The sequence below is a fragment of the Henckelia pumila genome, chromosome 4 (assembly GCF_033568475.1).
Source record: "Henckelia pumila isolate YLH828 chromosome 4, ASM3356847v2, whole genome shotgun sequence".
Lineage (NCBI taxonomy): Eukaryota > Viridiplantae > Streptophyta > Magnoliopsida > Lamiales > Gesneriaceae > Henckelia > Henckelia pumila.
Window position 1 is genome coordinate 17,666,984 of NC_133123.1, and position 72,089 is coordinate 17,739,072.

Consider the following 72,089-nt stretch of genomic DNA (forward strand, 5'->3'; position numbering starts at 1 on the left):
ATTTTGAAACCCATTCAAGCTATTATGTATTTTGATATGAATTGATGTATGTTGAGATATGTATGCATGATTTTCATGAATTTCAAGAGCATGAAGTTATGATTCTACGAGATCGTGAAGCCTAGGTTGTTCTTGTCAAGTTCTTGAGTTTGATTCAAGAGTTTCATGTTTCTTTTAAGTTTTGAAGAGTTATTGTAGTTTTGATGAAAGTTATTTCAAGTATTGTAGTGTGAAAAATATGATTTTTATGATTTATAAGTATTGGAGTTAACTTTTAAGTTAAAACTTTGAAATGAGACATGTGTTCGGTAGCACCGAATTGGCGGCACTTGTTACCATTTTGATGATTAAGACTAGTTTACAAATCCAAATGATATGAGGATAATTTTATTTGAAATATACCTCATTTATATACATCTTTTATGTTTTGAGTTTTGTCAAAATCATTATGGAAGATTGGTAAAAAATGCCCCGAAGTGTGTCAAATGTTTTGAATTTTCGGCAGTGACACATCTCGGGATAATGACAATAACTTTTTACTGAAAACTTAAATTGAAGTGAGGTTTTCGGAATTAAAAATCCAAGATCAAGGGCTACAACTTTCATGTTTTTCACGTTTCCAAATTCCGACTGAAAAATAGATTTACATCACCTGAAAAATGCCACTCCAAAATGGGTCTCGCTCGAGCGAGAATTAGTGCCGCTCGAGCGAGGATGTTTCTGCCCCCTTACACTTTGTTTGCATGATTTAAGTTCTAAATGCATTTTTATGATGTATTAAGGTGTTTTAAGTATGTTTAAGAGTTTCTATGCAAAAATTTTCAAGTTTTACGTCAAGAACAAAAAGAATGACTTACATGGATCGATTACGTTATGTGATGTACATACATGTTTAAGTTTCATTCATGAAACCTATGTTCAGTATGAAAGTATGATTTTTAATCATCTATGACACATATAAAGTTATTGAGTAAAGTTTTATGTTCATGAAGTTATAGTTATGACGGAAATTATGATGTTTTAATGTTGCTTCACAATGAATGACATGTTTTGATAACACAATGAAAAGATGATAGAATGATGTGATGAATGATGTATGATGAAGCATAAAGGAATTTGATGTTTTATGTGTCTTTGTGGTAGCAAATACGGGATTGGTACTTCGGGATGGGCGCCGGAGGGACCTTTCCAAATTTACGGGACTGGCACTTCGGGATAAGCTTCGGAGAGGCCTTTCCAATTATGAGTTAAGCTATGGAAAGACAGGAGACTGACACTTCGGGATAAGCTCCGGATGGGCCTTTCCAATTACTTGTTGATCAACATGAATTATGAGATCAGGCCTATCAGACAGTTGCCACAAATTTCATATAATTCGTCAATTAAGAATGAGTTTATGTTTATGTTCATGTTTATATTACGTCATATTATATTCAAAAGAAATTTTAAAACTCATGATTTGTATTGCATATTCTTGCTGAGTCTTTAGACTCACTATTCTTGAATGGTGCAGATAATGAGGATGAAAACTATGCATACGTCGATGAGTTTGATGTCGGACATGAGGAGGAGCCAAGAGTCGAGCCGACGAGAGATGCATGAGTGTGTTTGTGTTGAGTTTAAGGAAACTGAATATTATTATGTTTGAGTGAAAGCAACTGAATATTATTATGTTTGAGTGACGAAAACAAGTTTTATGTCTGAAATTGTCGTGGCTTGGTTTGTAAACTATTTGAAATGTTTTAAGTAAGGTTGGATGTATGCATACATTTTTCAAAAATGCTCTTTTTCGCGTTCATATTAAGGTCCTATTAGTTGAGTAATGTCCTCATCGGTTGAGGGTGTTACATTTTTAATATTCAAACACACGTTTAATGTCACGAATTCACAAATTCACATATTTTTAAACATATTAAAAATGTTAAGTTGTACACATTTTTAACTAAAAAATATAAATTTTACACACATGCAAAGATAGATTATTATATTATAGATATATAGCAATTCGTATAACTGTCTTCACATATGGTAAGTCTACAAAATTTGAATCGAAACAAATTTTCAGGCATTTATTGTTCCGTAAAAAATGTGTAGAGATTTATATTTATCTTTTTACCTTTTATAACATGATTATTTTTTAAATAAGTTATAATTTTATAAATTATGTCAACGACGCAAAAAAATTTTTAAAAAAATTCCTATATTATTATATTAACAATATTAATTATTATATATTTTTTATTATTAAATATTTGGCAAAAATGTAAATTTAGACCCATAAAAAATTGGTATGTTATCATGTATAACATTTATGAAAATTTTCATACACACGAATATATATATTAACAAATTAACCGAAATTTTAAAAATAATGATAAAACATAATCAAATTTCAAATTTTTTTAAAAAAATTAGTATAGTCTCATGTATAGCGTTATGAAAATATTGGCATATATACCAAAATTTGAATTTTTACCAAAAAAGGGTACAATATCATATATATCTATACTATATATAAAAGTTGAGCACTTTAGAGGGAGGACACCATCTTTTGTTCCAAAATTACCCTTTACATTATATATATATAAATAATTAAAATAGATTTTATTTATATATTTACATATTTTTCTCAACTAACAATTATAGATACGATAAAATGATAAATAACTTTAAAATTTATTTTTATATTATTTTAGAAATGAAAAAGCATAAGTTTAAAAATTATTGAAAATAATACTATATATAAAAGTTGAGCACCTTAGAGGGATGACACCATCTTTTGTTCCAAAATTACCCTTTACATTACATATATATATATATATATATATATATATATATATAAATAATTAAAATAGATTTTATTTATATATTTACATATTTTTCTCAAGTAACTATTATAAATACGATAAAATGATAAATAACTTTAAAATTTATTTTTATATTATTTTAGAAATGAAAAAACATAAGTTTAAAAATTATTGAAAATAATTTAATATTTATATATAACATATATACTAAGTATATTGTATTATTTCATACACACGCAACGCGTGTGCGGCTATGCTAGTTATTTATAAAAAAATTTACATATATATGGATACAAATCGGTACATTATCGTATATATACTTTATGAATAATTATGTGAATGGATTAAAAAATTGAGTTACATTAAAAATTTAGTGATAACATCGAATTAATTTTCAAATAAATTAACAATAACGCTCGATTAAATTTTAAATTTTGAACTGAAAATTAGTACTTTACTATGTGTAGCATTTATGAAAATTTCACACTCGAGAAATTAATTGAAATACTATAAAAAAAGTTAACTGAACTTAAAAATAGTTATAAAACAATATCAAATTTAAAAAGTAGAACATAATATTGATATGTTATTATATATAGCGTTTATGAAAATTTTCACACATCTATAGACAAAAAAATTAACTAAAATTAAAAAGTAGTGATAACATCCGGTTAAATTTCAAATTTTAAATAAAAAATTGATACATTATCTCATATATTGTATTTAAGAAAATTTTCACACATAAAAAAATTAACTGAAATTTGAGACATTATTATATATATAACATTTAATTTTCATATATAATTTAAGAAACAAAAATTAATTGACATTTTTTTAAAAAAAATATATAACATTTTATCGAATTTTGAACCGAAAATTTGGTATATGGTCATATATAGTATTTATGAATATTTTTACATACAAAATAACTAATTAAAATTCAAAATAATGATAATATCTTTATAAATTTCAAATTTGAATAAAAAAACATCATCATCATCATTATATATATAACATTAATTAACAAGATTTTCGTTTTAGTAATTATATTTTGACAGAAAATTACTATATTCAGTAAAATTTTAATTTTTATATATAATATAGATATAGATAGATATAAATATAGATTCTAAATTTGTTAATTAGTGAAATTTTCTTTTAAAAGGGGGAAATTTATTAAAGATGGAGTATTTTTTATGTTATTATTTTTAATTATATAAAATTAACTTAATTTTGAATACGTTAAGTAAGTTTATATTTTTAGGGTTTGTTGATCGAAAATCTGCGGCCCAGTAAACAAATATTTTCCGAGGAATTGAACTTGAAGCAGGATCGATCTTTTCGCTGACCCTCAAAATCTGCCTCCTCTTCAACAAAAGATATACACTAGTAAGATTATTGCTTTCTAATTTGTTGTGGAAATATTTTATCCGCTTTCGTCTCTGTGTTTTCTTGATATCGCAATAATTTAAGTTGAAAACCATGTCGGATTTAGGCGAGTTTGATCCATTTTGAACTTTAGACTTGTTCCCATGTTGATTCGGCTTGAAATGGATAGAGGAATATGTTGTTGGTCCCAACTGAAAATGTTTTAAAATTTTATGTATAATTTTCCAAGAATCCACCTTTAGCTAAATTTTATGATTACATTCTTTGTTGAGTGTGCTCTTTTCTGGGGATAGATTGTTACTTTTTTTTTTGTTTTGTTTTCTTTTTTATGTACAAACATTTTGATTCTTCTGTTTTTAGTTTGTGGGTACGCCGGGTTGCCACTTCTTACTGGAGTTGCAACCCTTGTATGCGCCGGATTTTGTGTTTTAAAGTCTCAAAAGGGACGACCTGGTCCCGTGAAGGTATGATTCAACATCTTAATTTGTTGATATATTCAGCTGATGTACTTGTTTTCTAATTATTTTTGTGTTTACTACTTTTGATAAACAGGTTCTTGATACTGATACTCAAGCAGAGCAGATGATGGAAGACAGAATTAGCCAATTGCCAGACAAGGTCATCTCTTCAATTATTTCAAGATTACTGACAAAAGATGCTGTTAGGACAAGCATCCTGTCGAGGAGATGGAGGCATGTTTACACCATTATCGACCAAGTCAGATTTACTTGCTATGATAAGCTGTCTAGTGCTGCTTGCTGTCCTATTCTTGGGGAGGAAAAGTCGAGACAACTACAACGCAAGTTTGTCCAAGGAGTAGATACCTTTTTACAAAATCATTCTGGTTCTAAAGTATCGTCCTTTGAATTGGTTTGTTGTTTCCGTGGACGCCACATGGATAGTTTTAGAAAATGGATGAATTTTGTTGGCACATCAGGAGTGGAAAAGCTTACCCTTGAATATTGTTGCCTCAACTATATGCTTAGCAACGGCCCTCATGTTTTTTCTACCGATTTTCTCACCGGAGCATCGTCGGTGAAACATCTATGGCTGCAGTGCGGTTCTTTTCAAACACCAAACAAAAATGCTCTCGAGGTTCTTGAATTCGATAATGTTTCCTTCACTTCTGATGCTGTAGGCTGCATGCTATCGAATTGCTCGAGCCTCCGATTGTTGAACTTAAGATATTGTTCTGTCCCTTCAAAATTACAGATTCATGGTCCTGATCTCCAGTTGAAGTGTTTAATAATATATTACTGTAAAGATGTTGAGGAGATAGACTTGTCTGCCAGCAATCTGATTGATTTTGAAATATTTAGCCCAAATATACCCAAACTGTCTTTTTCTCACGTACCATTGCTGCAAAGTGTAGTTATCGAGTACTCTCGTAAGCAAGCAACTTCTCCTCAAGTATTGGGAAAACTTGCCAAAGATTTGCCACAGCTTGAATCCATGGTTTTTACCACTAGCGCCAGCTTCTTTGAGGTGTAGGAAATCTCCTTTTAACCGTTTATCTTTTATTTATGTATTAATTTCCTTGAAAAAGTGAAGGATATCTTATATAGTTTGTGCATTTGTCTCAGGAATTGAAACTGGATCGAGTGATTAGCAAGCTTAGCAACCTGAGACGGTTAGTTTTGATGTTAGAAGACCAACACAAGCTCGATCTACTAGAACTTACTACATTCCTGGATGCATGTCCCCTTTTGCACAAGTTCCAGTTATCAATGGTATGCCTCACATTACGCCTAGCTCTACCATGATAATGTGATTTGCTTTATGGATTTGTGGCTTATATTTCTTTTGGTTCTTGTCCCTGTAGCCTTTTCAGGGAACATTTAATCGGAAAAAAGCGAAAGAGAGAATGGCGAGGCGTTTCACTCCATTGAAAGTACTGGAATTTAATGGATTTAGAGAGGCAGAGAGTGAGTATGATTTTATTTTGTACATCCTTAAAACTGTTGCTTCCCTCGAGCGATTGTTGATCTCCCGGAGTACTTTATGGTATGAACCACGTCTGAGACGGTGGACACCTTCACTTGCTAATCCATTGAATCCCAAGTTGAGACATGGAATTATTCAAAAACGGTTGCAGGGGCAAGCCGTTTCTAATGATGTTGAGATTATTATCTCGTAAATTATATGAACCGGCGGTATGTAAAAAGTCATTTTTCATTATAACTATGAACTTTTAGTAGATCGTGTTTTCATTGTAATTCCTTCTACCTTTTCTGAAGAAAAGTAAATGACTTTCAGATTATTGTTCCATGCACTTGTGGTTCCAAGCGGATGAGCAAGCATGCATATTGTGTGGGGAAGAAGGCCAAAGTTTGATATAGTATTTCTATAATTATATAATATGTTAATGACGTCTTTAAAGTTTCTTTCTTAGTTTTATTTAATTAAATTTCCAAAGTTAAAGAACCAGAGAACTTGATTGAAGATGTTTTATTATTATATAAGATGTATTATTAATATTAGCATCCAAGCGAACTTTTTGTGTGTATGATATAATATATAAATATATAATTACATTATATATATATATATATATATATATATATATATATATATATTATTTTATTTTATTTTAAATATTTGATTTGAAAAACTGAATGAAATATAGATCAACATGGTTTATTTTTCACTATTACAAAAAAGATGGTTTATGAAAGAATACGAGGAAAAATGTGAGAAAGTGTTAGTGATATGTTAGTTTTAGTGAATAATAATAAGGGTAATTTGGTACAACCATTAAAATGATCAAAAAACAACATTATCGTACATTATAATAATATTGTATTGTTGTATAGATGAATTTTTATATTATATGAGTAACATTATTATGAGACAGTCTCACATGAGACGGGCTGCGGGAGTCATAGTCGCCCTTACAAGGTCTTACTTTTCTTTCAAGAAAATTGAAATCATTTCCTTCTTCGAATTTGTGAGCTTACGATTTTTATTTATTTGTATTTCAAAATGTTGAAACATTCTTTGATATGCATTAGTCATGGTGAATGATGCGATTAAAAAAATGTTGATGATCACTAGCGACCTAAATATCTTTATGCACATAAGAAAATCACTTAGCTTAGAGGTATTTCATTAAGACGAGTTTTTAAAGTTTTGAAAACCAGAAGCAGTTTGGCAAAAACAACTTTTTCTACAAGATACGCCGAAAAAGAAGCTCCAAAACCAGAGTTTCTAACTCCTAGCTTGCTGTCTACGTCTTCTGCTCGAGGTATTAGTGGCAGGTTGAATCAAAACTAAGCGAAAATGTATCTCTACTGGTGTATTTCGCAATGCCTTATAGAGAGAAGATCAGCAATCGACATCGTTCAATTGCTTTTGCTTTCTAAAACAAGCCATTTATGTGTCTCTGTCTTCAAGTTCAAAACGGCCCAGAATTTAGGTCCACGATTTGGAAACTTTTGAGCCAAGGCAACAGGTCGGTACATTGTTTTGTTTATTTTTTTTGGTAATTCTGAATTGTTTGTTACTGTCAATGCAGGTGATTGTGGTACTAGATTTATTTTAATAGACGAGTTGTGTTCTTGAAAATATATTTTGAACTAAAATAACTAAGAAATGAGTTGTTTGTAAAACTTGAAAATACTATTACAAATGTTAATATGTTGTTGTTTAATCTATATTAGTGACTATTCATGTACTTTGTCTTAAGAAAGATGAAGAGGTTTGAATCTTTTTACTGCATCGGCGGACATAGCAAATGCATGGCTGATAATGAGAAGTTCACATGAACAACATTATTTTAGATTTCACCGCACTATTATTTGACATATGACTGCTTGAATGAGGAGCTGCAAACATATGACAACAAACTTCCCACTGTCGCACCTGCATTTCTTTCACAGTGGCATTTGAAGTGTTATTGATCTTTTGAAAACGTTCCATTCTTGATAACTAAAAAAAAAGTCTGCAATTAAGCAGTGGTGTATTATTACGAGTCCATGTTAATGACTGCACAATACTTTAGTTGCAAATAAATGGCATTATTGTCATATGGATTTTCATCTCTAATGCTACTGTCTTGCTACACTTTGTGTTGCTTTCTATTTTTGTTTGCCTCATTATGCTTGAAAAATCCCTCTTCTCGTGTCCAGTTTTGTGTTGAAAGGAAGAGAACATTGAGAAAATAGAGCTCATTTTAATCTACAAGATTTAATGAAGTAGAGCGGATGATTACAGCAGATTGTTAGGACAAGAAAATGGATAAAGTCGATCCTTTGGAGACACTATAGAATATGTGAAATAGCTGCGCAATAAAATCCAAGAGCTTGAGATGCATACACATGACATGGAGGCAGAAAAGAATATAGTAGGCTGAAACTTATCCTTGCATATCGAAGTAGTGGCGGTGGCAACTATGGTGGGGTGATGTTGAGGACAGAGGAGTCCAACATGATGCGAGAGGCAGCGATGGTGAAGAATGTCGTGCAATTAGAGATGTTAGAATTCATTAGATCTGAAAGGATAATTATTCCTTGATATATTTCTATGTTTTGAAAGATTATAATATTATGTTTTGCCTTTCTAGGATTGTTAGTTAAAATTGTGTTTCTTATCTATATGCTTGATATATTTTAAACTAAAAATAGTTTTGATTTGAATTGAGATAATATAATATTCCTAGATTTAAAATATTGTTTCTTGGACTTGAAGTTTAAATCTTTTAAATATCTTATTTAATTGGTTGAGATATTTTAAATAGGAATTATTTTATATTGAATCATAGAATAAGATATTCATATATCTTAAATAGCTTAAATATTTACTTGATTATTTTTTTTGAGATATTATGCACTTATCATAATATATCTTTATCTCCTAACTTAATATTATTTCCTTATCTTTGTAGATTGGTTCAAGTTTCAAAGGAAATATGATCAAGTCTTTTTGGAGATAAGCTGACACACTTAAATAGAAGAAGAGGGCGTAGAGATCAAGCGGCTTGAAGAAAACGAGAGAGAGCGCAGAAAAGAGAGATCAAGCCATAGATTAGGATTTGAGCGTACAAAATAAAAGACACGACCAAGTGAGATTTTCTAGAGAGCTTCTGAGCGTACATCATGAGAATTCAGAATATATATTTGAAGCTCGTTTCTACAACCATTGGTCGTGGTCTACTTGATTGCCGTTGAAGATTTGAGAGCATTGAAGATTCAAGAGTATTGCTCTCATGTGTTCGGCATCAAGGATTCATCTCCGTGTTTTTGTTTATTTATTCTATTTCATATAGAATTTTAGGAGATGCTTTTATTTGTTTATTTTCTCACTTACTCTTGAGAAAATTGAGTTTTGAAATAATTCACTAGTTTTAGAGTTTGTAAAACTCTTTGATTGTTTTCTAGTGAAAGTTTTGCCCTGAGGCGCTGCAAGAGTATTTTATACTCTTGCTTAAATATTTGAGTCTGATTTATTTGATTGCTTATCTATTTTATTCATTGCTTTCAAAAATTCTGATGCATGTTAATCAAGGTGTTATTGAAGATGTTGTCAACACCTAGTGACAACATCTGAATCTGTTTTATGTGCAACCTTTTATTACTTTAGTACTAGTACTTGTGCATATTTACTCTTGATTATTTTTATTGTTGGTTTACTGTTAGTTTGCTGTTACTATTCACGTTTTAATATTTCCGCTGCATGTTGAGTAGGATGTTGTCAACACCTAGTGACAACATCTGATTCTGATAATTTTTATGAACCATGATATCCCTTACAAGTGGTATCAGAGCCTACTCTTGATACACTAAGAGCTTATTCTGGATTATTTTTTCAGGAATATTATGGAGTCAACAACAGCAAACTCATTCTTCAAACCTCAAGAAGTATATGAATCAGATTTGGGAGATGACTCATTGTCACTCATCACAAAGAAGTTTGGTGATTATCTGAAGAAGATGAGGGAGACAAAGAAGATCGATCAGAAACTCAAATCTTCACTTTTTCCGGCTGCTAACAAAACTCCGAAAATAGGCGGGCCTGATCAATCATCAAGGAATTTTCCTGATCCTCAAAAGCCTCTACTTATGCTGGAAGGAAAGAAAAAGCCTACTACAAAGAAGATTGACATGGTGCAATGTCATGAATGTCAAGGCTATGATCATTTTTCCAATGAATGTGCAAACAGGCTTCGGAAAGGGATGAGCACATCTTTGAGTGGTGAAGATTCTAAAGAAGATAAAGAACAGAATGAAGAAGAAAGCCACACATCCCTGACAGCTTTGATGGAAAGAAAGAAACTTATGCAAGTCAATCCTTTAGGTGTTGCCACACCTGGCCGCAACATCTCCCAAAGGTCAGTATGTTTAAATTCTTTTACTACTGATAATGTGTGTAATACTGATGTAGGTGATGAAAGAATGTCTCTGGAAGATGTGCGAATGCAATATGAAGAGTTATATGCTGATTGGGTTGAACGAAATAAGAAGAACACTTTTCTTTCAAGAGAAAATTCTGATTTGAAGGCTGATATATCAAGACTTGAAGTTATGCTGAGTAAGAAGGATCTGGAATTAAGTCAGGTTAAGGATGAACTCATGAAAGCTAAGGCTACACTGGCTAAATTCAATTCAAGCACAACCAAGCTTGATTCTTTGCTCATGGTGGGAAGAGATGGTAAGGCTGGACTAGGTTTTGAGAACAGTAAATTTGAGGTTGGTGAATGTTCAAAAGCTCCTGTGTTTGTCAAAGAAAGTAGCTGTCCAGGAATCTTAACAGAAAAGGTCACAACAACCGATCCTCCAAAACCAAAGCAACAGCCTACTGCTCCTGTAAAGTCTGGAAGAAAACGTAAGTTTGTTTGTCACTACTGTCATAGACCTGGTCATATCAAACCATACTGTTTTAAGCTGCAGGAAGATTATTGGCAGAGGTCTGCATCTAAGGTGTTGCCTAAGGTGTTGCCAACACCTTCCCACAACATCCCTAAGAACAAATCCACTGGAAGAAAGGTTTGGGTACCAAAAGCTGATATTAACTGTTATATGATTTATACTGCTTTGGAAACTAATGTTTCAGGTGCTTGGTACTTTGATAGTGGAAGTTCACACCATATGACAGGTTCTAGAAAGTTTCTCACAGATTATGTTGAACAAAAGAGTGAGAAAGTGACTTATGAAGGAGGTTCAAAGGGAAATATTGCAGGAAAAGGCACACTGAAAGTTGCTGGACTTCCTAAGCTTCGCAACATGCTACATGTTGAAGGACTAACTGCAAATCTAATAAGCATTAGCCAACTTTGTGATGATAATTTGCTTGTACAGTTTGATAAGAAATCATGCAAAGTTTTTGATAATTCTAACATGTGTGTGATGACAGGTACGATGTCATCTGATAATCGCTACCAACTTGGAGAAGAGATGGCTTGTACACATACAAAGATGGATGAATTTAACCTTTGGCATCGGAAGTTGGGACATGAAAACTTCAAGAATTTTAAGAACTTAAATCTAAAGAAGAAAACAGCTGAGGATGAAGTTGATGATATGCTGGATAAATTTGGAAATTCAGATGTTGACCAAGGAGTGTTGCCAACACCTCCGACAACACCTCCTGCTGAGATTCCAGAAACAAAAGTTGAAAAGCCTACTGATGAGAATATTGATGAGGACAGTGAGGTAAACGAAGCGGAAAAGAATGTTTCAAGCAGAATTCAGAAGAATCGTTCAACCTCACAAGTAATTGGAGATGTGCATGGAGATATGCAAACCCGAAGGAAAGAAAATGTGGATTATCGAAATATGGCTGGACTAATTTGCATGAGCTCCACGTTTTCACAGGTAAGATTTTCATGATTTGTGTCAAACAATGAACCCAAAAAGGTTGGCAATGTATGGATTGTAGCAAGCACCACGTGCATGGTATGGAAGATTAATCAAATACTTGCTCAATCTTGGATTCAAAAGAGGTGAGGTGTGTAAGACATTGTTTGTGCAAAAGTCTCAAGGTAATATTCTTACTTGCCAAGTTTATATGGATAACGTAATCTTTTGTGCTTCTTGTGAAAAACTTGTTGATGAATTTGTGAAGTGCATGTCGTCTAATTTTGAGATGAGTATAGTTGGTGAATTGAATTATTTCTTGGGATTGCAAGTGAAACAAATGCATAGTGGAATCTTTGTGTGTCAAATACAGTATGCTATAAATCTTGTGATAAAGTATTTGAATGAAAATTGTAAACACATGCATACACCGATGAGGTCAAGTGAAAAACTTTCGAGGGAAGATGTTGCCGAAGGTGTTGACAACACCCTCTACAGAAGCATAATTGGAAGTATCTTGTTTTTTTTTGTGCTACTGGGCTAGATATCATGCTTAGGTGAATGTGTATTGTGATAATTCAAGAGTTATTGATATATGCAAAAATCCAGTACAACACTCTCGAACCAAACACATAGACATTTGACATCACTTCATTAGAGATTTGGTCGAGAAAGGCATGATCTGTATTGAGTTTGTTAGAACTGATAACCAATTAGCTGATATTTTCACCAAAGCATTGTGTTTCGAGAGATTTTTCAATCTAAGGAAGTCTCTCAATATGTGTGCATTATAGACAGAACTGAGATGTTGTCTGGAGTGCTGCCAACACCCTGCGACAACACCTTTTCATGCATGTGCATCTTTAGGTTCATTAGGCATGTTGCATTCATGCATTCATTCTGTTTTGTGATGTGTTGGATACTTTGTAACCATTGACCAGTTTTCACTCAGGATTCTTTACAAATTGTTTTACAGTTTAATGAGATTTAATTGAAGAAGAGTTCTGACTAAATCACGAAGTAGTGGAGGATGTTCGTGTATTCCATGATCCTGTCCCAAGTGAAAAGTGATTTCGCAAATTCAGAAACTCAAAATAACAAAATGGTTAAAAAAGATAATCTCAATCATCAAATTTGATTGAAAATCAGAAGCAAATGGAAGAACCTACCTAAAAAGGTCCGTTGAAGATCGTTCCTTTAGTGTGCAGGCTACCACTTCTGTAATAATGAATTTAATGGCTATCTGGAAATAAAAATTTTTGAGAATCCTGAAGTGTTGCTGGAAGATGTTGCCAACATCGTAGATAACACCTCACTTGTCAACATATTATTTTGCATGTGATTGCATTTCATTGCATTGTTACACTCTGTTTTTAGACATAATTAGGACATGCATATTTATTTTATGGTGAATATATCTTGCTGAGAAGTTTGAAGTTCGAAATAAGAAAAATTTAGTGATTTGCCCTATCCACTAATATTTTGAATTGTTTAGTGATTGAAAATGTTTTTAGTGGAGTTTATTTCGATGTGGAGTTTCTTTATGGAAATTTTGTGAAAATCATTTGGCTTGATTTATTGCCTTAATTCGGAAATTTGTGGCCATAATGATTTTAAAATCCATTTTACCGTTGGCAATTGTTACTGTTAGGGAACATTAATTGCGACCGAGTGATTAAGCGGTGAAGGGTTTTTTTTGTTTAGATTTGATCTTATCATCAGAATATTTAATAGTCTTGTTACTCTTTGATCACCCTCACCACATTATCACTTCTACAGAATTTTGTCGGTCCTTGCATTATTGTCAAATTCTTCTCTTCTTATTCTAACTGTTCAAAATTTTATGGCAGAGAAGAATTTTGATTCACTGATATTCAAACAGAGATGAGCTACAAAGAAGATGTTGAGTCAGATGTTGACAACACCTCTGACAACATCTTAGAGGATGATTTTTTTTTTTAAAATTGAGATATTTGATGGTCATTGTTACTGCTGCTGATCCATCTTTGATGGTAATTTTTACTGCTGCTAATCCATCCCTTGCATTCTCTGATGAAGACTCTAAGGAATTTGCCTCTGAAGCTGATGTTGCATCAGATGCTGCTGACATTCCTGCTGACATCTTAGATGAAGAGTATTTGAATATGGTAGAATTTTTCAAAATTCGGAATTTGCTGGCTACTGTCACTGTTATTACACCTTTCTATAGGAAGCCGGTGTTGTTGTTTCTGCGGAAGATGTTTTTGCAGGTGTTGCTGACACCCTGGACAACACCTTAGATGAAAAATACCGAGTAAGCCAATCCTATTCCTCTGTTTTTTTTCTAAGAATGCTGCAAACGATTGGCAACACTATGCCAATTGTGACTTCTTTGAGGACCACACCATTGATTTGAAAGCATATGGCGCACAAAGTCTGGTAAGAATTTTCCAACTCAGAAATATGTTCGCTACTGTGATATATGCTACTCTTTACTTTAGACTTATGGTCTTGAAATTATACTGAAATTTGACTAAAGCTGTGCCGAACCCTCTTTCGCAAAATTTGGGAAAATTCATGTGAGGGTTCATGTTTTTCGAGTTTAGTCCTACTGTGATTAATGGATTCTTTAACTCACCCGAGGTGGAAAAAGATGTGCAGCCTGCTCTTATAAGATAGCTTATGTTCTTTACAAGACTGCAATCAAGACTTGGACTCCGTCCACAAATTTCACGTTTGTCACCAAACAACAAACTGGTGTGATATTTGCTGTAGGAACTGGAGCAGCTTTGAACTTTGGAAAACTTGTGTTTTACTACAGTTATGCAATATGAAAACTGTGGGTTGGTATCTTACATGCTCATGTTTCCTTATTTGATATTTGCTGTGCTAGTATCTCAATATTTTGAAAAGCATGATGATGATCCTTTATCTGCTGTTGTTGAGTTACTGAATCTTGCACCAGCATTACTTAGAGGTAACATGAAATTGGACCTACCGTGGTCAGAAACAAGTGCTGCTGCAGATGTTGTGGCAGATGTTGCCAACACCTCCCCTGCCACTGTCATATTTGTTCCTCCTACTTCAACAACGGGATTCTATCTTTATTCAATCCCAGATGCTGCATGTTGAACAGAAGATTTTACAAGCCAAAGAAGACATTGCTTACTATGAATCTCTTATGTCTTAATATCGAATTTTTCTTGGTGTAGGTACCTCTTCTGGACAAAAAGGGGGAGAAGATAATCTGGTGGCTCTAGCTCTGATGGAGAAGATAGTGACTCTGGTATTGAAGGAGAAGAAGCTAGTTCTGGCGAAGCAAATGATAGATCATCACAGAGCATTAAGTTTAATTTTTTGGTTTGAGTTTATTTTGCTCTGATATGATTTGTCTTATGTTTTTTATTTGATCTGGTTCTAATCAATGTTAACATGTTTGATTATGACTCTCTGATTTGTTATAAGTTTTTTCTGCTCTGACTTAAGTGTTGTGAGGAGATGTTGGGAACATCCTCGACAACATCCAAGCTTTGACTAAGGGGGAGAATGTATTTTCGTATTTAGGGAGAGAATTGATATTCAAGAGAGTTGTGATGTGTGCTAAATTGATTAAATGTGTTTTGTGATTCACTTCTGAACATGTATTAAGTATTTTCTGATCTCGCCAAGTGTTGTGTGCAGGTGTTGCCAACATTCTTGACAACACTCATAATTGAAAGATGATTTGAAAAGTTTGAACTCAGGGGGAGTTCTGAGAATTAATATTTAGGGGGTTGCTGAATTGGTTTTAGGTGTTTTGTCCAGAAAGGCAAAAAGGGGAAGATTGAAAGGATAATTATTCCTTGATATATTTTCATGTTTTGAAAGATTATAATATTGTGTTTTGCCTTTCTAGGATTGTTAGTTAAAATTGTGTTTCTTATCTATATGCTTGATATATTTTAAACTAGGAATAGTTTTGATTTGAATTGAGATAATATAATATTCCTAGATTTAAAATATTGTTTCTTGGACTTGAAGTTTAAATCTTTTAAATATCTTATTTAATTGGTTGAGATATTTTAAATAGGAATTATTTTATATTGAATCATAGAATAAGATATTCATATATCTTAAATAGCTTAAATATTTACTTGATTATTTTTTAGGAGATATTATGCACTTATCATAATATATCTTTATCTCCTAACTTAATATTATTTCCTTATCTTTGTAGATTGGTTCAAGTTTATAAGGAAATATGATCAAGTCTTTTTGGAGATAAGCTGACACGCTTAAATAGAAGAAGAGGGCGTAGATATCAAGTGGCTTGAAGAAAACGAGAGAGAGCGCAGAAAAGAGAGATCAAGCCATAGATTAGGATTTGAGCGTACAAAATAAAAGACACGACCAAGTGAGATTTTCTAGAGAGCTTCTGAGCGTACATCACGAGAATTCAGAATATATATTTGAAGCTCGTTTCTACAACCATTGGTCGTGGTCTACTTGATTGCTGTTGAAGATTTGAGAGCATTGAATATTCAAGAGTGTTGCTCTCGTGTGTTCGACATCAAGGATTCATCTCCGTGTTTCTGTTTATTTATTCTATTTCGTATAGAATTTTAGGAGATGCTTTTATTTGTTTATTTTCTCACTTGCTCTTGAGAAAATTGAGTTTTGAAATAATTCACTAGTTTTAGTATCATTGTTTTATTTGAGCAACACATGCAGCATTATCTTTGTATAATGTCACTGTTTCTTGTCTACTGATAATCCACACGAGGTTTGGATATGTTGGGTCATTGATTTTAGCCACACACATTCACAATTTGCTTCATATAATGCAATTTCTTGGCGTTCACAGAAACAAACACTCGTAACAACTTTATCAAATCACGTGTTGTAAATAAACATTAAAATAAATATTCTTACTTGTTGAATATTTTTGTCTTTTCCTCGTGTTTTGGAGCTTTGAAATTTATAGAGAACCTTCGAGCGATCGTGTTGATAACGTGTTTTAAAATGTAAAAATTTATGGTAAAAAAGTAAAACCTCAAAACTCAAAATATATCAAACTCTACACTTTATAAAATTTTTCTCTCAATTCAATTATTTTTTTCATCACAAATGAAGAGACCTACTTATAGATCCTCATTTGGGATTAGTCCAAAAATAATTACATAATCACTTACACAACCACAAACTAATATTCAAATCTTACAACTCTTATTTTCAACATTCAACTCTAATATAATATATTTTTAACAATAATAAAGTGTTTTTAATATTTTATTTATTTCTTCAGTATTGCTATGATTTTTATATTTATTTGAAAAGTATCAGTTTCAAATAAAAAATAAGGATTTGTTCCATTCAGATTATATATATATATATGTATATATATATAAATATATATATATATGTATATATATATATATATATATATATATATATATAAAATATGGATTTGTTGGGAAAAGATATGGATTGATATATCAATAATCAAAATCCAATAATATTTGAAGTTTGAACCACCATTGGCGAGAGTTACAATATCATATTTTATTTCAACATCAAAATACAATAACTAGATCTACGATTAACGTAATATTCTTAAATTATATTGAACTCTACCGATTAACGTAATACTCTTAAATTATGTTGAACTTTACCAAATAACTTTAGCATGATGACATGAGATAATGTGTGGTTTTTAGGGATGACAATGGGGCGGATTTGGCTAAACCCGAGACCTGTCCCACCTCCCTTTGGACCAGCCCTGCCCCGCCCTGTCCCGCTAACCCGGCGGATCCAATCCGGGTTAGATCCGTTGGACCTTCCAGAAATTAAATAAATTTAAAATTATTAAATTTGAAATTTAAAAGTTTAAAAATTAATAAAAATTATTAAATTTAATTTCAAATATATATTGATAATATTTAAGACAAAAAAAATATTCTCACAAGATAAAATTTATCAATTTGTAATTCATTAATAATTATTAGCCAAAAAAACATTATAATGATACATTTTTATACTAAACCTATTATAATAAAATAAATTAATTTCAATCCAATAATATTATACACTTAAATTATGGATAATATATTAATTATTTAATATAAAAATATAATTATATAATGTTAATATTATATATATATATACATGTTTTAAATTTATATATATATATATATATATATATATATATATATATATATATACTTTGGCGGGGCAAGGCGGGTCCTGGGTGGATTTAGCCAAACCAGGGACCCGTCTCGGACTCGCTTGTGGACCCGTTTAGGCGAGTTTGATGCGGGATCGAGTTTAGATCCGACTCATTGTCATCCCTAGTGGTTTTTGACATTTGGGTTGGCCGCATCCAAACGAGCCATAAAAACCCTAAACCGTTTTGCCGCGGGTTAGACGGGCCAACCCACCAATTTTTTTTTAAATAAAAATAAAAAAAAATCCAAAAAAACAAGATTAGTATTGAAATTTAAAAATATATATCAACAATGTTACACAGTAACAACTAATAAATGTCACAATTACAAATCATATAAAATTTGGATGTTAACTTATATTTTGGATTAAAAAAAATCACATTTCTAATTAATTTGAATAAAATAAATAAATATTTAACCATAAAAATAATAATGTAAGTTATTAAGAATATATCAAACACGAATTTTAAATTTTAAAAAAATTATTAATAAGTGTTTTCATGCTCATAATTCCAAAAAAAAAAAAAAAAAATTTAAAAAAACTGTCGGCCCGCCACACCTCAACATGTAGTTCGTTTAGGTCCGCCTCCAAACGAGTCAGTAAAATCATAACCCAACCTGTCAATTTTTTATGGCGGGGTGGGCTGGCCCGACGGACCTGGCCAGCTATGACGCCTCAACCCGTGGCCATTTTTAGGTTGGCCCGTTTGCCTTCAAATAGGCCAGTAAACCATAACCCAATCAACCAATTTTTCATGACGGACGACCTTACCCGTTTTTTACGGCTGTAATGAATTATAATGTATGCTTGAGAGTTGTATTTGTAAATTTACATTGATGCAATAAAATAGACCAAAACTGTGGTGCCTAAAATCCAATCTACGAATTTTATGCATTAAATTTAATAAATATTATGATTATTATTTTTACATTTAATTGATTTAAATTCTTTATTTGAAATTATTTGCTAATAAAAATATTTTATTATTTGTTCAAATGATTTTATTTTACTAACTATTTAATTAATATTTTTAATTGTTTAAGTATATGTGTCTAAATGATTCTTATTGTGTAATTTAAATTGTTTTAAATATTTTAAAGGTTTAAGCATGCATATTTAAATGATTTTAATTGTTTAGTTTATTATTTTAAATGATTTTTAACTGTTTAGCTTAATTATTTAAATACTTTTGATTGTCTAACTTGTTTATTTTAAATATTCTTAGTTTAGCGGTTAGTTATTTTAAATTATTTTAAATATCTAGCTTATTTATTTAAATCCTTTTTAATTGTCCAAATCATTTTAAAGATTTTCATTTTCTCTTGTGTATTTATTTAAATTGCTTTTAAACGTTTGTCTAGTTTGTTTAAATTATTTTAAATCGCTCTGCTTGATAGTTAAATATTTTACTCGTTGTCGTGACATCGAAATATTTGAAGAGTTTAATTCTTGATTTTTCAAGCTTGTGTTTTATTTAGTGCGATTTTATTTTTAGCCCTAATCGCTTTTATGATTTAACACTTTTTAAAAATGTGTAGCATTTTTTTCCTAAAATGCATACACTCGCATTTTCTATAATTACACCTATATTTACGCACTTGGACTAAAATTTAACCCTAACCCCTAAAATCTCCCTCATTTCTCACGCAAGACGCACACACACACACAGACGCTCGTTTCTTTCCCTGCTCTTCCATAATCCATCGGCTTCTCGAGTCACGCCGCCTCCATCTTCATTTCGTCTCCGGCAAATCACTCCAAAGCAAGTTGGTCGAGATTCCCATTACCTTTGAGCTCGATTTCAGCTCATCTCCAGCTCGATTCCAACATTTGTTTCCCAAGCTTCGATCGGCCATAGCTCGCCCCATTTCTTTTGTTCTTCTAGCTTAAGGCAAGGATGTGGCTTCTTTTCTTCCCCATGTAGATTAGTATTTACTGTGTGTTGCATATCTTGAAGCTTTTGAAATGTAAATATGTCGTATGCCCTGTTTCGGTTTTCTTGCATTTGGCCGAGAGGTTTCTGTTTTTGTTTCGAAATTTGTTGTGCAGTTCGCATTTCATGCTTGAGGATTATTGATGCTATGATCTTGGTTTATTGAGGATTGAAATGAACATGCGTTGTTGGTTCGAGCATTTTCCAGTTTCTTCATAGCTTGTGTGTTCGAATTTCCAGAAATTTTCATAGCATATGGTTCGAGCATTTTCCAGTTTTCTTCATAGCTTATGTGTTCGGAATTTACAGGTTTATTCATGGCATGTGTTCGAAACTTTCCAGATTTTTTTATTCATGACTTGTGGTTCGAATTTTCCAGAGTATTTATCTATCATGTTGGTTCGAAAATCTTGCATTTTGTTGGTGTTGAATTGGTTGGTGATTTAGGAGCTACCATGGGTGAAATGTAGTCACATGGTAGCAACTAGGATGACTTGAAGTTAGTTTGTTAGATGGAGTGGGGGTCATTCGAACTAGAGAGGACTTGGTCTCGGTTTTGGGGTGTTGAAGGGGCTGCCATTTTTGTGTATAGTTGAGCTGGTTTGAGGTGCGTTTTATGGAGTTTTGGATGAGCCTAAATGCTGGTCTTGACCTTAGGATAATGGCTTGGAACTTGGGAGACAAATAGATAAGTTTTTGATTGAGTTTAAAAGGTAGACATGAGCAGAATTTTGGCTACATTGGGGCTGTCCAGAAACTGGTTTTAAAACATGGATTAAACTCGGGTTTTGGTCAAGGGTTCGGGTTTGGAATTGGTTTAGAAGGTTAGGAATATGTCGGCGAAAGCGGGGATTAATTCGGTTGAGTTTTGGTTGAGTTTTAGGCATTTGAATATAGAGGTGCACATTTTTGCTTTAAAACAGGGCTGTCCGGAAATGTATAACTAAGGCAGGGTTAAAAGTGGAATTTTGTTATGGGCTCGGGTCTGAAACTTGCCTTAGATGTCGGGATTATGTCTGTTCAAGCGGGATCAATTGGGATAAGTTTTGGTCGAGTTCTAGATTTTTGATTGACTAGGTGCAGAATTTTTGAAGCCAAAATGGCTTGCTGCCCGGATTGTGATTTTTAATGAAACGATCGCTTAGGAAATAAAATCCGAGGATGATTTCTTGGCTTAGTTCTAAGTGTCATGGAGTTGTGGTTTCAAGCAGAACCCTTTTTGATTAAGAAATGAGCGAGTTATAAGTTTTACGGGCAAACCGCTCCAATTTGTCTTAAGCGTTAAATTATGGTTTAGTTTTCCATATTTTGGTTTGTCTCCTAAATCACCATCCCGATTATCCATGTGTGAGTCATTTGCATGATTATCGTTCAAATATTTACATGTACGTCATATTTACATATGCATGCTAAGTCTCATATTCATGAAGGAAAGAAAGTATTTTACAAACGAAGTGAGATGATTGTGACTACATTTATTCATGTGTATGTTTGGGGCTGGGAGACGTTTTGGCCTCCCTTACCAAATCATTATGAGTTTTCTTACCTTAGCATGTGTTCGTGTGGGGCTGAGAGATATCTTGGCCTCCCTTACCAATTCAGGGCAAGATTGGGTTGGGTTTTATCTTGACCTCCTTGCGGCATAGTACACTGCAGCCATGATCATGATCGAAATCACAGAGTCACAATCAAGGATCTAAGTTCACAGTTTTTATGACTACGTTTCAGTACAGTTTATGCAGTTACATTAATTATAAATGACTTAGCCATGCATATGTTATATTCATGTTTATCTCATTTTAGAAGTATATTTTATTCAAATTAAGGGCACAAAATATTTTATTATCAAGCTATTTTTAATTTGCGTGTGCTTGTATTTACGTAGTACTCGTTATCCCCCCATATTCTTGCTGAGTCTTTTAGACTCACTACACTTATTGTTTTCAAGTGAGGAGTATTTCATTTATATCGATGGGCAAGACTATCGAGTGGACTGCGATGCGGGCACGACACATCCCTCCAACCTATGCTCGTCTTCCGCATAGTTACTAGAATTTATATGTTATGAAGCATTTATTTTGCTTATTTGTCAAGTATATATGAAATGTTTAGTTAGATTTGTTTTGGGCATGTAAACATTAGATTTTTTAAAACTTATTGGATATTTGTTATGTCGAATTTCTTCCTTGGGTTCTCGTTCTTTTCTCGGTTTAGTTTACTTGTGTCGTCGGTTGTGACTTCTTTTATTTTATTTTGGTTGCTGTCTGAGACGGGTTGGTTGTAATATAAACAGAGAAGTCATGCCAAAATTTTTAATAAAATTTTTAATATTTTGATTTTTTTGAAAATCCGTATTTTTATTTAGTTTTATTTAAAGTAGAAGTAGGATCGTTTCAAAAACAATTTTTTAAAGAGGTCTCATCCTTCATATAATAATAATATTGATTAGACCAAACCATGTTCCATCGTCAAACTGTAACGGTCTCACGAATTTAAAACCATAAAATGGATCGATCCGGTCTATATATACAGTGAAAATTAATATTTATGTCACAACAAATGATATTTTCACATGAATCAAGTTGAATAAAAGATTGTCTTGCAAAATTAACTCACGAGACCGTCTTGGCGTCTTATAGGAATTTTTGTGATATTAAAAATCAAAATACTTAAATAAAAAAATGCAGATTTATAGTTTGGTTTCGATTTCTAGAACATGCAATTTCGATTTATAGAGATACGAGACTAAATTCGAAACCACAAAGAATTGCAAGTGTCAAGAACCCAACATATACTTTAAAGTAGGCAAATTAGAATGAAGGTGCCTAAGGGTAACTGCAATGATAACTTCTTTCCCAACTTTTAAGTTGGGAAAGAAGCTGAACATGTGCGTTGCAACCTACAGGTTTAATTTACTAAGCTGAAGCTAGCGTCTCAAGCATTCATTTTTTATTATAAAAAAAATTTAAAATTTTTTTTTATCGTGGTTGAACGCATTACTTTAATCATAAAAGCATGGGGCCATGTTTATATATATATATATATATATATATATATATATATATATATAATTAATCAAAGATTAATTAATTAGATAAAAAATTAAATTAAATTTATTAATTTTTTTAATGTATTTAGCATTATTTAATTAAAATTAATTTTATTTTATTATAAAATTTAAATTTAAATATAGGTAATAATAATAATAATAATTATATAATATGTATAGAATTGATTAGTGGGACCCTCAAAAAAGTTGGTTGTTAGGTTTAGGATTGTAGAGAGAAGTTATAAAAATTTTGTTTTGAGATGTGAATGATGTGTTATAGTAGGTCCTACGATGATGTTGAGTTTTTGAGTTCAAGGTTGCGGTTACCCTAAGGGTGGCTGCAACGCTAGGTTTAAAAAGAAAAAAAAAAGTTGAACATGTGCGTTGCAGCCTGCATGTTCTACTTTTGAAGCTGAAAGGAATACATTTTTAATTATTAAAAAAAATTAATTTAATTTGTGTTGGGGTGCCGCTCCACGCACCCATTTAATCAGAAATGCGGATGGGTCGATGCTGGTTTCAGGTACTACCCTAAAGCCAAGATCAACGGTCCAAATCAGTTTTGCAGGTCAAATCATTTTATCTGCAACGAGATCCGGGCCGTTAATACCTTACCTGGGCACTACCCGAATGGTGTAGCATCGACCAACTCCAAAAATGCATGGGGCATGAGCCCCATGTAATTGATTTTTTAAAAATATATATATATATATATATGATTTTTTAATATATTTAAATAAAGAAAAATAATAAAATATAATTAATCTAATTACTTTACATTAATTTACGTAATCACTTAAAAATATTAAAAACATAATTACTCAAAGATAATGAAGTGCATAAAAAATTTAAATTTAATTTATTAAATAATTTTACATATTTAGTATTATTTAACATAAAATTATTTTTATTATTTTATAAAATTTAAATTAAAATTTAGGTAATAAATAATAATAATATAATATGTGTAAAAATGATTAGTGGAACCCGTAAAAAAGTTATTTTTTGGATTAAGATTGTGGAAAAAAGTTATAAAAATTTTGTTTTGAGATGAGAATGATAGATCCACAATGAAGTTGAGTTTTTTGATTCAGGACTACGAGTACCCTAAGAATTTGCAATTTTCATCAATGAATTTAAAGTCATCATGTCAGGAATAAAGATTCCATAAATTACAACCAAAACAGTTAGTCTGATCCTAAGTAATCTTTAAATATCCAACAACAAATGGAGCATCAGTGAGATTGGAGAAGACATTACGTACAAACGTCAAATAAATAGTATGGACTGGTAAAGCCTTACCATATGAACTAAGACCTTTTGTTTCCCTTTATGATTAGTTATTGAAACTCACACCACCACTACATGCCCTGCCCACTGTTGCCCTCTCTTCGCCTTCTCCTACGTCCTGACCGTCCCAAGAGAACTCTACCATGGCGGCGTAGACGACTCGCCAATGTCATATGGTTCCTTCCAGAAACTTCATTTTCATCAATATGGTTGCCATCTTGATCCAATTCGCGGAAAGAATCAACAGAGCTTTCATGACTCGATCTCGAAGTGTTCCTCAAGCCTCGATCATTCTGTCTCATTCCAGAACCAAACATCTGCATAAACATCATCACAGACATCAACCTCCGACCAAATCCATTTTCAATTTCCTCGTTTGGCTCCAATGCATCTGCATCACCGTCAGAACCCAAACCAAAATGGCTTCGCTCGATCACGTAATCACCAAAAAACATTGCCCCTGGATTTGACGACCTTATGGTGCTCATCACATCTTCCCTCTCTCGCTCCTGCTCTAGGTTTCTCCACTTCTGTTCGAGAGTAGGATCCAATTCGTGCGGTTTAGCAGAAGGGTGCTCAGTCCTCACATGTTTCTGCAGCTCTTTGTATGTTCCAATGAATGAGCAGTTATCCTGGTTGCAAGTTCGTTTCTTTGTGTTTAGATGGTCTCGTGCTGGCTCCACAACCGTCCAACCCTTCACTTGAGCCCTACAAAGGGGACATGTGAGCTCTGTAGCTTTTTCATTAACAACCAACCCACCAGACAATGGATCCATCACTTCAGTAGGCGCATCATAAATTGGTGCATTGTTAGATGACATTACTTTTGTGTACGCCTTCTTGTACTGGTCCAGACAGTTGGAATGACGGAAGCTGGTTCCACACATGTAGGGACGACAGCCTTTATCATGGGAGGAACAGAGGAGAAGAACAGCATTATGAGGACACTCCATACATATCGAACAAGTAGCACCTTCCCAGTCATGGATGAATGTTTTTGAGCAATTATTTTTGACCTCGCAATTGGGAATACTGTTAGACTGTGAGGGGTATGGTGTTGGTCTGTCCCGCCGTGAAGAGATCCTGAGTCTTCCCCTGCCGCCTTTCGCCATGCCTTAAATAAACTCGCAAGATGGATTTGAGAATCTTTAAAGGATGACTAGCTTCACTGAGCAAAAAGACTTCTCAATATAGCAAACCACTAGCTTTGTCTAGTCAAAGTCATGAGTTCAGTGTCTTCAAAAAATCGTAAAACGGAAAAAGGGCAGAATTCAACCAAAGATAGAACTTGCCACAGCAGGCAACAATTATTGAACAATAAATATGTAGCACTTTGAAAATCTTGTGCTGACCGCGGTAATTTAAAACATGTAGATTCCTTCTGTCAAGAGATTTGTAAAATACGTGCAAGATGGATTGGAGATTTCAATAGTTCACCTTTCAAAAATCGTTTGATAACTAATAAGAAACGATCGCATCTAGCATAACATGAAACACAAAATATAGAAGACACTGCCAAATGTTGCTCAACTCTGATACCTTTGCCACTTGTTCAAAATTAATTTCACTAAAAACCAGCATTTATAGTGAATCCCCAGATATTAAAACTGCAAATGAGAGGCTTAACGCAAATATTAATAATTTACATGCATACACCAAATATTCCGTCAATCATATTATTAAGCTCCCAGAAAATCAGAAAATTTTGTAAACACGAGTGACCAAAATCACAAAGATTGACCAGTGTGAAGTACAAAAAAATCAAATAATCACAAAAACCCACCACGACAAAAGCTCATGGAAGATCCCAAAATCTATCCCCCTCCGTGTAGACCACAAAATTGATAATTCTAGGCGATTAATGTGAAATAATTTAACGTAAAGAATCGATAAACATACCAGGCGGAAATGTGAGAACTTGCAGTTGAATTTTTTCGGATACGAGACAGAAATGGAGTTTGAAAAGAGGAGAATGTAACGCGTAAAAAGATCGAGGGCGAAGCGCGGGCAATTCTAAAATTTTCAGCGGTACCCTCGCCTCGATTTCTTCCTCTCTTTCTTTTTATTTATTATTATTTATCTATTTTTCTTCTCAGGAAGAAAAGCCCTTCCCCCAGCTGGCGAATGGCGATTGGGGTGAGGTCATCGAACCAATCCCTGCCCTCGTAAGAGATAGGTGGGTTGAGTTATGTTTTTAGTGACCCGCGTCAACCGCGAGTTGGGTCGAGCGAGTCAGGTCGGTTTTTCGTATTTTTAAAAATTAGAAATTTTTATTTTTTGTTTAATTTTGTGTGTTTTGTTGCATAATATTAACTTATAAAAATCAGTTTTTCATGGGATGATCTGACATATTTGTTTTTCGTAAGACACGTTGATTCGATTTATATTTATGATAAAAACTAATATATTTGACATTAAAAAATAATGTTTTTTCATGAGTAGTGAGACGATTTTACATGAATTTTTGTGTATTTTTAGAGTATGTGTTTTGGAAATTTTAAAACTAGTATTTAACGTGTTTTTAATGGTTTTTATGTATTTATATTTATTATATGCTAATATATTAATATATTATGTATGTGATAATTATTTTCAAGTAAACTGTGATCATATTTGAGCCATTTTTGTCTACATGGATTTTTTTTTTTGAGAAAGTCTACATGCTTTTATATGTATTGTTTTGTTAAAATCTATTATATGATTTTTCGCTCATGAGAACACACTATATAAACGATATTTAAATAAAATTAACAAGATAGTATTAGATTATGCAAGATTTAAATTTCAAATATAATATGGAGAATTGCTTAACGGTCATGATATATGATAGATAAATCTTAAAGTTACAAATTTTATCTTCTATATATATATAATGACAAAAACTCCTATGAGACGGTCTCAAGGGTCATTTTTTTTAAACGAGTCTCTTACCTGAGTTATTCATTAAAAAGTATTATATTTTATGTCAAAAATATTAATTATTATTATAAATATGGGTAGGATTGACCCGTCTCACGGATGAGACAGTCTCACATGAGTGTTACTCATATATAATTATGTGCAAATTTTATGACCATGTGTTACTATTTATTTAAGTCGAAAAATATTTTTAAAATATCGATGATTTATAGTATATCTGAGAGTTAAGTTAGACAAACTTTCGATGATTCGTGAAATAATCATAACAAATACATCTCTAATGCGAGGAATGTATATGTATTTTTTTTATTTTATATAAAAAAATGTGTAAGAGTAGGTTTAAAAAATAGGTGGGGATTAGGATTAATATAGTTCAGAGGAAGTTAATCGGACGATTAGGATTAAGATAATCGGATAGTTAAAGGGGAAGTAGGGCTATAAAACCAAACTCTTTTTATATGAACACAAAACACACGATATATTTTCTCTCTTAAATACATACAAAATCTCTGTGTAATCTTGTGCTTCCTCGCTAATATACGCAGATTAAATCTCTTCCCCATCTCTTTTGCTGCGTACCAGGCCAAGGATTTCTGGAGGAAATAGATGACATTTGGCTTTTTTTTTTCTCTAGAATATTCGACGCACTTGTTTTAGACCCTGAAACGATAGCATAACTCAAGGCGGCGTGTGCAAGGGATTAGGGTTTTTCCTTCACACGGAAGACTGTTTTGGGTATAGTTCCCCTATATAATATTTCATTCAACGCCTTGGTTTCAGTCTCTTTTTTTTTTAAAGTTTTCCGGGGTATTATACGACTGTTTCCGAGTTTTTGTAGACTTTCGTGCTGGTGGACTGTTCAAATTATTGCCTTCTTTTGGGATTTTTCGTTGTTGTTTGGTGGATTCTAGGGTCTAGGGTTTTGATTCTCATGCGTTTTCTCACGTGGGTTTAGGTTTATTCTGAAGAATTTTATCTGTTTCGGCATTTCTTGTGCATGGAGTGGGGTAATATTTAATGGGGTTTGTTGAATTCGCTTGTTATTGAGGTATGGGTGTCTTCCTGGCTTGTTTTCCTTGAGCATGGAGGACATTCGAAGCTGCTATTGTTATGTTGTTTCTGGGCAGTTGAAACGTGACTGAGTTTTGGTGGTTTTGTTTTGTGTAGTTGAATGTTCTGTTTGGCTCGATAGAATATTACAAATTGTACAGAGTGAGAAGGAACCCTAGATACCCTGTATAGGACAGTTCAGATTCTTTGATTCTAATACCAGTTTGTTGGAGCATTATATTTGGTGTTTTTAACTCGCATTTTGGGGATCCTGGCTATTAAATTTTGGACCTGGGCCTTAGGCTGTTGACAGAAGAAACAGAGGATTTAAGGAATTAGCACTATAGGATAAAGGCTAGACCGACTATGTCCAATTTTGTTCTGGTGTGGAGACACGGTGCTGACTTGGTATAGGAACGTGGCTGCAGAAGTGTGGTTGTTATTCTAAGCAGACAAGTTAATTTTCCACCCATTTATTTTTGTATATGATAATGTTTAGCACTAATTATGGAAAAAAGTGAACCCACTTTAGTACCGGAATGGTTGAAAAATTCTGGAAGCCAGAGCGGCAGTGGATCTACTTCGCATTTAGGTATTATCATCTTAAATAAGAATTTATTATCCAACTTTTTCAATCTTTCGAATCTACCTATTTTTAATGTTTTTGTGTTTTGTTTTAGATGAGAAATCTGCTCCCAAACTTTCAAGGAACAATTCATTTTTTAGTAGCAATGGTCATGATTTTGGACGATCATCGAGTTCCGAAAGAACGACCTCGTCATATTTCCACCGGAGTTCCAGTAGTAATGGCTCTGGAAATCTGAGGTCCTATAATAGTTTTGGCCGAAATCGACGTGACAGGGATTGGGAGAAAGATAGATACGATTCTCAAGATAAAGACAAGTCATTATCGGGGGATCGCTGGCACAGGGGCATTTCAGATTCACCTGGGAACACCTTTTCTGGTAAATTTGAGTGGGATGGGTTAAGACGATCTCATTCTGCAACTTCTGGGCCGCACGGGGACACGTGGACTAAGAAAGGTGTAACTGACTCAAGCGGTGCAGGTGGAAACAACACTAATGCTTTGCTTACCAAGGGTACTCTTGGTGGCAGCGTGAACAAAACAAGATTTGAGAGAAATTTTCCATCACTAGGAACTGAAGATAAAACTGTCATTCCGGAGGTTGGAAGAGTCCCATCCCCGGGCTTAAGTTCTGCCATTCAGAGCCTACCTGTTGGTCCTGCAGCTGCAGTTGGTGGCGAAAAGTGGACATCTGCATTGGCAGAGGTTCCTGTGTTAGTTGGAAGCAATGGAATTGGAATCTCATCTGTGCAACAATCTGCTTCCTCTCAGCCTGCCTTGGGCACAACCACCTCTCTCAATATGGCAGAAGCTGTAGCTCAGGGTCCAAGCCGAGCTCCGGTTATGCCTCAGGTAGGTTCCTTTCTCCATTATTATTGAAGAAATTCGAGTGACTGTGCTAATACACAACGCTCATTCTGTTACAGGTATCTGTTGGAACTCAAAGACTCGAAGAACTGGCAATTAAGCAATCTAGGCAGTTAATTCCAGTCACACCATCCATGCCAAAGACTTTGGTAAGAGTGGAACTTTACTTGTTTTGAAATTTAGAAAGATGTCATTTTTCATTTAGTAAAGTTGATTAACTTTGTTGATTGCGGTCTTTGTTCTAGGTGTATGGTTCTTACTAATTTAATTTTCTTCCTTTTAGGTTAAAAAAAAAGCATGCGATAAGGTTTGTTTAATGATTGCATAATCGGAAAATTTCTCATCTCAATAGTTATACGCGATTATTCACAAGATATGCTTTGATGTCTTATGATTGGAGCAATTTAGTGTTGTGGTCCTATGAAGTCTTCTGTACAAGTTAGATCCAGATTGCATGAAAAAACACTACTGGATAGAAAAAAAGACACTTTTTATGCTGAAAAATAAGCCTAAGCCATAGGTGGAGAGTTATCTGTAACATATGGTGTCTGCTGATGGATATGGAGATTTTGGAAGAAATAGTCCTAGAATAACTCTTTAATCAGGCAAACAAACCATATAATCGAAAAAGATCGGCATGATTAATCACTTGTGGCTGCATCTTGTGTGTTTGTGTGACTGTTGGTAAAACTAGTTTTATGTTAACTAAAAATTTTTTTAGCACATAGTAGTGAAATAAGCGGAACACTATCTTGTAGCTGCCTATTATGCACCTTGGCTAGAATTAGAAATTTGTTAATTGGGAGAAAGGATGAGAAAAGTGGAGACTACAGTTGTAAGGCATTTAGCACCCTCACGGCCTCACCTGAATCAGAAGCAAGCAGATTATATCAAGTGGAATATCATTGAAGAAACAAAGGACCCTATACCATTGGAATGTATTTAGCACAAAAGTTTGAGAGAATGGATTATTTCCCCGAGCTGATGAAATGCTTGGTTTCTATATTTTCACTGCAGAACAAAATCAGGAATTTTATTGGTCATACATAGATAACTATTGTTACATGTCGTATAAGTCTGAGGATTTTGATAGTTGAGGTGAAGTTCCCTACTTTTGATTGTACATGAGGAAAACAGAAACCAATTGGGATATGTCTTGGACTTGAAGAAGCTTAAAATCTAATACGATCTTATTTTCCTACCCTATTGGTAAACAACTTGCTTGAACTCCTTACTGTTTCTTTCTCTTTCTGTTGGCGAGCTGTTTTGATGTCATTGGACGGGTTGCATTTATTCATTCAATTATTTCCTTGAATTCACAAACTTGAGCACCTGTATTTATCAGGTACACGTGCACATTCTATTTTCCAAGTTCCAATGATGTTGCTAGTTTCTAGCAATGAATACGAGTGAATACGAACTATATTTTTCGACATTAGGTCATATTGGTAAAGTCAGTGGTCCGATGGCAGGTTACCTTCTGTGTAGAACGAACCACAACTTTAAACTGATAAGAATTTTCAACATTTACTGTTTCATTAACTCTTCTGTCTGCTTTGGCAAGTTTGAAAAGAAACTCTTCTGTCTATCTTGTCAAGTTAAATATTTTGCAGTCATTCAACCTTGAAAAGCATTCCATTCTGATGTGTTTTGTGACTTTGCCACCCACACCCCCCCACCCCCCACCCCCCACCCCCACATAAGTGTGATAGAATTTTTTCCGGACACTCGTTTCTAAGTCCTGTTGGACGGAAATTATATGTGGATATATTCCTTTCATGGTTAACATTAAGTTCTCTATAACCACATGCTTTATATGTATTATATTATCCGCAATTGGAATTGTGGTCATTGTGTGCCTCAAAAGAGTAGCTCATCTGATAGAGGAAATTATTTATCGAACTCTAATAGTAAATTTTTATTAAACATAACTATGTTCCATCACAAGTCACAACCTCTATGAATATTAGATATTTCGATACTTCAAAACTGCTAATGAGATTTTCCCGCCTGAGTTTCTGGCTATGAGCCCAGGCTTTAATTTATTTGGTCAGTACCTAAGTTCTGACATAATTTGGCTCAAAATGATGATTAATTTGATTCAAATGTGAGTAGCAGTTATCATATAATGGCCACTTACATTACTTATGCTCACCATTCTTCGTTTGTTGCAGTAGGGCCCCTAAATTTGCATGTCCTGTCAAATGTTTAGGTTGATTTTTTGTCCTGTTAACGTTACGATTTGTTTGGGTTCATCCTTCTGTCCGTTGATAGTCTATAAATTAAACTTCACATTATTTTTCCGTGATCTAGTGTAAACTGTTTTTCATCTACTGTTGGCCAAAAGTTCGAAATATATGTATTGGGGATTGTTTTTGTTTATGTCTTTGAATGGATATGTCGACAGATTACAAGAAGGCTTAGTTTTGATTATCTTGTTTTTTAAGATATTGATTTGAGAAGGTATCAAGAAAAAGGCGATTGGAATATGTGTTGGGAATATTGTAATGGCAGTGTTCCAGAAACAGGAAATGAATCTGATGTAGATTTTGCCCATTTTCTTAAAATCATCTCCTCTGGTCACCAGGTAGAATGTTAAATACGGAGAACAATTAATATGATGAGTCACTGATGTAGTTATATGTCCTTGCATATAATAGGGAGTAAAATTATCTGATAAGCTTGAAGATGGTCATCAACAACTTTTCTGCTTTCTTTGCCTGTGATGTTAGTTTGTTAACCGGTATATTTGTCAAAGTATTCCCTAAATGAGTTATACATAAATTGTGCCTATCATATATACTCTGTTTTTTTTCGGCTTAAAAGAGTTGGATAGCTCATAAATTCATAATCATTTGGAACTTGATAAATTTGGCCAATGTTTTTCCATTGGTTTGGCACCATCTGGTCACAGCATTTCTTGGAATTTTTGTTGAGTATGCTCAACTTTGCTACAGGTTTCAAATTCTTCAGATAAACAGAAAACTAAATTGGGCCAGCAGCAACATCCCATAACTTCACTTTCCATTAATCACTCCAAGGGTGATATGTCTAAGTCATCAAATGTGGGAAAACTACATGTTCTCAAGCCATCACGAGAGAAAAATGGGGTTGCCCCGGTTGTGAAGGACAATTCGAGTCCAACAAGTGGTATCAATGCAGTAAATTCTACGCTTCCTACTGCTCCATCTGTTACTGGTACTGTAGCAGCCAAGGGCTCACCAAACATCCAAGCCCTGAACCGTAAGCCTGTATTGTCTGTGCTGGAGAAGCGAAGCATCTCTCAAGCTCAAAGTCGAAAAGAGTTTTTCAACCTTGTGCGAAAGAAATCCATGGCAATCTCCACTTCTGTTACTGATGCTGAGAATTTTTCCTTAGTTATGGACACAGGGACTGCTGTATCCCCGCCACCTTCAGAAACTTCTGAAAAGGAGGATCTACCTGCTCCTAATACTTTTCAGATTGATGATGCTCAATCAAATGCATGCCTGAGTGATGACTTTTTGTCTGAGAAAAGAGATGATGTGACTTGCATTGATGATACTTGTGTTGTGCCGAAATACTCGGGGAACGGAAAGAATGCTAGCATGGATCCTCTATTTTCAGAGGAGGAGGAGGCTGCCTTTCTACGCTCTTTGGGCTGGGAGGAAAATTCTGATGAGGGTGGACTTACCGAAGAAGAAATAAGTGCTTTCTTCAAAGATGCAACTAAGGTATATAATACAAGTTACAACCTCCATTCGGATATAATACTTTGGTTTATTTAAAAATTTGTCATATTTGTTCTGCCACTGAAAATTATTCTTCGTTTCATCTGTTGTGCAGTACAACTCAAAACCAGCTCTGAGAATACTTGAAGTAGTGCAGCCCAAATTTATTGCATCATTGGGCTCGCAGATGACTGGCATTTCTTCTGGATTGAGTTCTTCTGATGCTAAGCTGGAATCTTGATCTGCTAAACATGGTTTGTTATGCTGAGAATCTTATTTTGATAGAGAAGATGAATTCTTACCCTCGTTCTTTTTTCTGAAATTCGGTGCTGGTTCGTGAGATGCTGCAAGAAAAAGGTGGCTTGATATTTTTGGTCTTTCACAGAAGTGGAATATGAATAAATTATCGATGATCGAGTCCTACAAATCAATCTTGATGACCGTCTTTTCACGGTGTGGGTTCTAGACTATTCATGGTCAGTAGTACAGAGGTAGAATAGGTTTTAATCCATCAAGCTACTCAACGACGTTGCTTGTTTGCAAAGTCTGGGTCTTTACAGTTTTGGGGTTAAATGATGAACAGGGGATTTTTTGAACAGATATTTTGCCCTTTCTTTTGGTTAATTAAAGATGAAAAGAATCAAGATTTAACGATATTCTTTCTTCATTTTCTCGACCCTTATCAGCTCATGTGAATGCTTCTCGGGTAAACCTTGGGATTTCTTGATTGATTAATCGGTTATGTATTTCAAGTATCACTTTAACTTCCTTATCAGCTCATGTGAATGCTTCTCGGGTAAACCTTGGGATTTCTTGATTGATTAATCGGTTATGTATTTCAAGTATCACTTTAACTTCCATGAGATTGTCTCGTTAAACAGTTTCGTGAGTCTAAATCCCTATATGATCATATAAAAAATTATTATTTTTCTCTTCAAATATGATATATGAGATATGAGACCGTCTTACTCTTCAAGCTCTTGTCGTAATTATTAGTTCCGGAAAAATCAAAATGGAAGAAAAACGGTTGATCATGCAATTTTTTTCGTTTATAAAAGTGAATTTGGATGTTATATATTTTAGTTGAAGGAAAAATGGAGGACGATAAAAAAAATTACATGTGGTGAAATTAAAAGAACGTTAACATTTTATGTATATTAGTGAAAAATGCAAACGTTTCACGTGTGTTAAAAAGATGAGTTTTTTCATGTGAAAGGTGGAGTGGGTGAGAGGTTTTTAGCGGGGTTATGGGTAGAAAATGTAATTATGGATAACAAAAAAAGTGAAGAGGAGCAAAAGTGAAAACAAAAAATGGTGTTCATGCTTAAGCAGTTATTTTAGGCGTCTCAGCTATTAGAATATAGTATAGGTATTTTAATTTAGAGTAACGCTACAGATCCGATTTATTTAATTGCAAGTTGTTGCAATTATTGTGACGAAATTGTTCTTCAAATATGTTTTTTTATTTAAAATATTTGTATCCCATGTTTTAATTTTTGATAGATTGCCAAATTTTTATTACTAAATTGCAGTGTTCTAAAAGGCGGTGCTTAGGACCGCCCAGGCGCTAGACGGTTATCCATCTCCCCGATTTTTAGACAATTGAAGCTTCTGAAATTTATTACATTAATTATCCGTCTAGGCCGCCTAATTGCCGCTTAGATGCCTCAAAATCCACCTAAACGACCGCCTAGATTAACATATAATGTTTTATATTTTTTAATTTTAATTTTTTTAAAAAAAGATTATTTGACATATTTGTCCATCAATTTGTATTGGATGAAAACGAGAAATATGTCATGTATTTTGATCGAGTTGAATTCGATTACGAGAAATTATTGGAAAAATATTAAAATGAACAAGAATAATTATATATTTAGACTTGAAAAAACACCACTTAGACAGATGAATTAGATAAAGAGGAATTATGTGAGAAATATTAAGATGAATCATATTAAAATACTTAGATATTTAGGCTTAAAAAAACCGTTTAGCGAGGCCTAGGCGACTGCCTAAGAGGTTAGATGCTACGCGGTGGGTGACCGCCCGCCTACCATGTAGTAGCCCGTATCCAAAACTAATGATTAATGAGTACTTAATCGTATGATCATGTTTAGATTAATTAAAACATGATTAAGAAAATTTCCAAGGGATTAACGGAGTTCGGAAATGAATCCAGGACACTCAAAAATGGTGGGATAGGTTCGGGAGGATCGGACGATCCGAACTGAGTTCGGAGGATCCGAACGTAAACGGAGCCAAGGATCGGAGGCCCCGGGAAGTTCGGACGATCCGTTCGTGTACGTCCGGCTGTCCCAATATAATATGTCATCGGTGACGTCACAGAGGTGACTTCGGACGGTCCGAAGTGCTGGCAGGGACACTTGTGACGCATGCAAGGATAGGACGGTCCGAAGTGAGGTTCGGACGGTCCGAACCCTTGCCTATATAAAGGGGCCGAGAGACTCATTTGTTAGCCGCACCAATTTACTCTCCTTCGCCCGCGTGACTCTATTTTAGGGCTTTTGGTACTCTTATTTTAGAGTTGGAGTAGAAAATATATTTTAGCATAGTCAGACAGTGTTTGACATAGTAGAGGAGCGGCATCCGAGTAGCGGAGCGGTGCTCGAGGCTGTGGAGCGGCAGCAGGGGTGTGCCCCTAGTTGCGGGATAGTCGCCATCAGCGGACTGACGACAGACGCAGGTATAGCTATGGTCTCTTTAAATTATTTAGGAGTATGCAACAGTTTAGTTAAGAGTTTTAGAGCTTATTGAATGATGCATGGGTATTTGCATTGTAGAGTTGATGATAGGCTTGGAACCTAGAGTGGGACTACTAGGACTGCCTGTAGAAAGGTACGTAAGTACTGACTGAGATTGCTAGCGGATATGCATGCTTATATGTTGCATTTATGTGTTTGCATGTTATTATTGTTATATGGCATGTACATATCATCTTGTGTCTGTACATCTGTACATCTTTTGAGATGAGCCAGTTAGGGTTGCTCAGCCCTGTTTGGACGTTTGATATCGAGTACCCTTAGGTACTGGTACCTAGAGGACTCCGTGGCCCGCGTCCGAGATTTGGAAGAGAGTGGTCGCTAACAGTGGTTAGCTACCCCCATGTGACGAGCTTATATCCCAGGCAACAGTCTGAGCAGTTTGCATACAGTTATCCCTGATATGGATACCCTGTTATTTGCACGCATCATATTTGTATGTTTATCCATATTTGCGTATTGAGCTTAGAGCTCACATCCAGTCTTTTCTGTGTATCTGGACACCCCATTCGACGGGGCATGTATAGGTGCAGGATTGAGCACCAGGAGCTTGGAGAGGCCAGTGACCCTTGAAGACATCAAGATTAGCTGTAGGTTTTATTTAAGTTATTCGATTGGGTTGTATAATCGAATTTGTTTAACCGGTTGTATTACGCCAGTCTGTTTTGTTTAAGTCTTCCGCAACAATTTATTTAATGCATGCTTAATTATGCTCTTAACTCTGATTAGGTAGTGGATCCGGGTCGGGTCGCTACATACCATCTACTACTTTTAAAAATATTGCTAAATTGAATGTTATATAAATAACACATGTTGACACTAATAATTTGCACAAATCATTGCAATTATTATAAGTGAGATGGTAACAATTGAAAAAATGGATACGACAATTGAATGGAATATTCAAACCTTCATTCTCCTCTTCTGCTTTTTCTTTCTTCTTGTTGTTTGAGAAGAGTACATAATTTTATTAAAAATTTGAAGGATTACAATCTTCATTCAAAATGTGGTAGACGAAATCAGGAGAGTGCAGATTGTGGAACGAGCGTGAAAACAAGATATCCTAACAAGATTGTGGACAACCTTGTTTGTTTGTCTGCGTGTGAAACAGACCCTGAATGATGGTAAATTACGAAGAGCTTCGCGGCACTCAGAGATAATGATACCAAATTCTGAATCGTTTTCTCGTTGCGAGCACACTACATCAATTACCACTTCGGAATCTAATTCAAAGATTACATCTTGGAGACTCATGCCTTCAATCCAACTCAGCGCTTCCTTGAAAGCCATTGCTTCTGCTGCTCTAATTTCCATTAGACCAGGGAAAAAATTAGCTTGAGCAAATATAAAGGAGCATGTTGAATCTCGAAGTACCATTCCCACCACAACATTCCTCAAATTATTCTGTAACGACGCATCAATATTGCATTTTAAGGCAGGTGCTTGTGGTTTTTTTCCAGATGCTGATCTCCCTGTCCGTCAAATTTCTTCTTACACATATTCCCCCGATGCTCTGCCCTCCATTCCGACAGAAACTTCATCGTTGTATCAACAACTTTGTTTGCTGTAACGGTAGTCTTATTCCATATTTTCTCATTTCGTGTGGGATCGAGCGCTTGCCGCTTTACCAAAATTATAGCAGGTGGTAATAGTGCAACTCAAATCTTTTAAACCGCACAGCAGCCCAAGCGTCATGGTTCGATCATTCTACCCATCAAAAACAATGATTTCACCCCAACAATACCTCTCCCAATAATTGCACTCCTTGCAATCAATGAGAATCGAACTCGTGACATTGGCTCTGATATCAATTGTAGGACCAAGCGCTTGCCGCTTTATCAAAAACTATAATGTCATGGTTCGATCGCTCTACCCAACAAGGATAATTATTTCATCTCAACATAGCTCGAGCTCTCCAAATACCCCATAACACCATTGCCACATTTTCAATTGAGGTGTTTGAACCCTTGCTGAACATTTGAAAGAACAATTGGACAAATCCATCTGCCTCGTTTGTCAAAGAGAGTACGAGGTTCTAAATCCCAAGATTTTTCCAACAAGCTTTTGCCAACAGACATAAAATGAAGAGGTGCCAGGAGTTTTCCCATTCACTTTCACAAGTGACACATTAAATGAGAACCACCATATGTTTTTTTGGAGATTATCTCTATTTGGTAGAACTTCCTTAGCTGCACGCCACGGAAAATTCTTTACCTTCGGTGGGATATTCAAGTTCCACATTTTGCCAATCCCCTAGGGTCCTATGGTCATCCCATTCATCATCACTCTCTTGAATGATTTTTTAACCCGAGCAAACAGAGTATTTCCCATAACTCCCATGATGCCAAATACATTTATCTCCTCCAATTCCCACATGCACGTGAATATTCATGATTCATGTGCATCTCGATGATCAAAAAGCTCATACAACAACTCAATATCCCACTGATGAGTGAATGTGATTAAAAGATCACTTATATACAGCGAGTTGGTGTCCTTGGCTGGAGGCAAATCAACATAAAAGTTTGTTGGATCACGAAGACATGAGTCTTTTCATATTCTGATGTTGTTATCGTTTCTCAGATGCCATCCAATTCCCCTATTCATTATAGGCTTTAAATTCCACAAACTTCGCCAAATAAAACTATGATTGTGGCCGAGAGTGGCTTCCAAGAAGGTTGAATTGGGATAGTATTTGGCTTTAATGACCCTGGCCATGAGAGAGTTTGGTTTCGAAATAAGATTACATGCTTGTTTTTCAAGTATTCCCAAGTTAAAAGATCTCAAGTTTTAGAATCTCATTCCACCCTGTATCTTTCTAGTGCAGAGCCGTTCTCAACTTATCCATTTGATGCCTCGATTTCCATCGGGTGTAGAACCCCACCAGAAAGAGTTCATAATTCGTTGGAGTTCATCAACGGTGGACTTTAGTAATAGGAAACATTCATGAAATATGAAGGTAAAGCTTAGGCCACTACCTTGAGCTAAACTTCTCTTCTTTATTTGGAAAGGATTTACCTTGCCATCCCTGATTCCGCTTCCAAATTATATCTTTTAGATAGTTGAAAATTTCTTTCTTCTTCTTTCCAATAAGCATATGGAGCCCAAGATATTTTCCAGTCCAAAAATCATTTGTAATTCCAAGGGTATCAGATAATAGTTCCTTCTGCTCCCGAACCAAGTTTCCACTAAACATAATCCTAGATTTTGCAAAGTTAATCGACTGATCTGAAGCCTCTTCATAATCTCGCAAAAACTGCTTTACAATCCCAATTCAATCTCGTTTGCCTTAAAAAAGAGAAATGTAGTGACCCAGCTTGGACCACCTTCTAATTACTAGCAGTCTTAAGCATGAAATTATCTCAATAACCAAAGTACTTACATAACAGAGTTTATTGCGAAAACTTAAAAATTGAGTACATGAAAAACCGGTGGAATACAAGCGATACTAAAACCAATGTATTTATACGACCATATGTAAAAAACTAACTGTAGGAAGATAATCTTCTCAGTAGCCCCTGGACCTTCAACTAACCCTGCCTTGATCCTCTCGCTCCGTCCAACATGAGACCCCCCCCCCCCCCCTCCCGTGGAATGGGGTTTCCAAGGTACTACCAAGGACATGAACGAAAATCGCCAAGTACGAAAGTATGAATATACAAAACTAATATGATGCATGCACATGAGGTGACTGGATGACTGGTCAACTACCAAATCCTGGTCAGACTAGACGTCAATGCGTATGTAGCACCATCTGAGAATCTGACCGTATGGTGGCTCACACACTCGTCTATATCATCGTAGTATCAGTTTTTGCGCATTGCGGTAACTCTCAATGCCAGACACATAAACAGATGTAGGGCTCAACGACCCTACGAGAAAGTATATCTCGAAGGAGATATGACCAATTCTTGAATTAATATTTTGAATAATAAATTAGGAAGGGATAAATTAATACAAAATGATGGTATTTACTATATTTTCGCAAATCACTTCTTTAATAATTTAAAAGTTGAGTTTTTTTTCACTTGCCCAACTCTAGCACATTTATTTTTTGTGGATGATAGACTCATATTCTTTAAGGCTACTGCAGCCAATTGTAAGAGGGTGAATTAATGAATGCCTACGGCTCCTATGAAACTACCTTTGGCCAGGTGATTAATTTTGAAAAATCAAATTTATGTGTCACTCATAATACAGATAGTGCCATAGCTCAGGAAATAAATAATTCACCGAATATCCCGATGGTCCAAGGGCATGACGTGTATCTTGGCTTTCCTACTTTTTCCCTCCGTAGTAAAAGAGTCAGTTTGGATATCTTGTATAGAAGGTGGCCGAAACGGTTAAAGGTTGGGGCAGCAGGTTTTTCTCGGCTGGTGGGAAGTAAATTCTTATCAAATTTTTACTACAAGCTATGCCTAATTATGAGATGTCATGCTTCCGAATTCCTTAGGCAACTTGAAGTGCTATTGAAAAGGAGAGTACGAATTTTTGGTGGGGTTTAGAATGACAGAATGAAAATGCATTGGATGACTTGGGGTTCTTTATGCAAACCTAAGTGCCTTGGAGGGTTAGGATTTAGGAAACTTGATACATTCAATAAAGCACTGCTAGCTAAGTAGGTTGGAGAATAATCCGGAATTCAACCTCTCTGGTAGCGCAGTTGCTCAAAGCTCACTACTTTAAACACTCAGACATAATGAATGAAACCTCGACAGTAATCCTTCGTACAATTGGCGTTCGTTGGTTTGGAGTCATGAGTTATTGGAGGAAGGATTATACTAGCGATTGGGTGATGGTAGTTCGATGGACATATTTCGAGACAAGTGGATTTCCTCATTAAGATCAAAGCTCAATCCAAGTGATTTTCAGGAAGGTGATAGGGTGAGTAGTCTGATTGTCGATTACCATTGGAATGAGCCACTCATTAGGAATATTTGTGTACCCCCACACATCATAAGAAATTCTCAATATTCACTTATCGTCTGTGGCAGAGAATAACACTAGATTTTGGAAATATGATACGAAAGGGCAATTCTAGGTAAAAAGCGGATATAAAATTGGAATGGATTTTCATCTTCCCCCGAAAACAAATAGAATACAGACATGATTCTGAGGTGGTGGAAGTTCTGTTGGTCGCTAATACTCCCGCACAAGCTCTGGCTGTTTTGGTGGCGAGTATACCATAAAATTATTCCAACTGCGTTTAACTTGACCAGAAACCATGTTCCTATAGCTAAATGATGCCCTTTTGTAGAAATTCGAAAGGTTTGACTTGTCATTCATTGCTTTATTGCTCGACTTGAGGGTGGGCTGGTATAACAATGAAATATGGCGATGATTGAAGCAATATTTGTGTATGGATATCAACCATCAAGGAAATATGTCCGTGGCTACTAGAACATACTAGCAAAGAAGATACATAGGCTTTTATATGCCAGGCTTGGCCGGTTTGGAAGTGGAGGTGCCAGATTATGCATACGAATGAATCACGAGAAGTACATCACCCTACCACGAGTGTCTCTTCATTCATGAATGAATAGCGGTAGGCATTACTGGTGGGACCTAATAAACGACAAGCACCTCATAATCAGTCGCCCTCTTGCTGGTGTAATCCGCCAATCGGCCAGCTAAAATTGGATTTGGATGGAGCATTCAATGCGTCGGCAAACCGCTGTGGAGTAGGGGGGTAATTAGAAATCATGAAGGCCAAGTTCTTGCGGCTTTTGGTAGAGTTATGAATTCTGCAGAGTCTGCAGTACTTGGAGAGTTGTTTGCAATTCAAGAAGGCCTCGGGATGGTTCATAAAAATTAGGGGTGATCAAACTTTTTAAATAACAGCCTGAACCGACCACACCGCACCGTTTTTTTTCTTTTTTTATAAATAACCGTAATTTTTTTTTAAAAAAAAAATCATGAAACCACACCGCCTCGACGATGCGGTTATTTTTTTGACCGAAAACCGCCCGCACCGCACCGCCTTGTCTTATATAGTTTCTTTAAATAATTTTATTAACAACACATTAATATATAATTTCTTATATCTAATTGCACACTGTCAATTTCTCTCACAACATTCTTTTGTTATTTTCTCTTATTTATTTCTTAGCACAACACATTATTCAAAATTATTTTATAATCACGACTAGAAATGAAACTTAAAGCATCCTATTTATCTATTTTAACTTTATTTTGATGCTTTATTTTTATCTTATATATATTATAAAATTATATTTTGTAATATTTGTGGTTATATTATCTTTAAATATGTTATTTATTATTTTTTTATATTATTTTTTTAAATAATTTGAGATTTTTTTTACGGTAATTTGAGAATTTTTTTTTCATTCTACTTATCATTAAAAAAATCGCAAACCAACCGGAACCGCTCAAAACCGCAAAACTAATTTTATATGTAAAATCGTAATTAAAAAAATAAAGTATAACCGAACCGCAAAAAGCAACTCGGTTTAATTTTTTTTTTAAATAACCGCAAAACCGCACCGTGATCACCCCTAATAAAAAGGATTTCCACCAAATTATTGTCTCGTCTGACTCACTTTTATCAGTGCAAATAGTCCTGAAGCCAATGAGTGATTTGAGCTACATTGGGCATTGTGCTTCAGAGATTAAATCCAAGATGGCTGAGCTAGTCGTTATTTATTTATATCATGTTAGAACATCGGCTAATGAAGTGGCCAATGCCTTAGAAAAATTTGATTGTTCTTCTCTGCATCTTTTTATTAGGTGCTTGAAATTTTTTTTATTATGGTTGGTTTATATTGTAACAAGTGACATTGAATTTATTTAATAAATGTTACAATTTGCATGTAAAAAAAAGTTGAGTTTTTTTCACCAAATTTCTATGTTACATATTGAAAATTCACACTTTTCTTTTATGAAAATTTAACACAAAAATTCTGATGAGACGGTTTCAAAAGTCAATGTCGTGAAAGAGTTTTCTTATTTAGGTCACTCATGAATAATTATTATTTTTTTTAATCTCAAAAGTGTTATTTTTTTAATTATAAATATGGGTAAGATTGACTTATATCACTGATAAATATCTGTGAGATCGTCTCATATGAGACCTACTCAAAATTTAATAGACACTCAAGCTCTTAATCTTGTATGAAATTTACACATTTTACCCTTTGCCATTGACGAGTTTTTGGGCTTTATTATTAATATTTTAAAAAATAATTTTTTTAAAAAAATTACTTTGATTGGTGGAATTTTGCTGAAGTATTGCAAAACTCCACCCACAACAGCGGACAATGCAATTAAAATTTCAGCGTCCGCTGCAGCCTCTTTTGTTTATTTTTATTGTTTTATTTTGTTTGTTTTATTTACCATCTTGATCATTTATTTAATAAAATGAGATTCGAAATTACATGAGCTTCTCTATTTGAAAGACAAATAATTTTCAAATAATAGATATCTTGTAAAAAGATTTCGCATATGTTTATGTGTGAGACAGGTCAAATCGATCCATATCTACAGTAAAACTAATATTTTTAACATAAAGAATAATATTTTTCATGAGTTTGGGCGGATCAAATAACCGTCTCACAAAATTGCTCACTTGAACCGTTTCATTGAAAATTTTTTACTTTTGAAAATGGTGGTGAACTGGACAGATATTTTTTTAAAAAAATATTAATTTTTAAAATATTAGATAATTTATTTTTCGAAAAAAATTGTAATCCTTTTATTTTTCTAAAAAATAAATTTTTTAAATTATTTAAATATGTGTTGGTTTGGTTTTCAAAAAATAAAGAAAGATATATGATGTCTATCCAAATCACACACAAATTTATTTTTTCAGAAAAATAAAAAGATTACAAATTTTTTTTGAAAAATAATTTACCCAATATTTTTAAATTAAGATTTTTTTAAAAAATAGCTCTCCAGTTCACCACCATGAAAACTATTATTTTTTATGTTAAAATATTATTTTTTACTATAGATATAGATCATGAACCCATATCACGTATAAACATCCGTAAGATCTTTTCACAAGATATTGATTATTTAAATATTATTTATCTTTCAAATTAGAGAAGCTCGTGTAATTTTGAATATCATTTTATTAAATAAATGATCAAGATGGTAAATAAAACAAAAAATAATAAAAATAATAAAAAATAAGACTAAAATCGCAGCGTCCGCTGTTGTGGGTGGAGTTTTGCAGTACTCCACCAATCAAAGTAATTTTAAAAAAATTATTTTTTTAATTATTAATAAAAAAAACCCCGAGTTTTTGAACATGCACTGCTGCTGCGTGCCTGCGCCTAGGTAGCTTTTTTTTTTACTCAAATACATCACCTCTCGAATTTGTTTTATAATATAGCCAGATATTTTGCATTCATGTTTTTCTTAGCCACACATTACTCATTTAATATTATTTTAATTATAATATATAGTCCGTGATTATTAAATTATTGAGTTATTTGCACCAAACACCCCTGTGAAATATTGAAAATGCATACTTCTTCCATGTGAAATTTTAATAGACGTCTTCAACCCTGACCTTTTCAAAAATCATTACAGTCGCACCTTCAAATGAGTGATTATTACGCACGCGACCCTCATGCGACTTGACAAAGATTTTGATATTTTTTTTACACCAAATACCCCCGTGAAATGTTAAAAATGCATATTTGACCCATGTGAAAATAATTTTTAAATCTATTCAACCCATAATACACGATTTTCATAAACAAGTATTTAAATAATTACAATTACCAAATATTAGACTGAACTGATAAGTCAAACATATTGCCTTTTCAATTTAGGACTCTATATTATTGAATCAAAATTTAAATTTTTCGAGAATATGCATTGCACATTTATAATAAACAATAATAAAATAACATGCTTATATAATTCTAAATCGAAAAAGTAACATTCATGAACTTATCATTTGGTTGAATATTTTGGTATTTTTAAATATTTAAATCCTTATTTATGAATCATATTTAATGAAAAAGTTGAAAACACAAAGTGATTTGATAAAATAATGATAAATAGTTAAAATAATAATTTTTTTATAAATAAATAAATTAAAAATTATGAATTAAAAATTAAAATTAAAAATAAATAAAATTTAAAATCTTTGGTACTTATCATGTACTTATCATTTTGATTTAATATTTTGGTATTTTTAGGTATTTAAATCTCGTTTATGAATGCATTTTTAATGGAGAAGTTGGAAACAAGAAGAAAGTTTAAAAAAATAATTATAACAAGATAAAATAATAATATTTTTTAGAAAACAACTATATAATCATAATAAATTTAAAAATAAAAATAAAAATAATAAAACAAAAAATGTTTGCTAAATGTTTTATAATTAAATTTTTATAAAAATCGTGTATTATGAGTTGAATAGATTTAAAAATTATTTTCACAAGGGTCAAATATGCATTTTTAACATTTTACAGGGGTATTTGGTGCAAAAAAATATCAATATCTTTGTCCAGTCGCATGAGGAGCGCGTGCGCAACAATCACTCATTTGAAGGGGCAAGTGTGCTAATTTTTTAAAATGTATGGGTTGAAGACGCCTGTTAAAATTTCACATGAGTGAAGTGTGCACGGGGGTGTTTGGTGCAAATAACTCAATAATTTAATACTCACGTTAACGTATTATATATTATAATTAAAATAATATTAAATGAGTATTGTGTGGCCACGTATGCTGCCTACTAGGCAGCACCCGCTCTTCGTGGCGGAGGACGCTGCCTACTGGACAGCAGTATTCATGATATTTTTTAAATTTTACGGTATTTTTGAAATTTATTTTTTTATTTACAGTAAAAATAAAAAAAACCCCAAAACATGTGACATGTAAAATGATTTGAGAGATTGGTCGACTCAGTCTATATTTACAATAAAAAATAATATTTTTGAAATAAAAAATAATATTTTTTTAATGAGTCGTATCGAATATGATATTCATCTAATAAAATTGATCCGTGTGACCATTTCGTAAAAACATTTGTGATATATAAGTGGTTCTAAATAATACCATGGATAAATTATTTTGAGGAGGTTTTAATATTATCATAATGTTTGTTTCGATTCAATGTCCTGTCCAAAGTCCAAACAAAAACAAAGAAAAGGCTCGCAGCGTTTTAGCTGAAAATTGAAGGAAAATGCTATATGTATAAATGATATTACAAGTTGGGTTACAAAATACAATTGAATTGACAAAATTATTTCTACATTTTATTTGGAAAAAATCATTCAAAAATATATAGAGGATAATTTTGTAATTACAAATATAATTTGTAAACCAACTTGTAATCCAATTTATACTAGCATGGTCCAAAATTGAAACATGAAAAAAGCCCCCCGCCCCCACTTTCCCTCCCAGTTTTCACCTTCCTATTTCAATTTTCTTCACCCTTTTTAAATTTCTCCCGACTCAATTTCAATAATATAATGTTAATGCCCATTCCCCATTTTTATTGAGGCCAACAAGTGTGCTGTAATTCGAACAGACTCGGGAGCACGTACAAGGATGGTCTAATTTTTGGACTTGATTATTACTTTGATATGTTGCATCTTCTTCCCTTATGTGAATCTTATACATGGTGACGAAATGAGTATTTAATTTAAAGAGTACTGGAACAGGACTGAATCATGAACCGGGCGTGGATGGACTGTGCCCCTGGCACCGTCGAGTATCGAGTGGGAGTGCTACACTTTTTACGTGTTGCATTTGTTGGGACGACTCATAATGACACGAGACCATGTCCATGTCGCAAATGCATCAACTAGGCGCGCCACGATTGGGCGACCATGTATGATCATTTGATGGTGAATGGTATATTGCGAGATTATCGCATTTGGAAATTTCACGGAGAAGTCGTCGGAGTAAGGCCTCCCGATGGCGTGACTACTGGTGGGCTCGAGGCCACAGTGGCCAGTCGTCTTTGGAGGTGATGCACACACTACAAAAGATGCAAGCTAAAGTTATCGAGATGGAGGCGCGGCAAAAACAAAGGGAAGCACATTGGCATGCCAAGATAGGGGAGATGATTGTGCAGAATCAACAGCTCAAGAACTTCCTCCACACCGCACAAAGCAGGGCACCCAAGCCTTCCGAGATGTATCAAGATTTCATTTCCGACGCAGGTAGCAATAACTTGGAGAAATGACCTCATTGATTACCATAAACATAAATCTTTTCATTTCTCTATTTCATTGCTTACAGGATAAGCCGACCACCGGATCAAGATTTCATCCAGAGGAGGTGGATCAGAGCTATTGATCTTCGATGCATTCGACTTCAAAATCTGTACTTGGTGCCTCCCATGATGTCTAAGATTAAATCCCGTTCCCAAGTAGCTTTGTAAATGTAGTTCGAAATCCCAACCAGTTGGTCTGAAGACTTGTTTCCAATCGCAATCTATATGTCTTGTGTCAATTTGGTTCTTGGCCGTAAACTCTAATTAGTCAGATCATGTCATGCTTGTGTTTTAGTGTACTTTCTGTCTGAATATGTAAAATCTCTATGGTTATTTAGTGTTATGTATGTTATTGAAAACTTGAGAGAAGAGCATGGAAAATGACTGGAAAAAAGCACACGAATTCCCTCTAAACGAAGCAAAGAATATTCAACAAGTAACTCGGAAAGATTGAATTTTTTCTTTCATTTCATTCCAAACCCAATGGAAAGAAGCTGCATTATCTTCACGATCATAGGAATGGCAGCATCTTTCCTTCTTCAAATCCAGAAAAGAAATGATAAAAGAAGAATAATAAGAGAGAAATTAACTATGGTGGATGAAGCACTAGCAGAAGCAGAGGGAAGAGTGAGGATCTACGAAGAAAGACACGATCGGATTCTTAATCAAATATGCTCTTATTACATGATGAATCACAATCTGGAAGAATCGTTGATGGGTGCTAAAGATGCCATGAATGAAGCTCTGGAGTTTGCTGTTGCTCTCAGGAGATTGAAATTGGAGATTACATCTTCATTCTTTTGATTCTTGATTTTTTTTATGTTTTTTTTTTTAAAAAAAATAATGAACTAAGCATATAAAATTTATGATATCTTCATTTTATTACTCGCAGTTATTTATGATGGTAGCTAATCTAATGATTTACTACCACATGCAATTATTTATGAAGTTTCAAGAGTGAGCAATGAATTGAATTGTTAAAATAAATGCTACATATAACGTATTTTACGATTAAAATAATTTACTCAATCGAACTAATTGAGCCATGTAATATACTCTCTTTAAGATCAACAAGTATCATTTACTTTATATATTTAGTATCATATTTTCTTATTTTTTTTTACTAACATATTCTTATTAATTAAATTTTGAAAGAATGAATTAAATAACAATAAAATGAAGTGTTTGTAAACTTTATTTTCATATGATTTTTTTTTCATTTAGGTTAGTAATCAAGCATATTTACATGTTTGAGATAGAAAGAGAGCAACATTAAATCGATCACTAAAATAATCTCCATAATCTAACTAATCACGTAGAAGCATAAGTTAGTTAAGATGAACTAATCTATGCTACAGTACTAAGAGTAGAACTCCATGTGAATTTAATTTTATATATATAAGATGTTCGCGTTGACATTTTAATACAAAAAGAAAGTATGGATTTTATTTTTAATTTTTTTGCAGTGATTTGTTATAGCAAAACGGGTGAGTTTTTCTCCGCGTCTAATATAGGATCTCTCAAGAAATTTTGTTGATTCATTTGATCGATGAAAAATTCTATGTTGGCATATTGGTACTACCCAATCTGCCAGATCCAATGGCCCCGGGCCATTGTGCACATCACATCATGGTAATGTGCACAATGTCAGGGCCGTTGGCAATGGATTGCCGTCCGGGCACTATCCCGGAGAGCAGCCAAGAATTTCCCTTAATCGACTATTTCAGCAGAACAAAACATTTAATTCCCTTTAAAACGTAGAGTATTTCGACAATGCTAAGTAACATTTTCAATAAATATATTGATGTGTATATTATTCATTGTTAAAATGATATTCAAGAATAAATATATAAAACACTCGTAAGCTTAAATTTCAATAGAGATTGTATTATTATTATTATTATTATTATTATTATTATTATATTAACATGAATTTAATTTCGTACCGTAATTAGAAGTTTGTGGCATTTTGGGAAATAACAAGAATGGAAAATAAGATCTTTGTTGCTCTCTCAATTATATGCATACATGCAGGTGTATTATGTATATAATAATAATAAAATATAAAAGTGAAAAAGAGTTCAATAAATAAATAATTAGACATAAAAACAAGGGAGCATGGCTCACTCCAAATTTTTTTCCTTTCCCCTTTTGTGATTTACAAGCAAACCAAAAGCTCTCTCTGTAAAGCACGACGGTGCCGCCGCCGTGTACTCTGGCCGGTGGGGCCGACCCAGCTGAAGATGACTTCCAGACCCACCGCCCCAGCAGCTCCCACCACCTCCAACGGTAACCACCACCGCCACTACTACCCACCCACCATCAGGTCCTCTAGTTCTTCTTCATCCGCCTCCTTCCGCGGCTGCTGCTGCTGCCTATTCCTCCTCTTCTCCTTCCTGGCCCTCCTCATTCTCGCCGTCATCCTCGTAATCGTCCTCGCCGTCAAGCCCAAAAAGCCCGAATTCGACCTCCAGCAAGTAGGCGTTCAGTACATGGGGATCAACCCCACCACGGCCTCCTCCGCCGTGGTCTCCCTCAACATCCGCATGCTCTTCTCGGCGGCGAACGACAACAAGGTCGGGATCAAGTACGGCGAGTCCAGATTCACCGTGATGTACCGCGGCATACCCCTGGGACGGGGGACGATCCCCGCGTTCTTCCAGCCCGCCCACAGCGTGAGACGGGTGGAGACCACCATTTCCGTGGACCGGGTGAATTTACTGCAAGCAGATGCTGCGGATTTGGTTAGGGATGCTTCGTTGAACGACCGGGTCGAGCTTCGGGTCGTCGGTGATGTCGGAGCCAAGATCCGGATCCTTGGTCTCAATTCTCCCGAGGTCCAGGTGACTGACTGATATTACCTACCTACCTATTTTTTTTTTCCCCCATTACCTCTGGGATGTGCTAACATGCGCTCCGTCACACTGTTTGCTATAATGCGCGGTTGCTTAGCATCGCACTCCAACAATGGATTTTTTTTTTTTTTTTTTTTTTTTTTTTTTTTTTTTTGTCATTTTCTTGATTGGTATGAACATGATTGGGGTTTGGTAACTGGTCGAGCCACGCGCGACACACTAACACTGTCCACTTTTCCATATTCATAAATAAATAATTAGTTTATTTTTGCTAATTTCGAAATATTTTTTAATTTCCCCCCTACGACATTATTATACAAGAGTGCTTCTGCTTCACTTATTATTTGATTTGATTGATGTATTATTTAATTTATTTTGTTGGACTTTTAAGTTTTGTGATAAAAGAAAACAAAGATAGGGGATATATAGTGGAATGTTTTTTTTTTTATTTGGCGTGATTTCCACGAAGAAAGAATATGAGGGAGCTAGTAATCATGTGGTCCCGTGCCATCGATGCGTATACTAGTTCGAATTGTAACAAACCCGAGTGAATCTTTAGTTTTTGCCGATTAAGATATGTTTTGATAGTTATATGGATGTTAGCAAGTGATAGTGAAATGACTGGGCATATATGCAGGTATCTGTGGATTGCAGCTTAGCCATCAGTCCAAGAAAGCAGACCCTAATATCGAAGCAGTGTGGATTTGATGGTCTTAGTGTATGATTAGAGATCACATTTTGCTACTATCCCTTAAATTAAACACACTTACTCCACTCAACTTTTTTCTTTTCCACTTTTTTCTCTCTCAAATAACATATATAAGGTTATATTAATTGAGAGTGGAGATTTTACAAAGTGAATTTTCACATGGGTTTTCAGCTGTCAGAAATTAAAATAATTTATAAAGAACCCAATTCTGACCAAGAATATGGAAAAAAGAATGGGTTGTTACCACAAAAGAAGAGCCATGGATGGATGTGTGCATGTACAAGGAAGAATGCTAGCTAGGAAGGGGGACTTTACAAGTTTAGTTCCTCAACTATCAAGTTTTGGACTCTTTGCTGATTCTTATTTTGTGTGTTGGGTCATTCCCACGCCCTCTTAATTTTACTTCATTTTATTGCATGCTAGCTAGTAGCTCCTTCTCAAATGTAACGGCCATATATATATTTTTTTCCCAGTCGTTTCAAATATCTAGTTTAGTTTCATTTTTTGTATCATTTTATTTATTTATTTATTATTAGTATTATGAAGGTTATTTAAAATATTTTTAGAATTTTATGGCAAATGTTAACTTATATTGATAAAAAAAAATTAAACTTTTTTTTATAAAAAAAAAGTAAGGTCATTCTCAAATAACTTATTTTATCCACTTATTATAAGGTATTTGATCAAATTATTATCAAACAAATTTGAAGGGTTTATTAATAAACTCCAAAAAGCATATGTTTGTTTTGTGGATTTTATAAGTTCATCCAAATATTTTTTAATTATTTTCAATTTTTTTTTAATCCTATTGAAAAAGGATATATTGAAATTTCAAATTTATTTTTCCAATAAATTTCTCTGTTAGCGTGAAAAAACATATAAGTCTAAATATATAGAATAAATGGGGTACTATTTATTCTCGTTTTAAGGGCAATAGTCTATCAGTTGATCTAATTATTCATGTATTGACACACCTACACTATCATTCAATTTCCATATAATTACATAAATTGTCATCTTATTCTCCAACATTTCGGTTCAAAACAATTTTCTCATTTATTGCAATGTATCCTTGTTTTAACCTAGAGTGTACATCAATCATTTAACCTCATTCCAGTCCTAAAGACCTTGGCGATATCCTTCTTAATCCCCCAAAAATTTATTTAACTAAATAACCTTCGTTTGATTATAATTTGGAAATATAACCTTCTCAATTTTTTTTCTTTATTTTGTTTTTGCATTTTCTTTGTATTTGAAGGTCATTTTGCAAATTTTTTTTGAAAAAAGGTCATAAATCAAAAAATTTAGTTGATCAAGGTCATTTTTCAAACTCTCTCATTCGCCAAATGGAAAAACCCTTCAACTTGTTCTCCATCCATCTGTTGAATGGGAAATATGAGAAAACCCTTTCTTTCTTTCTTTCCTTTTTTTTTTTTCTTTTCTGATGGAAAAATTATTTGGACTTGTTCTTAATTGGCTATTCCCATTCAAAATGTTGCCTTAACAAAAGAAAAATTTACTAAAAGTGGAGGTAATATTTTTTTAAAAAAATAAAGTCGTACAAGGTTATATCAAAAAAAATATATGGATCAAGGTTATAAATCTAACTATTAGCTTCGATTGATAATATCCTCTCACATTACTATGAAAGTGTATATTTACTACTTATTTAAAGTGTATTATATTTTAAAGTAGCGCATACTTAGTGGGATGAGATTACACATGGATAAATCATACTAGAAGTATTAAAATGATTTTAAAGGATGTAGAATAATGATGGATAAACAATAACATGTTTACTTTGAGTTATTAATTTTGGGATTGAAATAATGATTGAAGGACGAATTATAGTTTTACTCTCTACTTATGATATATATAGTCTTATGCTTAATTTTGTATGCATATAATTTGGATTGAATTATTGACGAAGTAAATTATTATTGATTCACATTGAGTCATTTTTATTTACAAAATTATTAGGTATAAAAATATGTATTTTTTAAAAAATAGATTACTTTGGTAAACTGAGTTATATAAAAAAAAAAAGACAGAAATAAATTGGGAGGAAAACAAAGGAATTGAAGGAGGGTAGATTAGGATTTCTGTTTATTTTTTTCTATAAATATTATTTAGGATATATTATCTCTTATGTAATTAAGGATGATAAATCTCATGAAATCAAGGTTAAATGAAGCACCTTGAGATTTGAAGAGATTTGATTTTTGTAAGTAAACAATGGATGAGATTGTATTAATTAGCTCATCTTATTATTATCAAGCCAAGTAAACACACCTTAAATAAAAATTTGTGCCATATATTAATTAACTTTCAACTAATTTGGGGAAAAAAATGAATTTACACTAATGCTCATTTTTTTTCACCTAAAAGAATTTGATACTTATTTGTATTTCTTATTCTTATCAGTAATTTGAAATTTATTTTTGTAATTTCCTAAAAAATATCATTTTTTAATCTTCTCTAGTATCTCTGTCGATATTTTTAAATTCAATTATATTTTTATCTTTATATTTTAAAAATGTTATATTAGATAGTCTATCACTCCTAAATTTTTGAATATTTAATTCATTATGTCAGTTTTGAAAATAACATAAAAATTAATTAACAGAAAAAATATGTGTTTGTACACATCGAGTTCAAGAGGCGTTAGTATAAAAAATAATAATATGCTTCGTATATTGACTAATTTTTAATTAGTTTTGTGAAACTTAAATGAAAATTACAATTTTATATATTATCACCTATATAGTATCTCTCCCTATATATAAAGAATTTTTCCTTTAGACACCATCTTATCATTTGCTGAAATTGTCCTTATTTGATATAAATATTACATTTTTATTTTTATTTTTATTTTTTAATTTCAATATTTCAAATTTTCATATTTTTCTCAACTAAATATTATAGATAAGATAAATTGATAAATAAATTTTAAATTTATTTTTATATTATTTTATAAATGAGAAAAAAATAAATTTAAATATTATCGAAAAAATAATATTTATACATAACTCTCTCCCTATATATAAAGAATCTCCCTATTAGACACCATCTTTTCATTTTCCGAAATTGCCTTTATGTGATATAAATATTACACTTTTATTTTTATTTGTTATTTTAGAAGAATTTGTTATTTCTAGAAGAACTGTTTTTTTTTTTTTTTTAAATTTCAATGTTTCAAATTTTCATATTTTTCTCAACTAAACATTATAGATAAGATAAATTGATAAATAAATTTTAAATTTATTTTTATATTATTTTATAAATTAAAAAATAAATTTAAATATTATCAAAAAATAATATTTATACATAACATACAATATTAAATATATTATATGATTTTATACACCCGCAATGCGTATATGCGATTATGCTAGTTAATAATAATGTTAAAAGAGTATAGATTAATGAACTAATTTGTAATTATTTATAATTATCATATCTTATCTGATTTTAAAATTCTTGTATAATTACTAATTACTAAATATTCATTGTTCTTCTTCAATTCATTCTCTCTGTCATGAAAATTAGTTATTTCTTTTTAAAAATATTAATGACGTCTACGCATGTACCGGGATCAAGGATTGTTCTCTCTTTTAAATAAGTTAAAACTTTTATTAACTTGGGCATGCAACAGATCATTATAAGTAGTGATGTACATCATACATGCCTATGTTGCACACAAACTGTACTTTGTTAAATACTTAATACATCTTTTGATATTAATGATTAGCGCAGAGTCAATGTTTCACTTGTAATACATTTATATAACCAAAAGCAAGGCATGCAACCTGTAAGAAACAAAAGTTTTTGCAGATGTTCTGATAGGTAAACAATCCGAGACAGAATGGCAAAGGAAAAAAAATGGTACCAAAACCAGCTTACAAGTTCGAATCTCAGGAAACCATGAATTCAGGAAAAGTAAACTTCTAACGTTTTAGAATCCCACGAGCAACAATGGCTCAAGACTTCTAAGCCTTGACTCGATTATAAAACTTCTGCTTCTCCTGGGTTGTCTGGAAGCGTCCATGTCCAAACTTGGACGAGGTATCGATGAACTTGAGCTTAATCTCTTCAAGGGCAACACGAGAAGTCTGGGTGAGGAGGGATTGACGGAGAGTAACAACCCTTTTCTTAGGACCAACACAGCAACCTTTGATCATCAGGTAATCGTCCTTGACAACACCGTAGTGAGGAAATCCACCCATTGGTGTAATATCTTTCTCCGTCCTGCCATAGTTTCATTTATTACAAAAAATTAGCCATGTCAAAAATTAGGTAGTGTTTTGAAATTTTGTAAAAAAAAAGCTGAAAAGTGATTCGTAGAAGATCTCCCAAACACTATCTAACTTGTTAAGAGCTGAGAGCAGCAGATAAGAATTGACTATACTGTTCAATACATTGTAGAGATAAATGGTAGCTACATTCATGAATTCAGTTTGACTCAATAGTCTTCATCACAGAACGAAGTTCATTTAGCGGATCACTTCTTATTAAAAAAATGTTCATCTCATAAAATACAGAAAACGCCTGAGAAAATAGAATAATAGAAAACACAATGGGAAGTTGACATGATTTGAACAGACAAGAGTATAGATAAAACTGAATGGGGAGAGAATAGTATTAACCTGTCAAACTCGGTAATGGCAGCATGATCTTCTTTACCAGCCTTTCCAAGCTTGTACACCTTCTTGTTCATTTCAGTACGGTGATGGTATCCATTCTGTCCAGCCCTGGCAACAGTGAATGAAACTCTGGCAGGGTGCCAAGCTCCGATACAAGCAACCTTGCGAAGACCCCTGTGAGTTTTGCGGGGAAGACGAGTAACACCCCATCGGGTAACAACACCTTCATAACCTTTACCCTTTGTGACACCAATAATGTCTATCATTTCATCTTTCTGGAAGACAGCATCAACAGGGATCTGCTTCTCAAAGAAACCGTATGCATAGTCAACCTTTTGGGCAATAGTTCCACCATTCACTTGAATTTCCATCAAATGTGCCTTCTTTTGCTTCAGCCCTTTCATTTTCCTTATCTGCATAATTAATACATGATATTCATTAGAATAATCTGACAATTGTCGAAAACCGGTGCTTTCACAAAAAATAGTCAACTGTTGCATGGAAAGAAAACATTTAGGAGATAAACCCAAACCGAGCCATGAAGTATATTCTAAATCAATTGATGCAACATTCCTACTGCGTAATTTTAAAAGTGCATAGACAAATAAAACAGAGTTTTAATACAATGTACGAAGCCAAATAAGGCATTCCTATATGCCACTGGACAAAGCACTAATTTTTGGCTCAGTAGTTTTCCCAAGCCATCAACACATTGTAAATGAAATTATGATTCAAAGCCTATTTACATTAAGAACACATAATCCAGCGCTAAGTCAAATTCAAGACACAACTGAAATTTAAAAACAGTAATAAGATCGAGTTGATACCTGAGTATGAGCAAGCACACGAACAACAGAAGAATATTTTTTCAGTTTCTCCAACTGTGATTGGAGATCCTTCTTCCCCTCATCAGCATCCAGTTTCTTGGCATACTTGGTAAAGGCCTTCTTCTTGGATTTGCACCAGTTCTTGTAAAACCTTCTCTTAACCTCCTCGCTGAGATGCTGTGCCCAAACAGTGTTAAGACAACGAAGGCCACGAGGAGTCTTCACATAACCAACCACTCCAACAACCACCATAGGAGGTGTTTCAACAATAGTGACAGCCTCACAAGTCTCTTTCTTATGCAGTTCTACAAATAGATCAAAGCAAATTTTATTTTAGCTTAAAACAATTAGTTAACTCACAACTAAATAAAATAACAGTCAAACACAAAAGCAGGCATGTTTTCTGTGAGAGGGAACAAGAACACAAAGCATCAATAAAAAGAGTAAAATATGCAAAACGAAAGTACAAGTTCAGCACGAAGTAAATATCACAATTTTGTTGAAAATAACAGAAGGAAAAAAATTTGTTTAACACACAGCTGAAGATACATTACAGATAAAAGATCAATGCTAATTTGACCAAAATGCAAACAAGAATTGCCTTCCACAAGAAACAGTACATTGCACCAGGAAAAAGTTTTGCGATTTAAATTAGTAGGAACTTTTGTAAAAGGAACTAACTAGGAGAAATAAAAGTCTAAAATCACGAGTAAGATATAAGAGCATGCTATTTATAGAGCTGCTCCGGCACCGGAGAGCTCAGCTATTTGGAAAGAATTATTATACTTGCTGAGCTTGCCACCAATAACAAAGTAACACAATAGACACTCAGTAGAAATTTCAGATAGAAACATTACTTGATCCGGGTTTCTCAACTTCTCTGACAATGTGAGTCATCCCAGCCTTGTAACCCAAGAAGGCTGTCAGCTTGCAGGGCTTGCTGGGGTCATCCTTGGGAAAAGCCTTCACTGCATAATTCATGGCAAGAAGCAAGAGTGACGATAAGCTACCAAGCAATTATATTGCCTCATACATGAATTAAATACGTCCATTTAACAAGGATAAAGTACATCACAAACTTCAGACTCAGAATTTGGTAATATTTCCAAGATTGTCCAAGAAACTTTCAAATTAATATTGATTAATCCGTAACAAAAACGAGTCGCATTATTCCATAGCTTAATCTGCAAAACAATATTTACCCTTTCCCCTGTGGCGAGCAGCCCGCTTCCTCGGGAGGAAACCGAGTGACCCGTGCCTTGGGTGCTCAAACTTCCTGTGCGACATCTTTTCGCCTCCTCCACCTGCGCAACACCACCCAAAATTCGAAAACCATTGAAAACCACAAAACACAACAAACCAATACTACTCTAACAAGCGTAATTGACAATTGCAGCTACTCAATCACCATCAGTTCCACAAACACAAACATTTCAACACGGAATGAGTAAAAAACCACAAATTTTCTACACTGATATATCGATCAAACAAACCTTATACACCATTATCCAATCATTTACACTTCACATATCGGTCAAATGGATCATTTCTAAACAAAAATCTAGGAATAAGTGTTATAAAACATGCTCCTAAAGTTGATTAAACCTGAATCTAGTAACAAACTGAAATCAAATTACGTCGTAATGACCTGCAAGAACAAACGGCGACTGCGCTTGAAGATGAGGCTTCCGCTCTGCTAAAAACCCTAAAGGACTTCAAATATTTATATCATTCACGGTGATAACAAATTATATGGGCCGACAACTTTTGGGTTAAGTTTCTGGGTCTTGTTGGGCCTATAATCTCATGATCCAATTAATAAAGAATGATATTAAACTTACAACAAATATCGTGTACAACAATATTTGCAACGATAATATCGTGAGATTTTGTATTTATTGTATTATGAGATTTTAATAAATTAAATTTTTGTATTAAATTTTTTGTGTTGTAAGATTTGATGTACAAATTTCATTGTACATGTAGCATCACTCAATAATAAATTATACTATGGATCATATTTAGATGGATCGATGTATTTATTTTCGATTATTATTTGATCGTAAAAACTAAAAACTATTATTGCGCACTAGAAGGAATATTTTTTGGGTTCAAAGTTGCAATCAATACATTTATATTTTAATTTCAATTAGTTCATTATAAAAAAAAATATTTTGACACTATTTTTTCTAATATCAAATATAAATAGTATTTATTTTTTAACGAAAAAATTAAGAAAAAATGAAGAAAAATAAGCTTTGTAAATATATTTTTATATGTTAATTTATTATGTTCAATGATTATAATATATATATATTTTATTTGTATCGTTTTATGTATCAGAAACTTTTTTTAATATATTAACATTATCATCGTTAACTTTCCTTCCTTCTCTGCCTGCTTTCTCAATAAACCTCTAATTCACGCGAGCAAGGACGAATCCAGGAATAGTGATGGGTTAATGAATAAAATAGTGAATGTATTGAATAATTATATTATATTTTATAAAAAAATTTATGAAAATTTGATGGGTTAATGAATAAAATATTTTTTCTCTTTAAAATAACTTGAATAATTGTTTTATATATATTTTATGAAGTATAAATTTTTGAATTTGATAATTTACATAATTATAGATTTACTTTGTATTTATGATGTTATTTTCTACTCAATAGCATATAATATTTAATCTATTGAATATTCCATGAAATGGTCAATATATATACAAAATTTAGATCGAAGCCCAAATAACTTGAAATAAAACCAATATATATCAATAAATTTAAAAAAAATCCAATTAACTATAAAGAATAAATGTATAAACATATATATACATATACATACACTATATCAATGTTTTCATAACCGGATCGGTAATCGAACAGATCTATCTTGAAAAAAAGTCTAACCGATTGGACCGTTTTAACCTGACGGTCGGACCGAAAAACCGTTTATATAATATAATATAATTAATAATATATTCTAAATTTTAAAAACCTAAAAGATGTATATAAATAGACAAAAATATATATTTATCATAGTTTGAAAAATAAATTACTATATGAATATATTAAAAATATTAATTATAGTTATATATATTTTTAAAAATATATTAATTAATTAAAAAACTCTAATAATACTAAAATAATATTTTTAACGAAGTAAAAATTTCAAATAATCATGTATATATAAAATAAAATATTAAATTAAAGTTTTAAATTTTTTTAAAAAAACTAATTTAAAAAATATAAAAAAAATTCCAAAAACCGGTTCGACCGTATTTTGGCTGGTTTTTGGGATCGGTTTTTACCGGTTATTGACCGGTTCAACAAACAAAAATGATTTTTGGGGTGTTTCGGAACAGTGGCCGGTTTCTGGTCGAACCGACCGGTTTGGTTTTGAAAACATGACACTATATGGGCTGGGCTAAACTGGGCTGAAGCTCAGCCTAACCCCCCTATAGTTCTATCTATGCGCATGGGGCGAATTTTTAATGATCAGATTTCAAGATTAGGAGTACATATCTCATAAAATATGTAGAATTCACGTAATCCAGTGGTTTTAAAATATTGGATGTAATTCTCCAGAAGTAAGTAGACTTTGGCAAAAAATAAATAGATAGAATGAATGCATGGGTTGGCTTAAATAACAAGGGTTTACAATGATCTTCTAGTCGACTTTGTTGGATGTTTTTCAAAGAAAGATAGAAATATGAAATTATTTTATTTCTTACCTTTTTTTTTTTTTCATATGTTATCTCTATACTAAGAAAAATGCTAGATGTACACCTTGTAGTATACACCTTGGTTTACACCCTTACTTAAAATTTTTCTAATTTCCCTTATTAATTGTAAAATACCCATGATAAAAAATAAATATCTAGTTGATCAAGGAAAGTTTTAGAAAACTCTTTTGATATATGTCTATTCACAAAATTATCTAACTCCAAAAATCTTATTATAACCAGAAAATCCTAATACTAGGGAGTTGCTTATTGAGTTATTGTAGATGGATAAAAGCACTAAATGGGGAAGGTGTTAGGGCATGAAGGGTCCCTGACCATTATATGAAATTGTGAAAACAAGTAAAAAGAGAAGGACGACCAAAATTAACTATTTTGTTTTCCATCATCTCACTGTTCCAAAATTATTTTAGAAAATTTATAATTTTGGTTTTATATATTTAATTTTAATTATATTGTTAAATTTCAGTCTTAATCTATTATCTTTGAACTTGTTTTTGTTTTTGTTATTGTTTTTTTTAAATTATAATTTCGATTATTTTTTAATATGATATTGATATGATATCAATGTGCTGCCGATATAACACTGACATATATGTGCAATATAATATCAACACTATCATTAAAAAAATTAATGGAAATTGTCAAAAACAAAATATATAAGGCTAAAAGTGCTGAAATTTGACTATAACAAATTAACGATGATCGACAAACATATATATAACATAGAAATTACAACATATTAAACGTTCTCTCCACTAGAACTTAACTTGTGATGTCCTAAAATAAAAACTTTTCATGAAATCAAAAAGGTGAATGAGTATTAGAAGTTGGAGCTCAAAGCTCAAACCCATGCTAGTAATCGAAGCTTAACATTCGTTTTATTGAGAGACTGCATGTCCACGAGAAGTGGACAACATAGCATAACTATATATATATATATATAAAAATATATTTATATAAATCTTGGGATACACAAAAGTCAAATTAATAAATTATGAAAGACAAACGTGGAACTTTCTAGATAAATTCCGAGAATTTGCATGCATGCTTCATTTATTCATAATTTTTTTTTGTACTTGTGGTCGTAAATCAACCAAAATAAAGTTTTAATATCAACTCTTTTGGAAGGAGCATCGGTAATTTCTTTCTATAAAATACTAGAAACTAGCTATTAGAAGCATAAATTTTAACTTTATTATTCTTATGTTAACTAGCAGTACAAATATAATAAAACACATAATTTCATCGCGGCGTTCTAATAATATATATATATATAGAAAGTTGATATTTACACTCCACTTTGTAAAATGGATTGAAAATTTATTCACAAATAAAATGCAAATAACAAAAAATGGAGTGTAAATATCAACTCTCATCTATATATATATATATATATAATCAAGAAGATAATTATTAAGTTTTATAAACATAGTGTATCATTTTTAACACTTAATTAACATATATATATATCAATAATCTCAACCCCTTTTCATCAATGGACTCTTCGCCGAGTATCACGTAGTACTGCGGATTCGCTCGAGAAATTCATACCTCTCTCTATCTATCATTTCTGAGACAATTTTTGACGTTGTTAGGTTTCTGAGAATGATCCTAATTAATAATTACAATTTGACTTATTATAATTCCATTAACCGTGTCGATTAATTCTGAAGTAAAATTGAGTTACCGGAAAGTGTCACAAAATTGAATCGACGATATTCCCAATTTCGAAATACATACATGAAAGCAAATTTAAGGAAAAGGGGCATAAATCACAAAACTTGCTACTACATTCCTGAAATCAACAATAGGGTTTTGTAAACCTGTTAATTTTTACAGTTAAAATTCGTACACATAAACTAAATTAAATATACATATATAGATATTTATTTGAATTTCCGAGCTAATATTTAATTAAAACTATATATTGGATTTCTTATCTCGATTCCTTGCAGATTGGTTTGGTGACGAGGTAGAGATCAACGATGGATCGGAACCTCTTTTTGCGGCGGTGCGGCGGTTGTTTCATGAAAACCATGCCGACGGAGGATATTTCATTGGAATCCCCCACGCTTTCGGCTTCGCGGCTTTGCTCCACCGTCTTGGCCGCATCTCCGCCGCTCTCCTCCGAGCCGCCGCTGAGTTGAATCAGCAGCAGGGCCGCATCCACTTCGGGCTCTGTGAGGGCCGCGGATTCCATCTGGGTTTTCGCTGCTTTTTCTCGCGGGGCGGGGTCAGGATTTGGAGTAATTAAGATTTTATTATTTGATACTCCCTATATAATAATAATAATAATTTGAATGGATTAAATAAATATCACGGTAAAAATGTTTTTAGTCCTCTCAAACCAAGATGTGTGATTGGGTAAAACTAGCAGATTGAACCTTCAAATGTTTTTTTATTTGCAATCAGCTCCTTCTATTTCTTGATAGTGACACATTAATCAATTGCATGTAAAGTCGGTATAATTATTTTACAATTAGCTACCGTTCTGTTCACCATATTACTAATATATGTATAAATCATCACATTCCATCCCACGTTTTTCTCATCATATTATTTATCTATATATTAACTATTTATTTTACATCAATCAAATCATTAATTATTTATCTCACATCAATCAAATCATTGAATTCAAATTACTATATTACCCCTTATAAATAATATAATTTTTATTTTATTTATGGTTAAAAGGACGAAATAGTCCTTTAACATTTTTATATAAAATTTAATCAATCAAATCAAATAAACCATAATCTATCAATCAAATCTAATACTATTTTAACTATCATTTCATATTTATTTTTATTACATTATACTACTTATCTATATATTACTTATATCATACCTCAAACCAAATTATCTACATTATATGTGATTCTTCTTTCATCAATCATTTAATACATTATATCTTGTATCGTATTGTTTCTTTATTCTTTACTAAAATCTCATTTCCACCTCTCAATAGCACACACAATTGTTATTTTTAAACATTATTAACTTAAGTTAATTTGTATCGTCGTATGACCTTGACTATGAGTGCATGACTGATGATACCTAGGATATCCACGTACGTTCTTATATTTCGACACCTTGGATAATATCATTTATACCACTTTGTTCATATTCAATAAATATATAACAACCGCCCCCAAGGTGTCTCCACATTAGTGGAGTATGTGAAAACTTTTAGCTATAGGTCAGGAGTTTGATTTCTCCTACCAACATCTTCTTGGACTAGCCTGTCACAGGCTTGCCTAGTGCATGTGGTTTACCTGACTAGCGTAATTTGCAGGCTATTTTGTTAGTCCGGGGTTTACCCAGAACGCACCGAAAAATAGCGGTTGTGGGTTCCCACGTCACAAAAAAAAATATATGTATATACACCTAACATTGAACGAAAACCTAATCATATCCATATCTACGACTTAAAAAAATTATTCAAGCAGTCTCCTCGGAGCACCGAACCTCCTAGTTTTCGAGCGACTATATCAAGATGTGCATGAAACATATATGCTAGGCTGACTTATGTGCTCACAATGTTACAGCTAGGTGCATGCATGTACCCTTACATATATATGTTGCATAATGGGAATCAATATTGCAATTTGGTACGCTGCGCGGGGGCGTCGCAGCAAATAATGCAAACTATCGTTAATCTTGTTATACACAACTGTATTTAAGCAAATAAAAAAAACATATTTGTACAATATAAATTGCATTACATAAATCCTTTAAGTGCTGATTAAGACTTGTCGCCCCATACAACACGGTAACATTAAACAAATTAAATGGTAATTCATCTGATAATCCTCCACAATTAGAATCTTTTCTTGATCTAATAATTATATTTACTTGTGTTTGGATGAAAAGATAATATTTTTGTTATTTAGATAAGTAAGAGATGACTTTACTTGTGAAAAAAAAAGAGTAATATTTGAATTTAATATTATTTTTCTTGTTAATTTCATTGTTAACAACAAAACTATTATCGAAATTCATAAAATTTGAAATTCTTACTTCTAAACGTAATCATACACTTAATCATATACCATGGAGCTATTATTATGTATATCAACGAAAAATTTCAATTGGTGCTAGCTCTCGATACGTACGTATCATTTTGCGTCCCCCACTAAAATTAGAAATCTTAATTTTTACATTGGGATATTATGAAATGAGGACTTTTAAATAAATCTCAAAGTTCTGAATTGATTGATTAGATTTGAGAGAATGAATTCGTGTAATTGAAATTCGTTGTAATTGTTATTGAAATTGCGTATAATGTTGAGTGAATTTGAAATTCACTGATTCAAGCACGTTTAAAAGAAAAAAAAAAAAAAAGAAAAGAAATGGAAGTATATTGTAAACATCCCCATTTTTTTCTTATTTTTTTTTTTAAAAAAAAAGATAAAAGAAAATTAAGAAAAATAAATGAAAATATCCCATGTATAACGTACAACAAAATATATACGAAAATAGATTACAAAAGAAAAGCGATATCATTTCTCGCCGATGATTTTAGTAGCTTCAATACGCTAGCTGTAGTATATTTTGGGATCAATGAATTGAATTACGTACGGTCTAAACTCCAACAACTCCAATCCTAAAACAAATATTTATCCAATGAATAATAACAAATCTCGGAACGATTAATTAAGAAAATTCCAGATTATATATATTATAATTATAAAGACTGTAAAATTAAGTAACAGATTATTAATTTACACGCAGTAATATTACACATAAAAAAAAAAAAAACATCATATATTTACACAAAAACGATGCTCAAAAAGTTCAGATTTTGAAGAAAAAAAGAAAAAGGGAAACGCAAATCAAACCCTCTTACGCCGCCTGTTGTTGATCATGAGAGGTTCCCCGGTCTTTCCATAGATATCAGCAATGGATCCCACCCTGATTTTGATCCGCGGAAGCACCTCCGTGTCCAAGCAGTTGTCTGGATCCACCAAGCCGCCGGCGGACGACGACGTTTCGCCCACGCTCTCTTCTTCCTCTTTCCGCCTCTGCAAATTCACCCAAAACACCTGAAAATCCTCCCGGCAGTCGCCGCTCAGCTGGATTAACTGCACCACTGCTTCGATTTCCTGCTCCGTAAGGTTCGATTCCATCTCCTATAGATACAGGGATTTTTGTGTGTATATATATGTGCTTACGTGTGTTCTAGGAGGAGTGTGGATTGATTAATAAATAAAACCAAGGAAATTTGTGGCAAATAAGGAGGAAGCCATTTATTCCGAGTCTTTTTTTAATTATATTTTCTGCTCTGAAATTCCCATTTTACCCCTACGAAAGACACTTTTTTCAGTACTCAACCGAACCTTCGTCCAGGGCAATAACGTCATTCGGTAATGGCGTGGAGACTATCTCGCTAATGAATGTTACTTTAGTTAAGTTTCACCGCCTTATGGATTAAGATTGATTCATTTATTATTATTTTTTTTTGGGACTTTGTTTGGCAAATGTCAAATCTTATATTTCTAATCACCACTTATTTTTAATTTAGCATGATACTTGGCTGTCAATTACACGAATGAGATGTTTTCTTTAGGCTGTGTTTGGTTGGAGTATTATTAATTTCGATATAACTTATCTTATCCAATCTTACGTTCTTTTTGACATATTATTTATCCATTTCTTAATTATTTATTTTACATCAATCAAATCATTAATTATTTATCTTACATCAATCAAATCATCGAATTCAAATTACTATATTACCCCTTATAAATTATATTATTTATATTTTATTTATTGTTAAAAGAACAAAATGGTAATTTATCATTTTTATATATAATTTAATCAATCAAATCAATAAACTATAATATATTAATTAAATCAAATATTATATTAACTATCATTTCTAATTTATTTTTTTATTACATTACATTACTTAACCATATATTATCAATCATATCCCCCGAACCAAACTGAGCGTATTATTTTTGAAAACGTATTTGTAACAATTATGGTAGTGTTTGAGAGAGCTTATAAGATAATATTTTGAAAAGTTTTTAGAAAGCACCTCTCAGCTTTTTTTTTTTTAACAAAATTTTTTTAAAGAAAAACTGAAAAATGCTTAATAGAAGTTCTCCCAATCACTACCTAAAAAATACTTTTCAGTTTTTTTTAACAAAATTTTGAGTACGGTACGTTTCTAGGAAGCACTACCTATATACGGTATGTTTAATCTAAAAAAATATAGAGTACAAAAGATTTGAAGTAAAATATATGTTCACCGGATGAAACATTATAGAATATGGTCACTTTAACTTACACAAGGGTCATATGTTTTATAAATGATTATTGATGTTACATTATGTATTGTGAAAATTATATTTTGTTTGGATGCAAGTGTATAAAGTTCACAAATTATCTCCTACAAATTAAATATCTAATATTGTATAATAACATCATCATTATCGAAATGATAATTTAAAATATAACAAAATAATCATAAATTTTATTAAAAGAAACCAATTGTGTAAGATGTAAAACATATAAAGAGATGTTAGATAAATTTAGACGTGAGAATATTAATTTTGATTTGATGGAGAAAATGTTTGATGAGCAGATGCTATAGATTTCGATATATATGAAATGTTCCCATTACAATTCCAAAAAAAAAATATATATATATATATAGTTTTTTTCAAGTACCCACGTATCATGCTCACCACCATGCCCACCAATGATGTGACACTATTCTATTGGATGTGATAAAGATGTGATAAATTGTAGGTCCAATAGAATAGTGCCACATCATTGGTGGGCATGGTGGTGGACATGGTAGGTGGGCACTTGAAAAAAACTCTATATATATATATATATATATATATATTTTTTTTTTGACGGGCAAAACTTGTAATAATATTATTTCAAAATAAAGTCTTTAGTTACAAGATCTACCAACCAAACCGAAAAATTTCCATACTCCCAAATTGTAAGATTTTGAGAAGGAAAATTAAAATGCGCAATAGAATGAGCAATCATATTCGCCGAACGACGAACATGGTAAACCCTTATTATTATTTGGATTCGTTGTGTTTCTATTTAGAATCACGACCTTGTTTTCCCCAAAGAAAAAAGATGTTATGTGTGGGCTGAGATTTTTATCGATTATATATATATATATGTTCGGATGTTCCCATTAATTCTGGTGAGGCAATGATGTGATAAAATATGACCGTTTTCAAAAGAATTCAAGGAAAAAGTATATTTTGTGGAGCATTATGCAATATTTTTTCGGACAAGGGTACCCAAGTTAACGCACGTGCTCTTATGTACAACGGAAAATATCAACAGATCATGGTTCATTTTGCATCGACAAATTTATGGTATGTTGAATTTTAATCTGATATCATCATTTTATTTATTTTTTTATAAAAAATAATGTTTAATTTTGTTCTTGTATGTTTATTTGTTTTGATCTTAATCATCTATATTGTCAAAATCGGATCATTTATGTAATTTTAAGTTTGTTTTCGCAATTTTAGCATTTTATTATTCAATTCTAGTCACAGTAGGAATGTGATAACATACAACTTGACATCACGTGGAAAAAAAATAAAATAAAATTTACAAAAAGGAAAGATATTAGAATAAAATTTGGCAATATAGATGGCAAATATAGAAGACAGAATTATATAGTTTTCATTTTCTTAAAAAAATTATAGTTTCATCATTTCTTATTTTAATTTTTTACTAGCTAGAGATCAGTTCCATCATCTACACGCGAGAGTACTGATGTGATAATATATATGTTGACACCACAAGATGGAAAAAAACTAAAATTTCAAAAATAAATTTCAGATAACTAGAAGTTACATGAGAGTATTGATGCAAAATGTTGCTTCAATTCTCTAATCTCTGATGGTGCCAACCCGCAAAGTTCCTTGGAGATGGATGTAGTTCTTGACATTTGTCAATCTCAAATTCAACTTCCTCTCTGAAAGAAGTCTAGGAATTTCATCGGAGAAGATATTAGAAAATTCATAATGTTCTTAACGTCGATTAATTCATTCGATATGTCCATTGCATAGATGAGGTACTCCCCCTCTTTTTTATAAGGCACATTGTGCTTTCAAAGCAGATACTAGCGACATTACAAATAGAGCCCCTTCACCGTAAAAAAATCAACCCTCGCTCATTGTCTTCCAATTGAAATTGTACAAGTCGTTGATAGCTATTTACTGTTGCTTTATACTTGGTGATCAATAGGTCGATTCTCATGTTACAATCAAAATCCTACATGACAAAAATTATCAGATTTGTTGACAACGAGTTACCTTCAAAATCTAGAAGGCATTTTAATGATAAGCGTTTAGCGAGGACATCTAAGCTCAAAAGTCGAAACTACAGACGTTGAAATGTATAATGACATGCACGACATCTTATATACTTCTTAAAAAATCGAGTGCTATAAATGAGTGCTCTGCGCCACTGTGAATTTTATAAGAATACCACATAAAAGAAGTATATATACTTGTGACGAGTATTTCATTTTCTTCCTCAGCTTGCTCTTGGTTTAAAGAAAACACTTAACCTTGGACTCGTGGGTGTTTTTGAGATCCCTGAGATGTCCATACACGAAGGGAACATTGACCAAGAAAACCTCTTTGTTTCATAATGCCCTCAGACTGTCTCCCACTGTAAGATCCCATCATCGAGCCTTCGATCGGCTCCACTTTGGTTATCCAGGTTAGGACAGTCTCTCCTCATGTGAACAAATACTCCACGGTTAAAACAAGTACATGTCGTCTGTCGATATTTATCAGTCCGATGATTTCCCTCACAATGACCACACCGTTGTTTTTCCATACCAAATTGGTGTACTTCTCTAGAAATTTAGGATGAGGAAGAAGACACCGACTTCTTAAAGGAATCCTTGGCAACGGCGGAGCCATGATTTCTGGTCTATCCGGGCTAAAATTTTAAACTCTCGAATCTTTCAATATTTTGAATTGAGGCTAACACCAAATTAATCCAAAATTTTTCAAAATTTCTATATACAAAAATTTGAAAAAATTTCGGGCTGTGGCTCTTGGTCCCAATGAGCTAGAACTCGTACTGGTCTGCATGGCTTTTCTCCTAGAGATACTGATATCAGCTTGTCGGCATTGGTTAATCGGTCCCTAATGTTCCTAGATAGTCGAATGTTCTTGCTTGATTATCAAAAACTCCATTCCCTTTGCTTGACGGAGATATGGTGGAACGTGATGATTTATAAAAGGCTTACTGAAATGCTCTCATAATACCCATCCCTGTTGTTGGAATAGAATGACAGACGTGAATTTTCACAACTTTCGAGCTTTTCTTTGAATCATAAAGTCGAATATACCTCCATCTTCTCATCCTCATCATAATGCAAGACTCGAAAACATTGCTCCATTCGCTCTACCCGAGCCTCAGCTGTAGAGCCACTCTCTTCCCCTGTCAGTGGAGAAGGTCCAATCTTCATGAATTCTATAATATTGATGTGCTCTCTTCGTCATGCACCTTTCGTGATGGTCTCTATGGCGCATTTTGCCATGACCCCCTGTGACGAAAAGCCCGACCTGCCTTGTCGCCATAACCTCCGTGTACAACATTGTCATGACTGCTATCTTCTTCTGACATCTGAAAGGAACCAAAAGAGAACAATGCCCCCAAAAAATATTTGCATGCACCGATACCATGTCAATGTAGAGCCCTTGCCTAAGCTGCTACAAAACAGATAATAATTGCATGCACAATTCATTTATACTCAAAATCGAATAACATCGTAAATGATCCAAAATACATGATAATCCAAATAACAAATAGTAAACCTAGCTCCAATGGATCACAACTAGTGTATGATCTCGTCTAACCACTGCCCTATATGTCTGAACCATTCAAATTGAGACCTTAATTTCCCATTGAATGAGTTATCCAAAATAAAAACAAGGACGTAATTAGCAACAAGTTGTCCAATATGTAAACATACGAGTATATATAAGAGATCAGAAGGTTAAGTGCATTCGGAAGGTCCGATCACATTGCAACTTGTGATTGCTCTTATTCGTCTTATTCAGATAGGGAAATCAAAAGGTCCGATTGGAGTTTGGTAGATCCGAAATGTTCTTCGGTGGTTCCCGTCCTATAGATACATAATAATCGAATTTGCTTAATTAATACTCTATCTGTCCCATATATATTATTTTTTTTTTATTTTTCACATAGATTAAGAAAAAGTTATTGGAAAATTAAATTTTATGCAGACTTTCTATTTTATCCCTATTCAATGTATTAAAAAAATAATTGCACAATTTTCTAGGTATAGTTAATAGAGGTATATTAGTAAAAAAATGTAAAAAAAATATTACTATATATGGTATATGACTATATATTTGAGACAAACAAAAAAGAAAATGTGGACAATATAATTGGGACGGAGGGAGTACATCTTAGGAAGCTATAATTTTTAAAAAAAAAACGCTTAATAATTTCAAAATTTTAAGTGCTTTTATTTTTAAGAAAAGAAGTAGTTTTGATGTTTGCATAAATGTTGAAAAATTTTTTTATTTAAATTTTTAAATAGAAGTAGAAGCAGAAGTCAAAATGCCCAAAATTCTAATTTTTTAAAAAGAATTTTTTTAAATGTTTTTTTAAAACATTTTGTTAACCACACTTAAATTTTTTTTTTCTTAGTTGGCTTCTCTAACCAAACACACCCTTAATCATGATTAAATAATACTTTATTTCATTTTTTTTTAAAAAGTACTTTATTCCAAATAGAACTTGGGTCATTAACTCATTATAGGTTTTAACCCAAATAAACATAATCCTATGTTCCTATCCCTAAAAGTTTTAAGTTTTTTTAATAAGTTGCAAAATTATATAACTTGCATAAGCATTTTAATGTATAGAATTGTTCTCTAATCACTATATCTCGTGATTAAATAATATTCATTCAACTTTTATCATTGGTCAATTGTTATTTTCATTGGTCATTGGTCAATTGTTATTTTTATTTTGAATGACAATATTCATGTATTAATTCATAGATTAGTTTTGTTAAAAAAATTTCATGGTTTAGTTAGGTTTGATTTGAAATTTCATAAAACTGATATGCTATAGTTTGGTTCGAATTTAATATAAAGCCAAACTAAACCGCCGTTGAACAACTGTGCGTAGTCATTACGCTAAATTCTCTTTTCAGAATTTTCAAAAAACAATTTGTTATTTCCGTTATATTTAATAGTTACCAAACAAAATCAAATGTAATTAGTGGAAAAATATCATTGTAAAATATTATCAAGCTAAATCGTAAATTAATTTTAAAAATATATTTTCCATAATTATTTTAAGAAAAACGGACTTCGCGTTAAATTGTCAAATTCATTACCGAATTTAAATTTTCTAGTTTACTTATCGTTAATCTATTTTACTTTGAGATATTATCAAATTATAAATCTCAAACTATAAATATACAATTTAATTAATCTTCGATAAATTATCTTTTAGAATATAATGAAAGACTCTTCACACTCATGTGGTCTCTGGACAAGATTATAGAATGATTGAATCTTCGTTAATTTACAAAGTTGATACTTAAATAATAATTTAAATTAGTTGTTCAAAATTATACAATTAGAAAATTTTTAAATCGTTGTAATCGAAACATATAAAACACGAGTAATCATGCACGCTACAAGCTCTTCCACTACAAAAAAAAACGCGGTGTTTAGCGACAAGTTAATAAAATTTGTTCTTAAT

General features: G+C 32.9%; 5 protein-coding genes and 1 long non-coding RNA gene across 9 annotated transcripts; 4 read left to right on the top strand and 2 right to left on the bottom strand.

The window, feature by feature from the left end:
- Positions 1–4,071: 4,071 nt before the first annotated feature.
- Positions 4,072–6,650, top strand: LOC140866147 (F-box/LRR-repeat protein At5g02910-like). The gene is made up of 6 exons (XM_073271053.1): positions 4,072–4,196; positions 4,557–4,660; positions 4,749–5,681; positions 5,780–5,926; positions 6,019–6,349; positions 6,453–6,650. Exons 3-5 carry the CDS (start codon positions 4,779–4,781, stop codon positions 6,331–6,333), a joined length of 1,365 nt encoding a protein of 454 aa, XP_073127154.1. The 5' UTR covers positions 4,072–4,196; positions 4,557–4,660; positions 4,749–4,778; the 3' UTR covers positions 6,334–6,349; positions 6,453–6,650.
- A 13,159-nt stretch (positions 6,651–19,809) lies between these two features.
- On the top strand, positions 19,810–22,280 carry LOC140865666 (uncharacterized). Its single transcript, XR_012144689.1, has 2 exons — positions 19,810–20,060; positions 22,051–22,280. It is a non-coding gene; the product is annotated as an uncharacterized lncRNA (long non-coding RNA).
- A 2,002-nt stretch (positions 22,281–24,282) lies between these two features.
- LOC140864151 (uncharacterized) lies at positions 24,283–26,519 on the bottom strand. Of its 3 annotated transcripts, none has more exons than XM_073268100.1 (2): positions 26,341–26,519; positions 24,283–25,604 (listed from the first exon to the last, which is right to left on the bottom strand). In XM_073268100.1, exon 2 carries the CDS (start codon positions 25,551–25,553, stop codon positions 24,513–24,515), a length of 1,041 nt encoding a protein of 346 aa, XP_073124201.1. In that variant the 5' UTR covers positions 25,554–25,604; positions 26,341–26,519; the 3' UTR covers positions 24,283–24,512. The 3 variants fall into 3 exon arrangements, with proteins under 3 accessions (XP_073124201.1, XP_073124200.1, XP_073124199.1); XM_073268099.1 differs by having other exon boundaries at positions 24,283–25,609; XM_073268098.1 differs by having other exon boundaries at positions 24,283–25,652; positions 26,341–26,517.
- A 1,257-nt stretch (positions 26,520–27,776) lies between these two features.
- Positions 27,777–34,254, top strand: LOC140863373 (uncharacterized). 2 transcript variants are annotated; one of them, XM_073266750.1, is made up of 6 exons: positions 27,777–28,095; positions 28,528–29,002; positions 29,091–29,848; positions 29,923–30,012; positions 32,821–33,576; positions 33,689–34,254. In XM_073266750.1, the coding sequence occupies exons 2-6, from the start codon at positions 28,918–28,920 to the stop codon at positions 33,812–33,814; spliced, it is 1,815 nt and encodes a 604-aa protein (XP_073122851.1). In that variant the 5' UTR covers positions 27,777–28,095; positions 28,528–28,917; the 3' UTR covers positions 33,815–34,254. The 2 variants fall into 2 exon arrangements, with proteins under 2 accessions (XP_073122851.1, XP_073122850.1); XM_073266749.1 differs by having other exon boundaries at positions 27,777–29,002.
- A 15,406-nt stretch (positions 34,255–49,660) lies between these two features.
- LOC140866895 (uncharacterized) lies at positions 49,661–51,589 on the top strand. The gene is made up of 2 exons (XM_073271959.1): positions 49,661–50,393; positions 51,043–51,589. Exons 1-2 carry the CDS (start codon positions 49,794–49,796, stop codon positions 51,127–51,129), a joined length of 687 nt encoding a protein of 228 aa, XP_073128060.1. The 5' UTR covers positions 49,661–49,793; the 3' UTR covers positions 51,130–51,589.
- Positions 51,590–54,926: 3,337 nt separating this feature from the next.
- On the bottom strand, positions 54,927–58,339 carry LOC140862914 (large ribosomal subunit protein uL3). The gene is made up of 6 exons (XM_073265939.1): positions 58,233–58,339; positions 57,787–57,888; positions 57,442–57,552; positions 56,585–56,889; positions 55,761–56,170; positions 54,927–55,362 (listed from the first exon to the last, which is right to left on the bottom strand). Exons 2-6 carry the CDS (start codon positions 57,869–57,871, stop codon positions 55,104–55,106), a joined length of 1,170 nt encoding a protein of 389 aa, XP_073122040.1. The 5' UTR covers positions 57,872–57,888; positions 58,233–58,339; the 3' UTR covers positions 54,927–55,103.
- Between the last annotated feature and the right edge of the window lie 13,750 nt (positions 58,340–72,089).

What these genes read in the sequence shown, in the direction of transcription:
- LOC140864151 (XM_073268100.1), bottom strand. Translation starts at nt 25,553, where the DNA reads ATGGCGAAAGGCGGCAGGGGAAGACTCAGGATCTCTTCACGGCGGGAC.
- LOC140866147 (XM_073271053.1), top strand. Translation starts at nt 4,779, where the DNA reads ATGATGGAAGACAGAATTAGCCAATTGCCAGACAAGGTCATCTCTTCA. An exon ending in CTAGCGCCAGCTTCTTTGAG is followed by an intron (nt 5,682 to 5,779) that starts GTGTAGGAAATC and finishes CATTTGTCTCAG; the next exon opens with GAATTGAAACTGGATCGAGT. An exon ending in ACAAGTTCCAGTTATCAATG is followed by an intron (nt 5,927 to 6,018) that starts GTATGCCTCACA and finishes TTGTCCCTGTAG; the next exon opens with CCTTTTCAGGGAACATTTAA.
- LOC140862914 (XM_073265939.1), bottom strand. Translation starts at nt 57,871, where the DNA reads ATGTCGCACAGGAAGTTTGAGCACCCAAGGCACGGGTCACTCGGTTTC. An exon ending in AGTTGAGAAACCCGGATCAA is followed by an intron (nt 56,890 to 57,441) that starts GTAATGTTTCTA and finishes ATCTATTTGTAG; the next exon opens with AACTGCATAAGAAAGAGACT. An exon ending in GTGTGCTTGCTCATACTCAG is followed by an intron (nt 56,171 to 56,584) that starts GTATCAACTCGA and finishes TTAATTATGCAG; the next exon opens with ATAAGGAAAATGAAAGGGCT.
- LOC140863373 (XM_073266749.1), top strand. Translation starts at nt 28,918, where the DNA reads ATGGAAAAAAGTGAACCCACTTTAGTACCGGAATGGTTGAAAAATTCT. An exon ending in TGGATCTACTTCGCATTTAG is followed by an intron (nt 29,003 to 29,090) that starts GTATTATCATCT and finishes GTTTTGTTTTAG; the next exon opens with ATGAGAAATCTGCTCCCAAA. An exon ending in GAGCTCCGGTTATGCCTCAG is followed by an intron (nt 29,849 to 29,922) that starts GTAGGTTCCTTT and finishes ATTCTGTTACAG; the next exon opens with GTATCTGTTGGAACTCAAAG.
- LOC140866895 (XM_073271959.1), top strand. Translation starts at nt 49,794, where the DNA reads ATGACTTCCAGACCCACCGCCCCAGCAGCTCCCACCACCTCCAACGGT. An exon ending in TCAATTCTCCCGAGGTCCAG is followed by an intron (nt 50,394 to 51,042) that starts GTGACTGACTGA and finishes GCATATATGCAG; the next exon opens with GTATCTGTGGATTGCAGCTT.